Source organism: Equus quagga, chromosome 12 (genome assembly GCF_021613505.1).
Source record: "Equus quagga isolate Etosha38 chromosome 12, UCLA_HA_Equagga_1.0, whole genome shotgun sequence".
Taxonomy (NCBI): Eukaryota; Metazoa; Chordata; class Mammalia; order Perissodactyla; family Equidae; genus Equus; species Equus quagga.
In genome coordinates, this window is record NC_060278.1 from 65,297,764 (window position 1) to 65,369,852 (window position 72,089).

The 72,089-nt window shown below is 44.7% G+C and overlaps 1 long non-coding RNA gene across 1 annotated transcript; it reads left to right on the forward strand.

The window, feature by feature from the left end:
- Nucleotides 1-13,337: 13,337 nt before the first annotated feature.
- LOC124249072 (uncharacterized) lies at nt 13,338-21,294 on the forward strand. The gene is made up of 4 exons (XR_006891238.1): nt 13,338-13,542; nt 14,653-14,851; nt 18,880-19,071; nt 20,613-21,294. It is a non-coding gene; the product is annotated as an uncharacterized LOC124249072 (long non-coding RNA).
- Nucleotides 21,295-72,089: the final 50,795 nt, after the last annotated feature.

Here is a 72,089-nt window from a genome sequence, read left to right on the forward strand (position 1 = left end):
ACTAAATCCCTGGCTATTTTTCTTTTTCTTTTTTTTTTTTGAGGAAGACTGGCCCTGAGCTAATATCTGCTGCCAATCCTCCTCTTTTGGCTGAGGAAGACTGGCTCTTAGTTAACATCTGTGCCCATCTTCCTCTACTTTATATGTGGGACACCTACCATGGCTTGCCAAGCAGTGCCATGTCCACACCTGGGATCTGAACCAGTGAACCCCAGGCCACTGAAGCAGAAAGTGCTCACTTAACCACTGCGCCACCAGGGCGTCCCCCTGCCTGTTTGATTAGTGGCCACTTCTAGGCTCTTAGCCCCTCAGAGCATGCAACCTGCCCCAAATGCACCAAACGCACTGCTGTGGCCAGAGGACTCCTCCCAGCAGAGAGAGCGCAAGCCTCATGCAGTTTGCATTCTTAGGCATGTGGCCCCTGGGATGGGCCAAGGGGACACGGGGATGCAGGGTCACTGACAGGGTGTACTACAAGTTCCTGAACCACTCGGAACATCAGTAGAAGAAGAACTTAGCCATTCAAAGTGACTGTTCTGAAGGATTCTACATTCATTTACATAGATGTGTTCTGGTTAGTTCCTTAAAAAATCAAAGACTTTATTTTTATGCCCTGTAGTCCAGGAAACCTTAAACGTATGGTACCTATGGCTGAGGAGTAGCTAACATATAAGGGTGAGACGCCTATGCTCCTGGGACTGGCTCCTAACAAGTGGGCGTACGGGACGCTCATGGAGCATGAGTTTGTCAGGGTCAAGTTTCGGGTTGTCTTCACCCACCAGGACCTGCTTATAGTATGCACTTTGTAAGTTTGTTCAGTGAATGAGTGAGTGAATTTATGAATGAGTGAACATTTGAATGAACAAATAAACACTGGGTGACTAGTCAGTACTGGGAAGAAAAGGGCCAGAAAAATGTGGGAAGGTAGAAGAGAACAGAAATCCAAGACGGGGTAGGACGAGACCTTCACCTCGGTACTTTACGAGAGATTTTAAATGATTTGGAAAAATTTTAAAAATTATTAGTGTTTGTCTATATTAAAAAAAGAAAAAGATCTCAAATCAACAATAGCAAACTAAATCCAAAGCAATCAGAATGAAGGAAAAAGTCAGGATTACAGTGAGGATAAATGAAATAGAGAATAGAAAAACAATAGAGAAAAGAAGCAAAATCCGAAGTTGGTTCTACTAAAAGATCAACAAAATTGACAAGGCTTCAGCTAGACTGACCAAGAAAAGAGAGAGCCAAACGCCGCTGACATCCATGGGATCTCTGACGCTCAGGGAACGCCCTACCAACAAGCAGAAGACATGTTATTTTCAACTGGCCGTGGAACATATACCAATTTCGACCATATTTGGGCCATAAAACAAATCTCAAAAAATTTATAAGAACTGATATCATGCAGAATGTGTTCTCTGGCCACAATAGAACAAAGTAGAAGTCAACGACAGAAAGATGACAGGAAAACCAAATATGTAAAGAAGAATTAACGCTAATTCTATACAATCTATTCTGGGAAATAGAAGAGAGGAAACACTTCCTAATTCATTTTATGAAACTAATAATACCCTGATACCAAAACCAGACAAAGACATTTCAAAAACAAAACTACAGATCAATATCCCTCATGAATATAGACAAAAAAAAATCCTTAAGAGAATATTAGCAAATAGAATATAGTAATATATGAAAAGAATTACATACCATGACCAAATGAGATTTATTCCAGAGATGCAAGGCTGGTTCAAGATATGAAAATCAATCAATGTAATTCATCATAGTAACACACTAAAGAAGAAAAATCACATGATCATATCAATCTACACAGAAAAAGTACTTGATGAAATTCAACACCCACTCATGGGAAGAATTCTCAAAAAAAGAGGAATAGGGAAACACACCTTCAACTTCACAAAGACCATTTACAGAGATCTCCATCTAACATTGTATACGGTGAAATACTGAATGCTTTCCCCTAAGAGTAGGAGCAGGATAAGGATGTCCACTTCCACCACTCTTATTCAATATAGTGCTGGAACTTCTAGCATGTACAATAAGGCAAGAAGAGAAAATAAAAGGTATACAGATAAGAAAGGCAGAAATAAAACTGTCTCTATTTGCAGATGACATGATTATCTACATAGAAAATCCTAAGGAATCTATAAAGTTTCTCCTAGAAATAATAAATTAGTTCAGCAAGTTTGCAGGCTACAAGACAAACATATAAAAATTAATTGTATTTCTGTATATTAGTAATGAGCACATGAATGCCAAAGTCCAAATGCAATACTGTTTACAATTGTTCAAAAAAAGAGAAATGCTTAAATATAATCTAACGAAATATACAAGACTTGAATGCTGTCAACTACGTAATGCTGATGAAAGAAACTGACAAAGATCTAAAAGAATGGAGAATGCACGCTGTGTTCATGGATTGGAAGACCTGACAGAGTAACGATGTCGAGTCTCCCCAAATCCACATACAGGTTTAATAAAATTCCTATCAAAGTTGCACAAGATTTTTTATAGAGAAGAAAAAATTTTTGAAAGAGAAGAATAAAGTAGGAGGAATCAGTTTATCAAGTTTCAGGACTTCTTTGTAGCCACAGTAATTGAAACTCTGGGCAGTTGGCAGAGGGATAAACACATCATAAACCAATGGAACAAAGTAAAGAACCTGAACACAGACCCACACAAAGATGCCCCAAATGTTTTTGACAAAGTTGCAAAAGTCATTCAATGGAGGAAAAACAGCCTTTTCAACAAATAGTAGCAAAGTAATTGGACATCCATATTCAAAATATGAACCTTGACCTAAGTCAAATCTTAGACAAAAATTAACTCAAAATGGATTATGGGCTTAAATGTAAATGTAAAACTATAAAACTTTTAGAAGAAAACGTAAGATAAAATCTTAGAGATTTAGGATGAGACAAAGGCTTCTAAGACTTGACACCAAAGGCATGAGCCATAAAAGAAGAAATTTATAAATTTTACTGTGAAAATTAAAGACTTTTGCCTTGTGAAAGACCCTATTAAGAGGATGAAATGAAAAGCTACAGACTGGGAGAAAATACTTGCAAACCGCTTATCCAAAGAAGATGAGTATATAAAATACGTAAAGAACTCTCAAAACTCAACAGTGAAAAAACAAACAATCCTATTAAAAATGGGCATGAAGAGACATTTCATGGAAGAGGATATACAGATTGCAAATAAGCACACGAAAATTAATTAGGGATTAGGGAAATCATTAGCCATTAGAGAAATGCAAATTAAAACAACAATGAAGAATAGTGACAATACCAAATACTGGCTAGAACACAGAGAAACTGAATCACTCTTAGATTTCTGGTGGGAGGGTAAAATGCCACGGTCGCTCTGGAAAACAATTCAGCAGTTTCTTTGAAGACTAAACATGCCAATATCCTATGACCCAGCAATTGCACTCCTGGACATTTATCCTAGAGAAATGAAGACTTCTGTTCACACAAAAATCTACGCACAAATATTTATGGCAGCTTTATTCATAACAGCCCCAAAGTGAAACAACTTAGACGTCCTTCAATGAGTGAATTATTAAATTAAAAGTGGTACATCCATATACCAGAATTCTACTCAGCAATAAAAAGGAGCAAAATATTAATACGTGCAATAACCTGGATGAATTTCAGAGAATTATGCTGAAGGGAAAAAAATTCAATCTCCACAGATTGCTTCATGTGTGACTCCATTTATAAAACATTCTTGAAACAGCAAAATTATAGAATGGAGAACAGATTAGTGGTTGCCAGGGGTGAAGGAGAGGAGAGGATGAGAAAGACAGAGGTTTGGCTGTAAAAGGACAACTTGAGTGATGGAGATGTCTTACGCCTTGACTCCATCGTGTCATTATCCTGGTTGTAATATTGTACAATAATTTTACAAGGTGTTACCATTGGCTAAAGGGTACATGGAATCTCTTTGTATTATTTCTTACAACTGCATGTGAATCTAAAATTATCTCAAGCTCAAAATAAAAGCTTAAAGAAAAGGCTTTTCCAAGTTTTTAAGAAGGATGACTTTTAAGTTTTAAGCCAGAAAATATCTGCTGAAGAACATGAGGAAACAATTGTGGCCAATGATCCTAATGGCGCCCACTGACTCCCGCCGACTTGGAAATGCAGTCCCAGTGCCTTTTTCCACCTTGATTTCCTTCAAGGACAGGTAACAAACGTTCTCTCCAGAACCAAAGTAGATAGCAAAATAGGGAACTGTTAAGTTTAATGTCACAATAATTTGTTTTACAAACCATAGTTTAGGTTAGTCACAGTATGTAACTAACCAGGAATTAACCCCTTTCAACTATGTTTACCTAATAAAAATACTCTTCTCAGGATGTATAATCAGGATTTTAAGATATAGATAATTTAATCCATCAGTTGTATAGACTCAAAAACCACATTGTTATCTGTGGGAATGGTTATTGATGAAAACAAAAGATCAGAGACAGAGTTGGTGGGGAATCAATATGTATTTATCCATTTATTTATAATTTATACCTCATCCACTTGTAGACAGGAACTGAGGCAGCCTCAAATAAATAAAACACTCATGGACCATAGTTACTCATTAATGTCTTTTGTAAATTGTAAATGAAGCCAATATTGTTGGTTTCTCTCTAGCCCTGCCTTTCCATCATCGACAAAAAGAGAAAAAAGAAAACAAAAGCAAAGAACTCCAAAGAATGAAGCAAATTTTCAAGAACTGAAAGGTTTATTTGCAGCCTATTTTTCGGGCCATGAATAATGCAGACATTTTTAGTAGGGTTCTGTACTTGGGCAATGCCACTTTCTAAAGCCCTTATGCATCCCACTGTGGACTCCACATGTCACTCTCCTGCAACCATTTTGTTCTCTGATTGGCTCCCCCCGGAGAGCATCTGCTGATACTCAAACCAGCTCTGGACTATGGTGACTGGCCTCCCTTTGGCAGAGGGGTCCCACACCTTATCGTAGATCACAGAGCTTCTCAGCCACAGGAGCATTTGGGGTCTCTTGAGCCCCTCAAAGGTTTGAGTTTCCAAGGGGAGCCTGCTCCCTTTGTGAAAGTGTAAGGAGGGAAGTGATATGGTGTTAATCAATACACCCGGTGATAAATGTTTATCTTGAGCAGAAAGCAAATAAAGGCAGGTTAGCCAGCCCTTTACTGCCTGCAGCGCGGTCAGATTCACCGTCAGCAGCTGCAGTCTTTTCCAGGTCATGTGGCTTAAAAGTTTAACGACCATTTTTTTTTTTTTTGCTGGAGTGTTGAGGACACATAGGAAAAGCTTTGCCAAGTTGCTATTTATTCACTTTAAAAATTTCTCGAATGTCTAATTTTGGGTTTTTTTCCCGAAGGCTTAGGACGAATATTGGAAAACCTGTTCACGTTAAGTCCCAAATAGCCACTCGCATATGGGGAGGGGAGGGATTTAAGACTAGTGCAAGATTCTCCAGAAAAGCTCTCCTCTCTATACCCTTTGGGCGCCCTCTCAAGCAATGATTCTCAAACTTTACAGGACTCCTATTGAAGGCTGTTTAAAACACATATTGTTGAGGGGCTGGCCCCGTGGCCGAGTGGTTAAGTTCGCGCGCTCCGCTGCAGGCGGCCCAGTGTTTCGTTAGTTCGAATCCTGGGCGCGGACATGGCACTGCTCATCAGACCACGCTGAGGCAGCGTCCCACATGCCACAACTAGAAGAACCCACAACGAAGAATGCACAACTATGTACTGGGGGGCTTTGGGGAGAAAAAGGAAAAAATAAAATCTTAAAAAAAAAATAAAAAAAAAAAAACACATATTGTTGAGTCCCGCTCTCACAGTTTCTGACTCAGTAATTCTGGGTTGGGGCCCAAGAATTTGCATTTCTGCCAAGTTTCCAGCTGATGCTGATGCTCCTGGTCGCGGGACCGTCCTTTGAGAACCACTGCTTTAACCTACTATTCTCAGGTCATCCAGTTGAACAGATTCTGCATCAGTGGTTCGGTTGATGTTCTGAGAATGAACACATTAAATCTCCATGTTCTTCTGAGCTAAGAAGAATTTCTGGGCCTGGAAGAAAAGGTGGGAGAATGATCCAGCACTTGGCAGCAATTGGAGTAGCCGCACAAGGTCAAAAACTAAACTAGAACAGATGCAAACTGCGGGCGGAGTGGCCATGAACTAGAGGAAAAGGCTGTCACTACCCGGAAAATAAGAGGCCTGAATGTAGTGAGGTCATTTTGAATACTCCTTTTGAGGATTTCTTGAACTTTGCAAGGTTCAATAATGCCCTCGACTATTTGAGCAAGTAAATTCTGCCTTAGCCAGGGGTATACAAAAAGTGGGCAGGAGGGCATTGAAAAGCTGGCGCTTTAAACCATATTAGCTTATTTAATTCAATAACCCTTTGAAGCAGAGGTGTTATCCTCAGGTTAGAGAGGAGGAAATGGACTCAGCCAGCATCACACTGCCTAGATAAGGCAGAGAAGAGATAGAACTCAGACTGTCAGATTCTTACTATAGCACATCCTCCCTAAAGATTATAATCACCCAATGGGCATCTGCTCTGACAAAGAGAAGTCTTGGGGAACCTGGAGGGATCCCCAGGATGGGAGAGGAAGCTGAGCAGAGCCAATCTCTGTTAGAAAGCAGACAGATGCTTATTGACTGGCGTGGTGGGCTGAGAACTGTGAAGACAGTTGACAAGAGCAGGAGATGTGACTGGAAGGTGATCCAGCACAGATTTCAGCTCGTCATTTGGCTTGTTCCTCTCCCTGAAGAGGAGCTTCTGAGATGCAGACTAGGGTGCAGGGGTTTATTGAGAAGTGCTTTTGGAGGGGTATGGCAGCGAGGCAGGGTCAGGCAGAGAGGGGCACTGAGCTGTGATGCAGCCCCAAGGAAGCCTCAGTCAACCCCTGGGGAGCTCTGAAGGAGGGACGGCCCTTCAGTGCTGACCCCGGGTGGGGTGACAGAGGCCCCCAGGGATAAGTTACTGGATATGGGCCTCGTGGGAAGAGAAGGCACGGCCTTGGGTGAGGAGGCTCTCTGCCTGTAAAGCAATAAAAGTAACCAATATAGAATCTGGTCCTGCTAATGGGATCTGGTGTTGCCAAGGACTGATTTCACATGTTCCAAAAGGGCGTCGGTCAATGTTACAATCAGAATTGACCTTAGATTTAATTTTTACCCCAGAATAGCAAGTTGAGGGCTAAAAAAGTCCCCTCTGACATTAATAAAGCAACAGGAATAGTCCTTATTGAAATTAGCCATATTAATATCTTTAGAAATTACCATAAATGCTGGTGGCAGAGGCTGTTTTTATTCCTTGAGATCTGTTCACCCCTGTCCACAGTGATATATCCCCAGTTTTTAGCTGGGCCCTTGGCCACTCATGTAGAGGACTACATTTCCCAGCCTCCCCTGGGGCTGGGTATGGCCATGGGACCAAGGTCAGGCCAACAAGATATAAGCAGAAGTGTGTGGCTGCATTGTGGATCCTTCTTTCAAAGACAATGGATCCAGTCTCTTGCCTGAAAAGGGAATGTGGTTGCCATCTTGAATCATGAAGACCAGGGCCTTAGCTTAGAGACAGTTGACTAGTGGGCAGTAAGGAATTCATGGAGCAGAATCTGGGTTTTATGTCTGAGAGAAATTAACTTCTTTCTTGTTTCAGTCACCCATTTTGTGGATCTCTGTTACTTACAGTCAAATCTAGTCCTAAGTAATATAAATGCATAAATGTTCAACAGGTTTGGACAGTGATTTTTGTGTTTGGTTACTTTTGGGCATGAGGATGGTTCATTCCCAATATACATAGGACACGCACACACACACGCATGCATGCCCACATATGCATGCATGCGCGCACACACACACATGCGTGCACGCACACACACAATTACAGGAGAGGTTGGTTTGGACAACCGATTTCTTCTTTCAGACTTTTTGGTGCCAATATTAAATACTTTTTTTTTTGCTATATCTAGCATAAAGTTCAGAAACAGCAATCAATCATCATTTATATGTTAATTTTATTTAAATAAATGTCACTATGCACAAAGTATATCTCTGCAGCCTGTGGGAAACACACGGGTGCTAATCTACAAGGGGTGATTCACTTTACGCTTTCCATCTGGAGCCCATAAAGAAGCTGTTCTCCAAGATAGTAAAGAGCCAAGGTCACGCTAGAACATCACACTTTCAGGGAATAAGAAGGGCTTCTGATGTGTGAAATTAGGAGTCACCACTCCTACAGTAATTCTGAGAAGACACAATACTGCCTCCTGGTCTCCCGTCTACGCAAAGGCACTGATATGATTACAACCTGTGTAGGTAGGGAAAGTCTAAGATGGGTATGGCGCTTTTATAGTCATTTGAACAGTCACTGAGATCCAGAAAGTTGTATTTAATCTTCATAATCTTAGCCGTGACATGCAAATTAGTTCTCCGTTCCTAGTGAGTCAACTGTCAGAAGGAAACAAGAGTAAATGACCTGTGTCTCACAGTGCTACACTGTCAATTTGGAATGGCAGCACACTGAGTTTTAATACTTGTATCAACAATCCTGGCAGATAAGAAGTATTCTGGCAAAATAAAAATTATGAAAAAATACATAAATCTTAGGTTTTAAGAAAATTTGTAAGAATGCGAAAGTATTGGTATGGAAGATAAGTTGAGCAACCTCTCTGAAACTTCCCAGACTGGGCTCACATTCTGCTTTACCACTTACTAGCTGTAGTGGTCACTGCTGATGCCCCACTCAGATCACCTCTGCCACCTCCTCCGTTTCTGCCTCCCTTTTCCCAGCCTTGGTGCTTCTGCTCCCAACAGCCCACACCTGGGACTCTTCTTTGGCAGCCTGTCCTTGAGCAGGAGCCACTTTGCCCACATAGCAGAGAGACAGCCAGAAATGCCTGGGAGTTTTCCATACCTTCAGCCGCCCTAGCCGGCCAACTAAAGGTGCGGAAGAATGAATCCCACTTCCTGTGGGGAGAAACTGAGGGGTAACTCACACCCTAGAGTTCCTCTGCTGGATCAGAACAAAGCCACCCTCTGTGGAACTTTTCCTGAATCTCATCCCTGCTGTCTTCTTCCCCTCTTATCCTGCTTCCCCCACTCCCTTACAGGTTTCTCCTGGGAGCATTTCCTTCACAAATTTCTTGCTCATGATTCCTGTGTCAGGGTCTGTTACTGGGGAACCCGACCTAAGACAGTAGTTCTGTGATATTAGGCAAGTTCTTTCTCTTTCCCTGTTCCTCCTCTGCAAACTGCAGGCAATAACTGTCCTCACTTCATGTGGCTGTCGTAAGTTTTAAGCAAGATCAGGTATGTAGCACTTAGCCAGCGTCTGGCATGCATTTGGAGTGCAGTCAATGTTATCCCAAAGGGGTGCTCACAGAGGATGGTGTGCCACCTCTTTTGTTCTTCTCTGTCTCAGCCCTTTTTCTCTTCCCTTTAAAGCATATATGGCAACTTGTGAAGTCTTGACTCTGTTTTGTTCACGTCCCTGACTGGGTTATAAATGCCTTGTGGCAGAGACCACATGTGCAGTGACCAACATTCCCAGTTTGCTTGGGACTGTCCCATCTTTAGCTATGAGAATGCTGAGTCTTGGAAACTCCTGTCATGGGCAAATCAAGATGGTTATCAGCCTATGTTTCTCTTGTTTACACAGGCAGACCTTGCAGATATTGCAGGTTTGGTTCCAGACCACCACAATAAAGCCAATACTGCAATAAAGCGAGTCACAAATTTTTTGGTTTCCTTATACATATGAAAGTTATGTTTACACTACAGTGTAGTCTATTAAGTGTGCAATAGCATTATGTCTAAAACAAGAATGTACAGATCTTCATTAAAACATAATTTATTGCTAAAAAGTGCTAGCCATCATCTGAGCCTCCAGGAGTTATAATCATGCTGCTGGTGGAGGGTCTCGCCTCAATGTTAATGGCTGCTGACTGATCAGGGTGGTGGCTGCGGAATGTGGGCATGGCTGTGGCAATTTCTTTTTTCTTTTCTTTTCTTTTTTTTTTGCGGGGAATGATTCGCCCTGAGCTAACATCTATTGCCAATCTTCCTGTTTTTTTGTTTTTTCCCAAAGTCCCAGTGCATGGTTGGATATCCTAGTTGTAAGCACTTCTAGTTCTTTTATGTGAGCTGCCACCACAGCATGGCAACTGACAGACGGGTGGTGTGGTTCTGTGACAGGGAAATGAACCCAGGCCACCGAAGTGGTGCAAGCACTAAACTTTAACCACTAGACCATCAGGGCTGGCTCGGCAATTTCTTAAAATAAAACGATGATGAAATTTGCTGCAGCAACTGACTCTTCCTTTCATGGATTTCTCTGTAGCATGCGATGCTGTTTGATAGCATTTTACCCACAGCAGAACTTCTTTCAAAATTGGAATCAATCCTCTCATACCCGGCCACTGCTTAATCATCTAAGTTTATGTCGTATTCTAAATCTTTTGTCGTCATTTCAACAGTCTTTACAGCATCTTCACCAGGAATAGATTCCGTCTCAAGGAAACACTTTCTTTGCTCATCTATAGCAAGCAGCTCCTCATCTGTTAAAGTTTTGTCATGAGATTGCAGCAATTCAGTCACATCTTCAGGCTCCACTTTTTTTTTTTATTGTGGTCATAATAGTGTATAACATTGTGAAATTTCAGTTGTATATTATTATTTATCAGTCACCATATGTGCTCCCCTTCACTCTTTGTGCCCACCCTCCATCCCTCTTCCCCCTGGTGACCACTGAAATGTTCTCTTTGTCCGTAAGTTTATCTTCCACAAATGAATGAAATCATACGATGTTTGTCTTTCTCTGTCTGGCTTATTTCACTTAACTTAATATCTTCAAGGTCCAACTATGTGGTTGTAAATGGGATGATTTTGTCTTTTTTATGGCTGAGTAGTATTCCATTGTGTATATATATATATATCACATCTTCTTTATCCAATCATCAGTCAATGGGCACTTGCGTTGCTTCCATGTCTTGGCTATTATGAATAATGCTGCAATGAGCATAGGGGTGCATAAGTCTCTTTGTATTGTTGATTTCAAGGTCTCTGGATAAATACCCAGTAGTGGGATAGCTGGGTCATATGGCATTTCCACTTTTAATTTTTTGAGAAATCTCCATAATGTTTTCCATAGCGGCTGCACGAGTTTGCATTCCCACCAGCAGTGTATGAGGGTTCCCTTTTCTCCAAAACCTCTCCAAAATTTGTTATTTTTTGTCTTGGTCATTATAGCCATTCTAATGGGCATAAGGTGACATCTAAGTGTAGTTTTGATTTGCATTTCCATGATGATTGGTGATGTTGAGCATCTTTCATGTGCCTATTGGCCATCTGTATATCTTCTTTGGAAAAATGTCTGTTCATATCCTCTGCCCATTTTTTGATCGGGTTGTTTGTTTTTTCTAACTCAGTTGTGTGAGTTCTTTATATATTATGAAGATTAACCCCTTGTCGGATATATGATTTGCAAATATTTTCTCCCAGTTGGTGGGTTGTTTTTTCATTTTGTTCCTGGTTTCCTTTGCCTTGCAGAAGCTCTTTAGTCTGATGAAGCCCCTCTTGTTTATTTTTTCTTTTGTTTCCCTTGTCTGAGTGGACATCATATTTGAAAAGATCCTTTTAAGGCTGATGTCAAAGAGTGTACTTCCTATAATTTCTTCCAGAAGTTTTATGGTTTCGGGTCTTACCTTCAAGTCTTTGGTCCATTTTGAGTCTACTTTTGTGTATGGAGAAAGATAATGGTCTACTTTCATTCTTTTGCATGTGGCTGTCCATTTTTCCCAGCACCATTTTTTGAAGAGGCTTTCCATTCTGCATTGTATGTTCTTGGCTCCTTTGTTGAAAATTAGCTGTCCGTAGATGTGGGAATTATGAAAATGTGACACAGAGACCAAAGTAAGCAAATACTGTCGGAAAAATGGCACCAATAGACTCATTTGATGCAGGGTTGCCACAAACCTTCAATTTATAAAAAAGCAATATCTGTGAAGCACAATAAAGCAAAGTGCGATAAAACAGGATATGGCTGTAACTGTATCTGACCATCTCAGCACATGGACTGGCATAGAGTAGATGCTCAATGAATACTTGATGAATGGTGTATTAGCAAATGAGGACACATGACATTTTTTTTTTTTTAAGATTTTATTTTTTCCTTTTTCTCCCCAAAGCCCCCCGGTACATAGTTGTGTATTCTTCGTTGTGGGTTCTTCTAGTTGTGGCACGTGGGACGCCGCCTCAGCGTGGTCTGACGAGCAGTGCCATGTCCGCGCCCAGGATTCGAACCAACGAAACACTGGGCTGCCTGCAGCGGAGCGCGCGAACTTAACCACTCGGCCACGGGGCCAGCCCCGACACATGACATTTTATGACATGTTTTTTGGTCTGCTTTCTCTAGGAAAATGTCCATGGGGGCCCATTGTAATCATGAGGGTCCTTAAAAGTGGAAGGGGGGCCCAGCCCCATGGCCGAGTGGTTAAAGTTCCGCGTGCTCCCCTTCAGTGGCCCAGGTTTGTGGGTTTGTATCCAGGGTGCAGACCTACTCCACTCATCAGCCACGCTGTGTTGGTGACCCACATACAAAGTAAAGGAAGATTGGTACAGATGTTAGCTCAGGATGAATCCTTCTCAAGCAAAAAAAGAGGAAGATTGGCAATGGCTGTTAGCTCAGGGTGAATCTTCCTCAGCAAAAAAATTAAAAAAAATTTTAAAAAGTGGAAGAAGGAAGCAGAAAAGGAGAAGTCAGAGAAAGACATGACTACAAAAGAAAGGCACAGAGGAAGGACACAACCCCCGCCCCTCCCTTGCTGGCTCTGAAGATGGATGAAGAGGGCCATGAGCCAAGGAACATAGCTGCCTCTGGAAGCTGGAATGGGTAAAGAAATAGAGTCTCCTAAGGAAATCACGTCCAAGAGCCTCCAGAAGGGAGAAGAACTCTGCCCACATCTTGATGTTAGCCCCTTGAGACCCGTGCTGGATCTCTAACTTACAGAAATATCAGAAAAGAAATTTGTGTTTTAAGCTACTAAGTGTGTGGTAATTTGCTACAGTAGCAACAGAAAACTAATACAGACCCCTTTCAGAATCTGCTGAAAGTCACACATACTTCTTGAAAAGAAAAAAAATGCATTCAGTTTTAGGAGTTCCCAGAGGATGGACCCCAGGTGAAGAATCTCAGCTCTGGCATTGAGAGCTATGTTCCAGATGGAAAACAAGACAGAGCAAACTCCACGAGAGACTGAACGTTGATGACCTCAGAACTCGGGACTACTGTGCGTGCACTGCAGTTTTCAAAAGCAGGAGCCTGGGGTGAATGCCTCATGCCTTGACTTGAGGCATCGCGGTCCAGCATCAGAGTGCTGGCTGGGGGGAGCAGGACCAGTTGTATAAACTCCAGTTTCTCTCATGTGCAAATATGGGGACAGATCTTTTCGGGTCAGAATTTGAAGTTTCACCTCTGAGAAGAACACTATGCGGGGCACTATGAGGCTGGCAAAGATGGAAAAGGTAGGTTTTCTCGCTGTCTGACGCTCTGATGGGGCCCCATGCAGCGAGGGCACTGCATTCTGTCCAGAGTGGGCAAGGGGGAGACTGATTCAGACTGGAGGGTCTGAGAAGTCTTGAATTGGGTCATGGGGTATTGCAGGCACAGACCACAGCTGGAGCAGAGGCCCAGAGTAGGAAAGAAATGAAAATCTAAATAATATCTTGTGAATATATAAATAATATCCTGTGGATGAGACCACTATTTAAAAAACGAATGTAACAAAATGTAAATCTAAGTAGATGACATCCTTTCAAGGCTAGTGTGTGTTTCCACTCACCTCCCCTGTGTGTGGTCCCATGAAACTTGCGTGTCCGCCCTGCACAGGCTTCAGAGCATCCAGTCCTTTTGCCCTCTTGGCACGTTGTCATTTTCGCTGCATATACTTTTACCCGGTTCTCTCATCTGCCTTCCCAAACAGTTGGCTCTGGTAGACTTCAAATTGTTTTAAACAAATGAAGAGCCCCGTCACTCTGGTTTTTTAAAAGAAGTATCACAGGCCTTAGGGTAAAGTTCACAACTGAAGGTTGTTTTGAACAGTACTGACTCTGTTTGAATAGAGCATCGTCCCCTCGGGTTATTGATTTGAAAGAATGAACACCCAGCCTAGCGCACAAGTTCTTCCTGCTAATTTAAAAGCAGAACAAATTATTATACCTGTGAAATACAAGAAATACAATAAGTAAAAAAGTAAAACTACCTTCTGAAGTTCTTAACAGCTTCACAAATGCTAACTCTGTGGTTAGCATTTATGATCAAATAAAAACAGATTCCACAAAAAGTCTATTGTAAATTTTAAATTTAAATTTGCACGTGTGTGCATAAAAGTCTAAAAACATATATTGAAATGTTAGTAGGAAGTATTTCTGAGCGGTGGTATGATTTTTATTTTGTTGTTTTTCTTTGCAATTCCTCGGTTTCTTCAGCAAATATTTTTATACACCTAAAACTTTTTCCAAAACCCCCTACCAGAGATTGGTGGTCCCTGATAGTTTCTTCTCATCCATCTTCCCGGGTGGATCTGGGGGTCTTGAGTGGTTTGATATCAGCTGATGTGGTGACATTTTTCCTAGGGCTCCACATAGTTCTTGCTTGTGAGGCAGATGATGTACACTCTCACCACGGAAGGACACCTGTACAGCCCGTCAGGTCTGCCCCCACTGCTCCAGTCCCTGGTTCTCCAGGGTGTAGACATGGCTGGCACACCATGGGAGAAGAAGTCAAGTGGAATCTCGGAGGCTGTCTGGCCCACCTTAGAGTGACAAAACACAGGTGGGGCTTGCACTGTGCCCTCTAAGAGCTTATTATCTCCTTCTCTTTCTGTGCCCAAGATGGAAAATTCATGTGCAGGTGACAATGTATTAAGAAAGTCTTCCCAGGGCTAGTGAGGAAGTGGAGAAGCATGGTAGGAAGGGAGGAAGCCAAGCAGGTGTGTGCTCTCAAAGTCGCGCAGAAGGTAGCTTTCCTGACTGCAGGGCCTCTGGAGCCTCAGGTGCACCTCAGAATTTTCCTCTCCTAAGGCAAGGCGGCTGCACTTGAACACTGCCAATCAATGGCCAAGACCTGCCCAGGAGGAACCTGAACTCCCAGGCACTTCTGCTGTCTGCATGACAGGATTCAGGGTTTCTGCTAGCTGTGGGCAGAGCCCCAAAGGAAGGCCTTGATGCTGCCATTCCTCCTTGGAAGTGAACACACTGATCCTCCTCAATTCCATGTACCATCTATTCCAGGCATTGTCCTCAGGCCTGTGCGTGCACGCAGTGGCAGTTCTTGGGGATTAAAATTGACACAGGCCTCTGAACATCTTGTCTCCTTAACTCAATTGTAAACAACAATGCAGAGTCAAATAACAAATAAGAAAATGTCCAAATAAGACAGTGTGCTCATCTCATCTTGGCCAATCATCCTCCTTGTTACAGTGCAGTATCATAGACTCAAAATAAGAATACCTGAACCCCTCCAAAACAGAAACTTCTGTAAGTTTAAATTGTAGTTTAGATTGCTTGATTGGACTGCTTTGTTGCCAAGAATTCTGAGAACAAGAAGGGTGTGATTGATTAGTGATGTCTGCCAGGTGTGAATTCATAGGACAAGATGGATGTGATCACTTAGTGATGTCTGCCAGGTGTGAATCCAGAGGACAAAATGGGTGTGATCAATTAGTGATGTCTGCCGGGTGTGAATTCAGAGGACAGGATGGGTGTGATCCATTAGCCAAGCCTCCTAGGAGCCTGGGACCAGGGAGGCTGGGCCTTGGACCAGGTATGCTCCATCCCTGCTTTCCTCTGTGGTCGAAGCTCCTCAGGGCAAATTTACCTTATAGTCCACACCTTTACTCAACTTGTTGGTCAAGAAGTTTCCTTTTCCTTTTTATTTTCAGATCTCTCTCTCTCTTTCCCTCTTTCTCTCCCCCTCCCCTGTTTTATCTCACTTTGGCGCTTATAGGCTTTTATTCTATAAACACTTGGCAGTCTTTGTGACATGGACTCATTCAGGACATGTTTACAGTACTTAATGACATCTCTCTGAGAAATAATGAGAATGCCTTTAAAGGTTGTCTTCCTCCCATGCGTGCAGAGGGACTGCTCTCCAGGCCTGCGAGATGAGAGCTGAGGGTCTGGCAGGGGGAAAATTGACTTAATTTCTTTTCACCACATGAAATGGAGTGTCTGGGTGATCTGACCTAAATGCATGGCCTAAAAACCAATTAATTTTGAATTGTGAATTTGTGAGAGCATCAAGCTGTGTGTGGAATTCCAAATGAGGCAGACAATGCACACCTGGCTTATTTGCAAAATGTGAAGACTTTTCCACATAAATATACCTAATGGTCCATTATTAAAGTGCAACCTCAATCATATTGCATCTCAGCTCCAAGACCTGTAGCAGCTCCATGGGACCTTCCGATTGACATTCAAGCCCTGGCCTGGCTTGTCCCGCCCTCAGCCACCACAGCCCCCCTTCATTTGGTTGAACCACCCCTCCAGGTCCTCTAATGCTGTCATCAGAGGGGAGCTTTGAGCCTCTGGACCCAACACGGACATTCACTTCCTGCTGAAATAGTGCTGAAGTTGGGATGTGCATCTCAGTCGGCGCGCAGTAAGGAAGGTCCTGAGTCTCTGCCATCTTAGTGTTAGGAGAATGCGCAGCTCAACTTCCCCTAACGGACCCTGGAGTTCTCACAGCTGTGCATTTCTTCCTGCTGTGTCCTCCCCCTGTTAAACTAACTCCAATTTTATCGTATTCAGTTTAATTCACCTAATGTTCACTGAGGCTACTACACGTGATACTGATTTGTTTGTGGGGAACAAAAATTAACCAGGCTTAAGAACTTGCTTAAGGTCCAAATAAGAAAAAGTTGGGAGGGAAGAGAAATAACTACAACACAAAGTCAAATGTGGTGACCAATAGTAGAGTGCTAACTAAAATACCATGAGAACACACCGGAAGGAGGTGGTGTGTGTGTGTGCATAGTGTGGTATCTGTGTGCGCAGGTTGTGGTGGTGATGATGGTGGTGGAGTGCGTGGCAGGTGGTGTGTGTGTGTCTGTGGGGTGGGACCAGGATCACAGAAGGCCTAATGGGGGAGGTAGAGTTGGAAAACTAGGTGGGATTTCTCTGAGAAGGAGGCAGCGGGGAAAGGCTGTGGGGGAGGGTGGCCACTTTGGCAGTGCCCTCAAATCAGCAAGGCCTGCCGGGGGGAGGCCACACCACACAGATGCCGGGGAAGGAGCTGGGGAGTCAGGGAGAAGAGCTGGCTGTGCAGGGTGAAGGGCTTCCGCTGACAGGCAGGAGTGCAGCCTCATCCTAAGGGGAGCATCTGAGAACCTGAGAGAGATACATGCTCCAGGCAAGCGAGGGGGCGGAGGGCCACGGGGGAGCACAAGGGATGGAGAAGGTGGAGGAGTGGCACAGTCCTTCCCCAGAGACGTGGAACTGGAATCAGGGCTGCAGGGATGGGAGAGGGCTGGAGGGGCCCTTGGAACTAGGCCCGTCTCCCTAGGGCTTGGCTGTTTGGGGGTCCCGGGGACTTTTTCACTCAGCCATGGGCAGGAAGCCCCAAGTCTGGGGGAGCTAGTGCTGCGGACAGCCCTCTAACAATGGAGGAGGATCTGTGGGAAAGGGCCCAGCCTCCCCGTCTTGGCAGGATGGATCTGGGGCACAATCCACAGGGTTCCTCCTGGGGTCCCTGTGGGCTGAGCCTGGCAGCCCGCAGCAGTCCCAGCTCAGTGGCATACCTTTTATTACTTTTCCTCCTTTTCTGTCTCTCTGGGCTCACGCCCACACTCCAGCTTCCTGGGGTCACCTCTCGAATAGTTACAGGCACGGAGTCCTTGTCTCAGGCTCAGCTCTGAGGAAGCTTCTAATGACCCCTGAACGTAGAACCTGGAAGAGGGGGCGGTAACAGTCAACCTCCCTGCCGGCAGAGCAGCTCGGCCAGCACAGCGCCAGTCGGGTGAGCACCGCTCCTGTCCTCAGTGGCAGAGGCACATGCTACCCAGGGCCTCCGAGGGTCCTGGGTCCAAGCCCCAGCTGGCCACAGGGGAGGGTTCAGACCCAGGCTTCCTACCTCCAGGGTTCAAGCGGCCCAGGCCCTGGGTAAATCAGACCCACCGTCCTGAACGGGCGTGTGAATGGAGTTAGCCATTGCTTCCCTCCTCCGCTCGTTCGTTCACTCGACCTCGTCAACGTTTACAAAGACTGACATAACTCTCTCCCGCAAGGCCCCTTAGCTTTCAGGGCGCCTTTATCTCTGTGCTGCTCTGTGATTGCCTGTGAACAATTTATGCAGTTGTCAACATCATTTTCTAAATCCCCCGTATATGTTTCTATGATCCTCTCCATACAAACGGGAAGGTCTTTCTTTACATGTAATTCCTGATAAGTCCTGCATAATTCTCTACCTTGATAAACGTTGAAATAACTTTACATCAGTCTGTCTGTACTTTCCTCTCTATTTTCTATACATCACTCTATGAATGTTTAACTCTCTTTAAACATAATTCATTTTTTTCTAAATTATGACTCTTTAAAAAAAACCTCTTGTCCCTTTCTCTGAAAGCGCCCAGGGAGGAATCTTTCTGTTCACCGGTTCCGCTGAGCAGCGTGTGCGCGTGCCCGACGTGTCCTGTGGGAGGGACTGCGTAGACGCGAGCCGCCCTCTCCAGGCCCTAGGCCTGCCTTCCAGGGGCCTCTCAGCCCGAGGAGTTGCGAGTCTTTCTGCAGCCCCACGCCCAGGTTTGACGGTGGAACTGTGAATACGGCCGGAATGGCTGATTTTCGTGGGTGTTTTCGTTCCAGGCACTGCCGGGGTGATGAGCGCGGCCTGCTGTGGGCGGGGCTTCCACGGCTTTAGCGCTGGAAGTGACACGTTCCGGAGCCCTCTGGGTCTGAGGCAAACCGGGACAGCTGTCACTGCGGTCCCCAGCCAACACCCCGTTCACCGATGCACACGGAGTCCCTGCTCCGGTTCCATCTATAATTGGCCGTCTGGTAAGGGAGCCGAGTCACTGTGCACACACGTCAACGCACCGGCATACCCACTGTTGTGGGCTGAAGGGTTGGATTGTGTCCCTCAAGTTCATATGTTGGTGTCCTAACGCCCAGGACCTCAGAATGTGATCTTACTCGGAAATGGGTCATTGCAGACGTATTTTGTTAAGGTGAGCTGAGGGCTAATCCAATATGACAACACACTGGGAGATCCCCGTGTTCGCACGGAGGTGGAGAAGGGGCACCCCCCCTCCAAGCTAAGGAACGCCAAAGACGGCCAGCGAGCGAGCTACATAAGTCAGGAGGGAGGCGAGGAATCGGTACGCCCCTGCCGGCCCTCAGAAGGACCGGCCCTGCCGCCCCCGGGTCTCAGGCCTCTGGCCTCCAAAGGGTGGGGCGCTAAATTTCTATTGTTTAAGCCCCAGTGTGTGGCTCTTGTTACAGCAGCCCTAGCAAACTAATGTACCCACTTTCTAAAAATCCTTTGGTTTCTCTCAGAGAGTTAACCCTTTGAAAATTCCCAGAAAAAATGTAAATCCGAAGAGTCCTGGGAGATGAGAGTAAGACCTTTTCATATGCTTTCAGCTGTAGAATCGCACCCTCCTTGTTAAAGCAAGTAAAACTGTCACAGATCCAACTGCCTTCTGCAACCGTTCTGCGGGAAATCTTTTCCAGGACCTGGAAACACCGATGTAGGGACGGGCTGTGAGCAGGAATGGGGCAGAGGCAGCAGAAGTGAAGCCAGAGGCAGCAGCCTCTCTGCTCCTGACACCCTCTGTCTCCCAAGCAGCTCACAAAGAAAGCACTTTTGCCTGTTCTCCACAGCCCACGAATGTGCAGAGTCAGCTGATCCCAGTTCATGGGTTGACCTTGGGGGAACTGCTGGGCTGGGGAGCGGGCTTGGCCAAGGCACTGTAGAAAGGGCAAAAGGCAAGAAGAACCAGAGCAAGTGGCCAGAGCACAACTGTGAAGCTTACCCATGGTGTTGTGGTTTGTTTTGTTTGTGTTGCTGTTGAAATTCCAAGAACCTTCAGTTGCAACTGCTAAGCTCACCTGAGGTCCCTTTGCCCTGACCTGACCCCAGGCAGTCACCTGGGCCCCAAAGTTAAGCTGGCTAAAGGTCAGCAGGACTCTCACCTATTCTTCTGTGCTAGGAAAATGCCTTTTTTTTTTTCTTTTCTGGTGTGGGGGGCTGGTTTTCTGGTTTGAGCCTCGCTGACCTTCTCTGCCTTCTCCCTGCTCTGTTTTTTTTTTTTTCAGAGGAAACAGTTCAGAGCTTTACTGAATTTACCCATGAAGACTCAGCCAATAAATTCCTAACTCAAAAGATTAAAGACATTTATGTACAACGTACCAAAAGAAAAGCCTTCCTTACATCAGAGTCCTGGTGTTTGTATAGCTTAACCAAACAGAGAATAATGTTTGAAAGACAGGGACTGACACAGACATTTCTTGTTTTCTAAAACTGGGCTCAATTACTGAAAAACTGTTGCCTGCTTTGTTGTTTTTAAATGCTTTTATCTTTTTCTGATTTATGGCAGTTCCCTGCAGAGAAATGGAGTTCTCCTTACCCACCTGAGGCAGGTGTGCCCCTTTAAGCACAATCCCCAGGAGCTGGGGTGCGTCCGTCCACTGCGCTCACTTGGAGCCAGAAGTGCTCTTCAGCCTTCTTCTCTGTGACTGAGTCAGCGGGTCTATTTCATCATAAATACTCAATTCTACGTGACAACCAAGGACAGAAGGAAAGAAAGGGAAATTTGGTGGAAGATGACCAGGATCTGAGTTCAGAGAAAAGAGAAAGAAGTTAATATTTTAGAATATCCATTTGGGGCCTAGCAGGGGGGAGACATCTTCCAATAGTTTTTTTGTGTGGTTCTTGGAAAAATTAAGTGTGACATTGGATACGTTACTGAATCTCTTTTTTAAAAATCATCTGCAAAAGGTCGATGCATTAAAAAGAAACTAGCCACCTCACATAACATCTTTTTATATTTATTGATTGTGATGTTTTCCATGACTTGCACTTTGACATATTTCTTTGAAATTCCTCCATCCCTTCACTTGGAAGATCCTTTGAATTTTGTTGAAGTGATACATAAAAGCCTGACTAAATTAAAAAAGAAAAAAGGTGTGATTGGTGAAGCATTGTGGTATGAGGAAGAGAAATGCTGTCTTTTTAGTTTTATCTTTTTAAGAAATCAGCAAATCATCTGTATCATTTTACGTAATTTAAATGCTTTATAAACATGCAAACCTGAAATATAATAAAACATCCTGTAGATAGTAGCATGCAGACTTTGGTTGAGAATCAAGGCAGCAAAGTGCTCTGAAGATGTTGCTTATGATCTGATGCCAAAGAGACTGCCGGGGATGCTGCGGGAATCATAAGGTACGGTGGGTGTCATCTTCTACTCGACAGTGTTCTTTAGCCATTTTCTAGGTGAGCGTTTTGAAGTGAGACTGCCTCAGGGAAGAAGCTGCTTGGCATTACCAAGTTTGAGGAATGGAATACTTGGTCTTGGCAAAGTTGACCAACTCCAACAGCCACCGTTGACAAGCCTGTGTTTTCAGGTTATGATTATTAACTGCTCTGGAGTTTCTAAGGTCGAGCATCTCTTCTGCATTGGGGGATCTCTCAAGAACCTCTGCTCTTTATCCACATTAGACATAGAAAATGATATGTGGAAACTTTGTCGTACTCCAGGAAGCAGCAGCAACAGGCCTAGAAGATGATAGATGGATTGAAAGCACTGGTCCTTTAATAATTTGGGAGTCAGTGGGGGGAGTAAGTGGTGTGATCACTCTAGTCTTTGTAGATGAGCGAACAGATAGGGTGCTGCATCCTGCAGGATGTGACAGTAGCGGGCATGGCACATCCTGCCAGCCGTCCTCCAGCTCTGGATCACCCAACTCAAGGAATCCAAAGAGACGCAGATAGCATCTAAGAGGCAAATCTTGCCATGGTTTCGTTTCTTCATTAGTTCCTGCAGAGCGGGGCTGGGGGCTGTTTGACTTGCTTTGTGTCTGCTTCTTTGGGTAGCTCTTGTCTGTCTGTGGTGTTAGAGAAATCCTGTGTGAAGAGATGGACCACACAAGAAGCATGTCCTTGGGACTTGACATGTACCTGCCCCTCCCTGATGCAAACACCTAATCTTAGAAGTCCCTTCCTTAAAAGGAGAGGGGGCTGCTTAGGAGAAGTGTTAGTAAGACCAAGCGTTTGCACCACTGTGCAGACTTGGCTGAGCCCATGGACGAGCTTTCAGTCAAGGGACTAAGCTTGGAACTCGGCTGACAGACTGGTGTGGAAACCTTTTCAGGACTCCTCAAAGATGCCTTTAACATCTCGACTCTTGGGGCCGGCCCCGTGGCTGAGGTTAAGTTCACGTGCTCCACCTCAGCAGCCTGGGGTCCACTGGTCCCAGTCCTGGGACTGACCTACACATGAGTCATCATGTCATTCTCTGGTGGCAACCTGCATGGGAGTACTAGAATCACTCACGCCAGGATATACAGCTATGTACCTGTGCTTTGGGGAGAAAAACAAAAGAAAAGAGGAAGATTGGCAACAGATGTTAGCTCAGGGCCAATCTCCCTCACCAAAAAGCATTAAAAAAAAAAAGATCTTGAGTTTTCTGTGAGTGGAACCGACAAAGACATCTTGGTAGACCAAAGGTTCCACCTTTCACCATACAGCTAAGTTGCATGAGAACTTAGATATCAGCAGTTCTCGAACTCTAATCTTGGAGACTCTCTACATTCTTAAAAGTTATTAAAGACCCCAAGATCTTTTATTTATGTGGGCTACATCTATTGAAATTGGGAAAATATAAAAATATTTATTGATTGATTAGTCTTGAAATAACAATAATAAACTCATTAAATGTTAACATGAGTAACATATTTTCAGTAAAAATAAATTTTCCTGAACAAAAACACTTAAGGAGAAGAATGGCATTTTTTACATTTTTGCAGACCTCCTTGATGTCTGGCTTAATAAAGACACCTTGATGCTCGTGTCTGCCTCTGCAGTCTGTCGTGTGGTGTTATTTGGGTTGAAGTAAATGAAGAAAAGTTGCTCTTCTACAGATTGTTGTTGGGGAAGGAAGGGGTGTTTCAACAGCCTTTTCAGATAATTGTGGATATTCTTTTCTGATGCTACACCAAAGCCCAATAAATGGTAGTTTCTTAGAGGATAGTTGCAGAAAACCTGTCATATTTTTATGCTTATAAAATTCCCTTGTTAGATGAGGGAGGGTTTATTCCGTTGTGATCCTTCCTAAGGGCAGGGCTAGGCAGCCTGGAGCTGTGAAGATCTCTCTACCACTGCTTGGCTCAGTTTCTCTTTCTACCACACAAAACTTGAACTCTGCTTGGTGCTTTATTTACTAAAATGAGACATGGAATCAGATGGGAAAGAGCCCAAGTTCGTTAGCCTTCTCACCTCATTTACCCAACAGTTTATAAAATGTCAGGGCAAAGTCTGTCAGAAGTTGACCCAGTACCTGTGCCAGTTTTCGTAATTCAGAAAGAGTTTATCGAGGCTCAGCATGGACAGAATGAAGAATCAGCCCCTCGTTATACAAAATAAAATGTTTGCTGGGCAACAATGGAGCAAATGAATAGTGCCCAGAAGACATTAAAGGTAAATATAATTGTACTGTAAACACAGTGCCTTTAATATGAGCTTGCTTTGTGTGAGACAGCTGCTCTCTGAGCAGCTGCCGGGGACTCATGTACAGCGGTCTGCAGCTTTGGCCCAGCCCTGGCCCCACACAATGGGCCCAGCACTATACGCCCGTTCCTCTCCTTTACATTTGCTCTCCCTCCCATCTTTGGACTATTGTTTCTCAACTTTTGTGACTGTGTGTAGACGTGTGTGCTCACAGCGCACAGGGCTCAATTACCAACCCCACTATTGAGATTTGTCTGAAGTAGCGTCATGAAGCTAAAGAGAACCAAATTCATGGGCGGTCCATCCATCCTGCCTCGGAACACTGGCGTCTCATCGCATGCATCTGTGTGCCATGAAACCAGCAAACCTCCGTCTGCTCAGGCTCCTGTTGGCTTCATCTCACGTCTTCATCGACGTAAGAAGTTCCGTATGGAGTTACTACTCATTGAAAGGACTTGGCAAGTTACTTTTCCAGTTCTTTTCTCGCCTAGAGTGTCTGTACCCCCGTCAACATTTAGCAGAACGCTAACAGTGCTTTTCCAATGGTCTTGAGCAATCTGGCTGTGGGGCATCTTTTTTTCCCAAAGACCCCGGAAGCTATACTTCAGATTTTCATTGTGGAACACTTTTTCTTGTTCTAGTTTGTTTCCAGGAACTAGGTCTGTCTGTTCATGTGGTTTTGTTTCCGGGGAAGCAGGCTTGCGCTGCTCAGTAGATGGACCTCCCAGCAGTGATGTTTTCAGAAAATGACTAATAAATCCCTGAACAGCTTATTAGCTCTTTGCAACCACAGAACTAGTGCGTATTTGCAGGAGACACATTTACCTCAAAATACAGTGAACACAAGTCCATTTACTTTGGGTTCAGGCCACGAAATTAATCTGAGTTATTTGCAGGTGAAATAACTTCAAGTTCAGACCAGTGAAGATCTATTTTAAGTACTTTTGTTCTTTGAATTGTAGAAATGTTACTTACTGCTGCTTTGCTTAGAAACTTTAAATGTGGGGAGGCCGCTTAGCCAGCAGAAGTCCCTGCAGGAAGGGAAACATCCTCATCTTGGACAGGGCCAAATGCTGAAACACAGGGGTTGACCCTTACAGGTTGGAGTTCACTGTCCATCATGTGCTGGGGTCCATGTGTCTGCTGTCGTTGGGGAAATGATCCCTATTGGTAATTAACATCCCCTCCTCAACAGATATTTCCAGGAAAAACAGCTAGTATTGAGCAATGGAGGCTGGCGTAAATCTGAAAATTTGTTTTTGCTGTGCTTTTCTGAGAAGAGCCAAATTGTCAATAGAATTGTCCCCAGAGAGCACTAATCAATATGTCCTCCAAAGGAAGGACAATCCTGATCAGAAGGTGAGGGCAGGGCAGGTCGGAGCTGGAGAGATGCTTTTGCAGGAGATCCTGGGAGCGTGGAGGGGTGGTCTCAGGCCTCATTCAGGCCATTTGCTTGTTATCTAGAGATTTTAATTTGTTAATGAGCAACATTGAGCTTCTTCCCTGGCTTAAGAGAGCCTGTCAAGGGCTGGCCTGGTGGCTCAGTGATTAAGTTCACACATTCCGCTTTGGCAGCCCAGGGTCTACCGGTTAGGATCCTGGGTGTGGACCTATTTACCACTTATCAAGCCATGCTGTGGCAGGCGTCCCACATATAAAATAGAGGAAGATGGACATGGATGTTAACTAAGGGCCAATCTTCCTCAGCAAAAAGAAGAGGAGTGGAGGCAGATGTTAGCTCAGGGCTAATCTTCCTCAAAATAAAAGAGATCCTGTCAAAAAGACTCCTGAATTAAACTTGCATCTTGTGGGAAGGAGGTGGGGGCGAGAAGATCAAGGAAAGATTCTTTCCCTGGGAGGATTCTTTCCTTGGGAAGAGGGAACTTCTAAGTTGAGTCCCAAAGAATGAATGTTGGTTAGCACTTTATGCAGAGCCCGAGGTTTGGTTTCCCTAGAACTAAACTCTAGAACATGGAAATGAGGGCAAGATGTTTATTTGAGAGGTGATCCTGGGAAGTGCCAGGAAGGGTAGGGAAATGAGACAGGGAAGGGAAGGGAAGGCAGCCCACGGGGGGTTTGTCATCACCAGCTCATGACGCACTGGATAACCTGGGCTCCCATCCTGTGGAGGGCCTCAGAGTAGTCCCACCTGGGGAGCTGCAGTTGTGGTCTCCATCCTCCAACAGCCATTGGTCATGCCTGAGACTGATCCTGAGGTGCTGACTTCCTGGAACTCAGACTGCTCCGTGGGGGGCCTGAGATCTGAGACCCCGAGTCTCCCAGGTTGTTGGAGTTGGAAGATGTCGCACAAGCATGCAAGAAGGGATACTCCCTGGCCCTGGCACATCCCAGAGGGACTCAGAGGATGCCTTCCGCAGAGCATCCCTGGCAGAGGGGGCAGTTTAGAGAGCACGGGCTTAGGGACTCAGATGGTTCGCTAGGATGACAACAACAAAGCTGGATGATACCTGATCTGGAGAGCAGAGCGCCACTCTCGTCTTCCTGAACTCAGTCTTCCACCGACAGCTCTCCTGGGCTGCTGGGGAAAGCTCTGTGACTGGTTTCAGGTGAGAACTCAGTCTAGTATTTCTTTAGTGTCCCCCATCCATGCACGCGCACCTGGCTCAGGGTTTATATGTGTCTTTATCTGTCAAAACCCTGGGAAAAGTGATGGGCATTTTAGGAGCAACAGGGACTTGGCTTAAAAACCAGCAGTCTTTTGGTCTAGAGCAAAACAGTACTCTGGTTTCAGATGAAGGGTTGGCATCCTGACCACTCGGTGCTCCTGTGCACTAGATTTTCATGGGCAGAACTCCATGTGCAGGTCAGCCCACTGGCCTCCAACCTGCCCCTCAAATGCACCAAGTGGAGGTTCACCACAGGGCCTTTGCACCTACTGTTCCTTCCTCTGGAGCATCCTGTCCCAGGTCATCCCCTGATGGCTCCTGCTTTCAGAGTGCGGCCCCAGTGCCTTCTGCTCAGACCGGACTCCTCCGACCTGCTGACCTGCAGCAGCCTTTGTCCCCTCTCTGGGTTTGATTTTCCCCATAGCATGATCACTCTCTAGCATGATCTATTCCTGGGTTCGCTTGTTTGTGTTCTGTCTCTGTCAGTTAGCAGGGGCTTTGCCTTGTTCATCATTGTCTCCCTAGCACTTGGAATAGGTGGTTGAATGAATGAACGGATAGGTGAAGGAAAGAGTGAATGAATGAATGGCATGTTCAGCACAGCGTGTGCCACAGAGACAGCTCAGTAAGTGGAGCATCTTGTCACGTTGGATTAAAAGGAGAGCCTACTGTGAACGCCACCACAAGACCCTCTGACCCTCTGGCCTGACTTTGGATTTATCTTCCTGTTGAGAACTGTTTCCCTTCGTTTAATTTCCTTCCTGAGCTTGCAAGGTGAAGATTCTCTTTTCTGTTGCGATTTTCTTTCCTTCTCTCCTTGCCTTTGTTCCAGAGCACTCAGGCTCCCTCCCTATAGTAAGCTGTCCAGACGAGAAACACTTGCTGATTGACGCCAGGTGAACGACGCCCACTGATTTTTTGTGCCTGTGTTTATGCAGCAGGTTTCAGTTTCATCTAATCCTGAGGAGGGTCCTGGATTCGGACTGGAGATCCACAGACCTGAAAAGGGCCTTGAGGCTGGCTTGGCTTTTGATAGGCACTGAGGCGTTGGATTCTTATTTAAACGGATCGGGCCCACCCACCAGGCCTGCTCCTTCACTTCTAAGGGATCTGGCAAAACTCCTTTACCATCCCGCTGTCTGTCTGTCCCCTTGCGCTGGCCCAGCGAGCTCCCTCCTCCCTGCAACAGCCTCCTGCTCGCTGGAAAGCAAGCAGGCCTGCCGGGTCCACCGTGAGCCTCCCTCTCGCTCCCACGGGGGCATCTTGCAGAAGGGCAGGTGGTCCCCTGCCCTAAGGAGGTGGATGATGAAATCGGCCCCATACCCTTTGTTACATATCCGAAATGCCCCCACGCCAGGTGACAGTGTCACCGCACAGTGGACCCACCCAGGCCTGGCTGCTGGACCTGGAGAGCTGGGTGGGGCTGACCGACCTCCCAGGAGCTTTCAGGAGAAGGTGGCACGTCAGCTACATGGGCAAAATGTCTTGATTGCTAAATGCAACAACTAATTCAATTTTTAAAAATCATATACAAGCTAACAGAGAAATCAACAGGCCTCCAACCCCGGACCTGGGAAAGCCTGCCATGTGACCTCTCAATGTAGTCTCACTTTAAACATAACTTATTGCTTCATTTCATTTTGACCAAGAAAAGAAATGTTCTCGCAGGAAAATTTCCTTGTAGAAAATTCACATAGACAAAAATAGAATAAAACAAAAAGTCATAAACCTCTTCTGAGGTAAAGAGGAAGGTAAGGGAGCCGTGTGTGTGAGGGACATTGGGGAGGGCGTGGGTGGACGACACACACCTGAGCAGAGACGAGCCACTGGACTTCACCCTGTCCTGCCTGCTCAGGGGCATTCTGGGACCACGGACTCCACTGGGCTTCCTTTGGCCCTGGGAGTGCGGGAGTGGGTGTTTGCAAATCCAAAGAGCCCCTTGTGTAATAGCACAAATGTGCCCAACTCCAACCCCCCTGGGGCCTGGAAAGCATCCACAGATGCTTTTAAATACTGTCAAATATCAAATCATTTTTTTAAATGTTGATACCCCACCATTGCTGGTACCTAAGCACGTGCTGAATTTGCATATTGGCTAACTCAGCTTGAGGGTGGTGTAGGAAGGGGTATATTTCAGGACAAGAAGGGCTTTCAAATCAAGTAGTATGATTATCTATGTTAAGTACTCGTAGAATAGGAGAAATGGTCATTCATCCCACAACTATCTCCAGTTAAGTTCATTGGATTAAATGGAAATTCTACTGGTTCTCTTCTGCCAAATTTGATGGCATGTGCAGTTCACAGCTGGAAACTATTCCATTTCCTTATACTATTATACTTCCTTATAATAGAATGAGGAGAATGTGGATTTCCAGGACAACATACAAGAGAAGAATAAGATGATGTTGAATAATAAGATGGCAGCAAGCTGGCTACCATATGGCGGACAGGACCATGAAAATCAGTGATAGTAGAGGAGGAATGGCTAAAATATTACTGTAATTTGCCTGGTGTTGGGCACAGTATGACCCCCCTTCATTTAGATGCTCAGATATTCACTGCAGTCTAATTCAGTAACAAATGCTCTATGTGACTGAGTTTTGAAAAATGGACATAGACAAAGGAGACTTATCACAACGTTGGCTAGAAATCTGAAAACAAACAGGAGGAGTTGGAGCTGGAGCCTGGAGGCAATCACCCTTAAGAGCGCGAGCCTTTCAGGAGCCTCTGGAACTATCAGGAGGGCTCTGGACTCCCTGGGGTGTCAGATAGGGATTTAACATGATTTGACCTATGTTCTGGGGTTTGGAGACACTACTGACCTTAGCCTATGTGATCGCTGCAGCTCAGAGTGTGGGTAGCAGCAGCGTGTGGCATACATTCCAGAACGAGGTAATCAATTGAAAGTGAAACGTGCTCCTCCTGAAGATCAAAGCCAATATCCATGCCTCATCCAAACCAACGTTATTTGTGCAGGTAGAGCAGAGGTGAGAAGAAACCCAAATGCACACAGAGCCAAGCAAAAGTCAGCTTTGATTATATCAAGCTGGTGAGTTAAGCCTAGCCTTGCACTTTGCAAAGCGGCAGCACTGTTTGCCCCTTTCCAAAGTACAAATTTGAGAATCACTGAGTTTGTGCATGAATGAGTGATGGAAATTTGTATCCAGAGGAGGTCTTCGGCGTGGTGCTTGTCTCAAACAGTTTTTGGCCAAGTACTCCATAAGTTGCAAGAAAAGCATGCTTCCAAACACACGTAAATGCATTTATTTATCTATTACATGTACTATATACATATACAAGTATATCATTATATCAGGAATAGTATAAAATGCATACAAATTTGATTTTTAATGAGACAAACATAATTATGAATATAAGTGTTAATATTTCTTCCCACTCCAGTGGATCTGCTTGTGTGCTCCCTGGGGTGCACAAGCCACTTGCGATACTCCAAGGAGCCACAGGATCTGTCTTTGGAGCAGACACGTGGATTGTCGCAGGGGTATTTGGAGCGGGCCAGGAGGGCCAGGTAGGGTTGAGGGGTGAGCGGCAGGGAGTTGGGGGTATCTTTGGTGCCGTGCACATATTGCCAGCAAATGTTCCAGTGAAGCGTCTGGGGGTGTGTGTATCTACGTGCTGAAAACGTGGGTCAAGTATGTCGCCCTGGGAAGCCGGTTTTCTAGTTCAGTGTTACCACTCAGCCGGGCCAGCCACAGAGGTGGGTGGATCTTTCTCTGTGCCTAAAAGACCAGTTTACCGTCTTCCATCAATAAAGGAGAACAGAGATGTCTCCCAACCATGTACCTCTGGGGACACCATGATGTGGCCCCACGGCCACATTGTTTAGAAAAGGGAGGTCCTCCATAGCATGACTATACTGACTTTAACTTTGCTGTTAATAAGGTAAGAGGTGACAGTGATAATTGTTAGTTTGGCTTCCTTAAGACATCTATCTGGGTGGACATCTGAGGGCTAAGAGCAGCACGCGACTCTTTCTGCTCAGACAAAGGTTTTGATGAAATGACAACCTCAATGGGGTTTAATCGTCATTATGATCAATGACATAAAGCTCTTGTTAGCACTGTCAGGTACCAAGGGACATATAAGCAAAGTGGAAAAACCACCGCCCATCATTCAAGGAGCTGGGAGATAGGAAACAGCACATACCTATATGCCTGGTCTCTAGGAACACCCCGGGGAGATGCTGGTTTCGTGTGTTCTGTCGTAATGTGGCCCTAACTACCATGGAGTTCCTGAGAATGGGAAGTGAGGGTCTCCTGGGCACACAGAGCTCTGCCTATGCTCTCTTACCACTCTGAGAGGAAGGTGTTCTCAGCCTCATTTCACAGACAAGAAATCGAGGTTCTGATTGCCCTGAGGGCCCGCTCGTGTGTGGTGGGGCCCGAAGGAGAAGCTGCGTCTCCGCGGCAGAGCCCGTGTGTGCTATGGCGGCGGGTCCAGAGAGACACTGTGCACAGAACGTGCTGAGAAGGGCTGCTGTTTCCCTGTGTGGTGGTGCATCCAAGAACTGAACTAAACTTCACAGAGTGGGATGGCGTAAAGTGAGAGTGAGGACGACAAGGCAGACACTGCCTGACAGAGTGTGCAAGGGGGAGGGGGAGATGGGGAAAGCAAAACAAAAGGCAGAATTGACCGGACCAGAAAATGTATTCAAACAGAGCAGAATTACCTTGATGATTTGTGGGAACAACAGATATCTATATGCTCATCTGTATTTATATTTTATATCTCTATACTTCCAAGAAAGCATTTATGGTTGCTAAACACAAAACATAGGGAATAAAACATTAAACACGAGTTCAAAAGTCACGCAGAATAAAGAGGTCATGGATATTCTTTATCAAAACCAGGCTAGCATTCCCTGTGGTTCTCAGATTGCAGGCATCCAGGCGAAAAAGGAAACTGCACAATAGATTACATAATCCTCACAGGGTAGAAAAGAATCCTGACAGTTTTTCCAGAGTTCATCAGATCCATCTGATCCGACTCTTAAAAAGCCTCCTGTCATGCACATGCTAATACACAAGGCAGTGAAAACATAGTAACGAATCACGTCCTCAGCAGAAGTTCTTCTCCGGAGTGCTCATCTCTGTGAGTCTCAAGGGATGATGATCAAGGAGGGCGTGTTTGCCAGCGCGGCAGATACAGAGATGGCCGCTCAGGTTCCCCTTCAGGTCAGGGCTCTCTGTCCAGCTCGGAGGGTTGGGGTAGCTCACAGCTTGCAGATACACCTCAGCTTTCGAGCTCCTGCAGGGTGGCTGTTGGCCAATGCCAGAGCAAGAGGCCTAGCCACTCCTGTGCACTGTGCGAGTCTGCTAACGGCGCAGTCTCTTCCAGGTCTGCACCCAGGTCTGGTGGCCCCAACCTGGCTTCCTCTTCTTTTCCTTTTACACTGTTGTCCCCCATGTTTTGCATTCCTAACTTCCTTTCCATGTCTACTTCCCTGAGAACCCAGCCAGCACAAGTGACACTAGTCCCAGCGTTGTTTACGAGGCGGGGGGCAGGTGCTCCTTTCTGCTACCCCAAACTGCCTTGAGAGACTGGCTGATCTAGAAGCTGCAGCAAGTGCCCGCAGTTTCCTCCAGCCACAGGGAGCTCTTTCTCAGTGAGAGACTCCATAATGAGACGCAGAAAAACTTCTGGGAAAAGTGGCTTTGGTCCTTCTTACCTTGTACCTTTTCTTAACCAAATATTTTCTTTTTAACTCCTTCCAATGGCAGATAACATATTTGATAGCTGGTCTTCTTGCCTAAATATCAAATCTTTATGCTTTTTCCTGAACTTGGAAATTCATCATTTGCTTTCACACCCTTTAGCTCGCTGACGGTGGCCGCTGCCTGATAAGGAAGGAGGTTTCAGGGAGGAGATTCATGGAGCCCACGTGACTTGTCCAAGTCCTTGCTCACGGGACGTTTGAGGCTGGGGATTCAAACCCAGTTTTTTCAACACCAAATCCTGAGCCTCAAAGTCTGTGTCCAGATGGGTCTTGTGGATCTTGCCCCGAATACCGTAAGCTCCAGCTGTGGGCTGACAGGGTGCCCCACACAGCCCCTGCTTCCAAGGCTGTGCTCTGCCTCCTGCCCACAAGGAAGGTCTCCCTCCTGAAGAAAGGGTTCTAGCGATGGCTCGGGTTTCTGCCTTCATCCTGGAGACAGCTCCTTAGCTCCTTGGTGCTCCTTAGGTTGCCTCCCTCCCCTGGCTCCTGTGTCTAATGTCTCTTATCCTGGGGCATGCAGACTCTACTCCATGCACCGCTAGGGGGCTTGACATCCTCCACAGAGGAACTATTTCTTTGCCAGACATACTTCTGTGTCAAGAGAGCATAAAAGATAAGCCAGTCTAGTTTCAAACTGAAAACCCTCACGAAGAGACACACTCTCTCCCACACAAAACAAAGGCTGAAATGCACCGGGACCTTGTTCCAGAATGTTTCTATGAAGAAATAGGCTGAAACTCACTTGGCCTTTTAACTGATGCAGCAAGGGGCTCTCAGGAGCCTCGTCAAGAGCAAGAGCGCTGAGAGAAGGGGATGCTCCTTAAGGTCACAGCTACCAGGAGGGCACTCGCTCAATGTAAGCCGGCAACATCGTCATTCCGAGCCTTCTCTAACTCACTCGCCTGCAGGAACAAGGCACCATTCCCCTTGTGTCAAGGAGCAGGTGGATACACCCGCTGTCCCCGCGCCTTTCCCACCTGCATCCTGAGCAAAAGGAACCGAGACATGGCTTCATTTCTTCATGCACGAAGACTGGAAACAAGGTGGCTGGAATGAAATGATTTTCTTCTTCCCCTGAGAAGAGAATCACAAATCCCTTCACTGTAGCTTGAACTAAAGAAAAGCACAGCGTGGCTTTTAGGAGTTTTGTTCAGGCTCCAGAAAACCCACATCCACATGCACATTCATACAAATACGGAGAGGCTCTATTTCTTTTTATTTCTATTTCTATTCCTTTCTTTCTTCACAACAATTTATCCACCAGAACGTCAGAGCCTTATGCCATTTATCTTACTGGAATGCACTCTCATACACACGTCTTGGGCCATGTGTTTTCCTCCGGGTATCTGATTTGGCTTTAACTAAGGATTTGTGGGGCTGCACAATGTGTGGGGATAATTGCCCCCAGGCTCCGAATATTTATGACCAGGGCAAGCTGCAGGCCACTGCCTATGCTGCCCCCGGGGCATCCTGGCCCCACTCTACTTGACAATGGGTGGATGAAGGGAGAACCGTTGACCTGTTGACTACTCCAAGACATTCTGAAAGGTAATGAATGTACAAACAGCACAGAAAAAAGAGCCCTCTGTAAGGTGGCTTAGAGTCGGGATAGAAAATTCAAACAATTTTAGCCTCAAAAAGTCAACATGAGACACCCTTCTACTAAGGACCTACAAACAAGCAGAGTTACTCTGTACACACATTAAGAAACGCGGCTCTGCGCCACAGTGACTTTCACTTTGCAGGGCTCCGGGTTCACACGCGCCTTTGCACAGGATCAGCAGGTGTCAGAACCCAGGTGCTTTGTCTCCCCAGAGCTTTCAGTTTTAAGACTTTCACACTTGCCTGTCTAGGGCTGACAGGGGCAGGGGAGGAGCTCCAATTCAGGCTGGGGCTGGGAGGCACTTGTCCCTAAGACCAAGCCATACCCAAGGGTGTGGACCATTTGTCTTCCATCTCCTCGCAGTTCAGGGAGACGTGTCACGGACAGATGCCTCTTGTGCCCAGGCACCCCACATCCCACGTAATTAAAAGGCAGAGCGTTACCCTTTAAAAAAGTAAATAATTAATAATGGGAGAGGAATCTGCCATCTTATCCTTTTACTCACACAGGCCAAGGAAATCAGTTATTTGCTTTCCTTCCAAGCATTAAATAACATGATCAAGAAAACAAAGTCTCAGAGTTTCATTTTTTCTATTTTGTGAGAGATTTAGTACCCTACTATTTAAAGATCACCCTATTTTACTCAGCCACTTCTTTGCTTATTGTAAATGAGGCTGCTCAGTCACTCAGACATCTAGTGAGAAACAACGGATGGAATGATTTCGGGGGATATTCAGTTTTCCACTCTGACATTAGGAGTCGTCTACACACGGATATCTAGAGCCTACTGTGTCTTCTAATTCCCTCCAAACAGAACCTAACAAGGGCTACACACAAGAAAAACAACTAAAAAGATGTGCTTGCCCCCACTCATATTTCATGTGCTCATCCCACACACTTTCAGAAATCTAAAACACTGTTAACTCTGAATTTTCATATTTTTGAAAAATGAAGTCATTCTTTGCCATAGTATATCAAAAGGAAGTAAAACAAGAAATAGAAAGGATATTCTTCTAAATAGCTTTTTCAAAATAAATTGGCCACAGGGCTCTTTTTAGCCCATTCCCATAAATGTAATTATGCAAAGAGGGAAAATTTAACATCGAAATCAATAGAGTCCTACCTTTTATAACACCGAGTTTTATCTCCCACTGATTTTTTTGGCTAGCTGCACAAACTTAGTTATGCACGTAAGAATTTTGCATCTCAAAGAAAGGAAAATGACTTCCTTCCCACAGTGAAAGATAAGAGCGCAATTGTGAGCTCACAAAGTGGGAGGCTCATTCTAGCCTTTAGGAACCACACGAGGGGAAGGCACTGGAAGTCTTCAGATTATGTCAGCAGATTCAAAACCAGAGACAACTTGTAAAATGTGGAGAGAAGCACGCCTAGTCTTTGCAATGACAACGTGGCAAGATCAATGTTGCTGGAAGGATGCTTTTTAAAGATGTTTTTTACTCTGACACACATTTCCCCAGAAAATTATTTCTGGAAAAAGAAATACCTAAAAAAAAAAAGAAAGGCCTCCTAATTGTGGTTGGCTTAATGCCTCTCCCGAGCAAGTCAATAGCATGCCCAGCGCAGGTGGCCTAGGGCCGCTCCCCTCTGAGTGTCTGAGAAAGCTAGCCTCTTCCCTGGATCAAGGTATTAAGGTTTGGGTTATTTGTATTGATTTTATGTGCCGCTACGCTGCGCCAGTCATGCTCATATCCGTGGTTCACAAATTCCTCTTTAAAATGTCACCGCCGCTTCATTTCCTCTGCCATCCATCAATACTGCGGCCAGAGGGGCTGGTTGTTAACCCCAAGGCCTATGGTCTTGTCCAATGCACCCTGGGGCATTGCTTACTCCCAAAGTTTTCATGGATATCAACAACAGGGAGTGGGGGGCGTCAATAAGCTTTTTCAGCTAAAAAAAAACCAAAAGGGAAAAATCTTTCAAAGATTTTTCTCTGATATTCAGAAGGATTTTTCCTCCTTGTCCAGGAAACCCTTGCAAATGGCTAGGCCCTCTAGCGGTTCACAAAGGTGCTCAGAAATAATGGGAGGCCTCATCAGACATTATCTGGCATAATTTGAAAGCACAGCCACGCCCACAAACAGGTATATGCATGGGAATTTCATTACCTGAACAAAGCTATTGCTGGTTAAACCCACACCCTCAATTCTACCTGAGATAAATCTTAGAGAAACTTTCTCTTACATGTTAATAATTTGAGGACAATAAAGATTTTCCCTGGAGGTTCTGCAATAAGTCTTTCTCAGCAAAATACATAAACTAAGTCATCTAATAATTTTAAACAGATACTTTTCCTTTTCAGGGTGGAATAAAACTACCTTTCACGGGAAGCCAAACAGAAATCTACACACAGGCACAATCACCACTGTATTTATCGGTCTACAGTGATCCTTTAACAAACATGCAGTGGGGTAAAAATAAAACACATGTTTTCCCTTATTTCTCTTCAAGCGCTTACTTAAGGTTTTATTATATTTGGCTATGGGACATTCAGTAAACTTACTGATGATATCAAAGAATGATTTTACAAACAGTAAAAGTTACACTATTGACACCTCCAAATTCTGGAGTATTTACATTGTGTTAGGTGCACACTTGCTCAGGCAGATTAACAAACATTACTAGAAAGGCTGTGGCCAAATCCACCCTGGTTGTTTATAAAACCTTTACAACTCATCAGCTTCCACTAACACACTGGCACTGTTCAATTACCATCAGTTTTAGAGAGCCTTAGCAAAACATCCAGTGCCCATGTAAATAGACAAAGCTGAAAACTAGCTGGTCTGTTGGCTTACATACTGTAGGTAATGTTTTCTTTTGCTCAAATTTGTTCTGGAAACTAATCACGCTCTGATAAAGCCATCTGCAAATATGAGAAAGATTGACACCCACATGTCAAAGTTTACACAGCCTGACCAAGTGTACATATAGTACGGATGATGTAAGGGCTCTGCCGTGCAGAGCTTCTCCGGGGCCATGTTGGAATGGAGCTCGCTGGATAAGAATGCAGGCTCCACTGTCCATGTCAAAGCCAAACTTGCCAGTTTCCTGGCCAAGCTAAAACTCTTGCAAAAGGGATGGGTGCTTTCCTTCACGTCCCTTGCGGAGCTTTAACTGCATTCCCCTGGCAGGATGGGTCTGGGACTATGGGATGATCATCACTTAGCTAGTTCCAAACACAACTGCTCTCCTACACGTCACTAAACCTTTACCTCTAGCCAGAAAATGATAGTAACTTACAGTCCACCTATTAGAAAGGATAGCACCAAACGTTAATAAGAATAATGATATGAAATGGCATTTGTCTAACAAGTCACAGATTAGCAACTCCTTACTACGCACTATCTAATTTGCAGAAGGACCTTATAAGCAGATTTTTCCACTCACACTCAAAGAAAATCCAGGATGAAAACCTGCATGCAGAGTGGATGGAGTACCTGACCGTGATTGGACACATGAGGAATTCACCTTCATTTTACATCAGCAACGAACCTTTCTGATTTAGAGGTACCTGGCACAATTCTCTTTTTGTCGGTGATTGTCCATGTCGCCCTGATAGGAACCCAGTGGCTCAACTGTGTGGACCTCATCTCCCTCTTTGGTGACACAACGAGAAACGGAATCAGTAGCCATGTGGAAGGACATGTTTGTAGTGAACTTATTTTGGCCCCTAAGTCTCACTCCTTATTAAGAGTTTAAATTTTCATTCTAGAATTTTCCTAGGGATCAACCACAAATTCCCTTGTTCATCATTTCCAGAATACAGCCTAATACGTCTTCAAAAAATATGGCAACATTTGCTTCTCTCTAGCCTTCTGACAATTCTCATGGTTGACGTTTTGTTTTGTTTCTTCCATTACCAAGGTTAGCTCTGTGGTTTCATCTGCCAGTTCGTTCATTTCCCATTTTAAAGACCGGATAATTTCTTAGTGCTTTGTCAATTCTAGATTTTGATTCTCTCTTTCATATTTCCAATTGTGAGATCGTTCTTCTTGATAGATTATTAAATCTGTACCCAGTAACAGTCTCATCACTTCCTTGTTCTTAATCTAAATATAGCACATAAAGCCTCCGGCAGCCCTTAGAATTCTTGTGTTTGAAAGTATCATCGATAGTTAGTCTTCTGGTTTCCTTGAAATGCTTTGATGGTGACATAGTTCTGTTTTTGTCTCTGTCCACGTTTTGTGTATTTTAAAGATATGAGCTCAACAGAAATCTCTTTGTTCAGCCACATTCAATTTTTTAGATGCCTTTATCTTTACAAATTTCTATATTCCAACGTTTTCCAAGCTAAACTCTTATAACCAATTCTTATAACTTACATAATCGCAAAATTTGATAAACAATACCTTTACCTAATTAACTGCCCTTGTTCTTTCAAGTACTTAATTCTGTTTACCAAAAATGGATGTAACCAACTTACCAAGAACTTTTCAAGGACACATGCCTTATATTATGAAGGTGTATATCTTTCACTCTTGCCCAGCCATGTGAGCTGTCTTTGATCATATAATATGATTTCTAGAATCCCATAACCTCTTTTGCGCTTCACTACCTGCATTGATATGAAAGGTGTAACAACTTTATGATGATTCTTGTCAAACAGAGGCCTTTTCTACGTTAGCTCATAAAACTTAATTCCCAATTTCCTCCTCCCAAAGAATAAATGACCTTTGCCCCCATGTGGGTAATTGGATCATGGAGGTAGGTGACAGCTTAACAGTTACCAGGTAGTATCGCCTTAGAGGAGGAGGCTGAGGGCAGGATGTCAACTCTCGCCTCTGAGCAGAGCGGAGTGGCAGAAAGGGACATCTGTTGACCCCTGGGCTGGGCCAGATCCCCGTCTAGGTGCCTTATGTTGTCATCTCCTGTCTCATCCATTCTCCTCCTGTTCCCTAATTTATTCTCACGCCACTCATTCCTCTGTTTAAAACCCTTTCATGGTTTCCAACAGCTCTTTTTACAAAGACCAAACTCTCTTTCACAGGCTTTGAGAACTGATGTAGTTTGGCTCATGCCAAATTGTCAGCCTCATTTTTTCCTCCGTCTCTCCGTTTTCACTGCTTCATTGCCACTGGCCTTCTTTCTGTTGGCCATAACTGTTTGGTTCACCTGTATATTCCCAAGCCTAGTCCATGTCTGGCACAGAATAGATGCTCAACAAACATTTCTTGGATGAAGGAACCAACAAGCGAATGCATTTAATCCTTTTAGCAATCCAAAGATGAGGAAATAAAGGATCAGATGGATTCATTCACATGCTCAAGCCTCAGCTAATAAGAAACAGAAGTTAACAATGTCTAAGCAATGCTATTTAGGTTTCTCTAAGATCCCGTGTTAAGAAGCATGTTAAAACTCCTTGGTAGGTGAAGAAGCACATACGGATGAACTGTGCCGCCCCAATGCAGTATGGAGATAAGTGGGGAATATGCCCGCCAGCTGCATCCTGAAGCAATTTTTCTTCCCCTCAGATGTGTTTGCCGCCATGGTGTGCCTTCAGAAGTTTTATTTATCTGTGGATTTTCTTTGAAGGAAGGCAGCAGAGGATGTTTTTTAGAAGCCAAGGTGAGAATTAGTAAGATGCTTTGACATGGCACCTTTTATAACACTGAAAAATGATCATTAGCCTCGCTCTCAAGGAGAGGGGATTTGCATTTGGCTTGCGTTGTGCAAACAGGGCTTTTGTTGATTTATCAACAGGACTTCGCTTGGGGTTTTGGATTGGATTCCAGAGGTTGGCACCTACGCTCTAAAACATCTAAACAGAAGGAGAAAATAAATCACGAACTGGCACTTTAAAGGCAAAGATTTATACCAAATTTAATGAACTTCCTGTCTTGCTGAGCATGAGGAAAATGTCATGTTTACCCCGAAGCTCTCTGCTCCTGGCAGCGGATGGGCCGAGTTGGAAGGGATGCAGAAGTGGGTCACATTCACCCACTGGAACTCAGAAAACTCATTAGTGAGAGCGTGCTGGGCAAGAACTCTGGCCTTCATGGTGCGCCCCACCCCTTCCTACTCACCCTGCTCTGAGCTGATCTAAGGAGAAATGTGGGTCAAGTCATATGGTCTGATTTGGGTTCCCCTAGAAGCAGACCAAAAGCAAGGATTCAAGTGCAATAGTTTATTTGGGAGGTGGGGGCGTGGTCCCAGGAAACACCGGTGAGGGAGTGGGGGCAGTGAGACAGGAAGGCAGTTAGGAAAGGGCGTGTCATCAAGCCAGTCACTGCTGTGGGCAACCGGAGCTTAATCCTGCTGGGAACCCCTAAGAGCCAGTGTAGAAAACCCGTCTAAAAGTCATCCCACCAAGGAGCTAGGGGGCTGGGTGTTTTTACCCACCAACTCCCTCAGTGATTGGTCAAGGGCTGCTCCAAGGAGTATTAACTCCCCAGCAATTCCAGACTTAGCACCTTCGGGAAGCACTAACTCACTCCGGCAACCAAAGTCCTCAAGCAATGGGATGCAGGCCCAGGTTGGGAGTGGAGGGGCATTCACTGAATCTGTAAGGGTCTAGGTGGTGGGGCAGCAACGTGTCTTGGACCTCATACAAGTCGAGCTGCCCGCCTCGCTTACATTCCTACTTCTTCTGTGACTTCTCTTTGCAACTTTTTCGTGGTTCGTACATGCTGCCTAGGAGGTACAAACGTTTTACCATGCTACCCATTATATGCAGTCGAAGAACTTTCTCTGAAGAACTTTCATCATATTTATCCAAAAATCATTTTGACCCTACACTGGCATTGTAAGCAGTTCTAAAACTACAACTACAGCTCTGTGTGACAAGAAGTCTGCATTTTCTGACTTTCTCCACAGCAACAAGTGAGGAACATCCAGATTCAAATCTTTCTAAACAACTATCTGCCATTAGAATTTGGAATTTAAAGTGTACCTGATTTACTTCCAAGTGGGGAATAAAGCCTTTTGCTGAAATAAATGTACAGGCAGGTACTGGAGAAGGAAGGAGAAACGACACATGGTTACTAGCTGAATTATTTGAAAAAAATGATCAGATGATCTGTAAGCCTGGTGGCCTCATGGGGACTTGGCTGCCATTCAGGACACGCCTTGTGTTACATGCGCAGTTTGGCTCAGGTCACCTCACCCTCCCTCCCATTTACTCTTGGCCGAGGGTGGTCATTCATTCCCCTCCTTTGCTCCTGAGGCTGTTCACTCAGGTTCGCGGCTTTATCTTGATACCAAAACCTTTTTTTTTTGAACCAGGGTCAGCTCTAGTCAAACTACGAGGGGGGAAGATCTGTGCATGGGAAAAACATGGGCTAGAAATTAGGAGGCTTGCGCTCCAGTCTCAGGAACGCCGCCTCTTAGCTTCGTCTGCTCTTTTCCTCTGTTCCCCCATCTTTACAGTGAGAGTTGGATGAGATGGCTAAAAAATTGCCTTACTCTGGATAATTTATTCTTAATGTACTTACTCCTATGAACTTGCCCTCTCTAATAAATGTCTTTATTACTGTGACAGAAAGGTGGCTTTGACTATGCTGGAGTGTTTCTGCCTACTTATTTCCTTTCTTTAGAAAATCATTCCTTTTTTTCTATCCTTGCCTTGTCTCAGGAGATACAGACATGAATATGAGTGAACTCGCAGGGACCCTTTGTAGGAAATGTGTGTCTCTCTATGGATGGATCAATTGATTAATGATTGATACTTACATTTCAGAAAGCAAAACAAGTAAACCCATGACTTTTTCTTAATAAAGATATGGCTATTCCTTATCTAGATCTTGTTCATACTGGAGAAAGTGTGCTTCCTGGGACGTGTCAGGTATTAGAGAAAAAAATAGGTACTGGTCACATGAAATTCTGGGTTAAAACAAGCAAAACACATTTGGGAAATGCTACAACCTGTAAGTCTAAATGTCAGAGAGACAAAGGAGCAGCAGCTTATTGTTAGGACCTGGAAAGTCCCGCAGAAAACAAAGGAGAAATCCAGGTGATTCTGCTCAATCTGATCTTAGAATACAGCATAGAGAAACACTGCTGTATAAATCCTCTTATACCCAGGAGGTGTAGAAGGCAGGAATGCAAGTTCAAGAAAAAATACACCACCTGTTAAACATCTACCCCAGTCACAAAAGAAAGCCACACTGGCAGTGTTTTGGCATCTGGTGGAGCCTCTCTGTGGGATGGGGTGGCACACTGAGCTATGTGGTTTGTCACTAAGAATTGCAGCATCCGATTTTTAATGTCATCAGAATACAAATGAGAGTGAAAACAGAGTATCATATAATTAATACTCCTGACTACAAAGAGGGAAAGAATAGTCACTGGTAATAGAGAGTAAGACAGATTCCCCCAGCTGAGGTGTAAGAGAGGAGGACCATTACAAGACAGATTAATGATGCTCATGATTTCCACGTCCATCTGTACTATTATGTAAGTCACAACGTGTAATGGTCACAGCGCTGGGATTTTAATTCCTGGTTGGAATTTCCTTATCTTGCTTCAACCCAAAAGTTGAAGAACAAGGGTCAATATTTCGACACATTATGAAATCACTTCAATTCCTCCTGATTGGAAGTTTATTTGGATTTGTTGAATTAATAATTTCTAAAGCTGGTATTCAAGATTGTGTAAGCGTGACTTTCTGAAATATTTCTCAGCAATCTGTAAGGAAGAATTGCTGGAGGGAAATGACAATCTGAGTTTCATTCATCCACTTATTAGAGTAAAAGGAAATTAAGTAATTCCCCAGATAGAAGTTTTGGATAAGAATTATAAAAAACAAAACACATCAGTCTATTAAAAATACTCTTAGTAATGCTAAAAAAGAATGGAAATGAATATAACTTGTATTCAATTCAATAATGTTGCTTGCAGTATTATGGGTTGAATACCTGTGTGCCTGAACATCCCCAATGCATATTCTATGTAAATGTTGGTATTTTGATGTTATTAACAAATGACTGGGCTTAGCTTATTGAAACTCATCTATGTGTCTTCAAGCCAGCACCAAGGATGGGCTGTTGTAGAGGACCCTCTTTTACTTTCTGACCCAGCCGCTTGCCGAACCATATATTCTTCATCTTACACATCCACAGTTCTTTGCAAGTATGTCCTCATTTTTTAGGTTTTTTTTTTTCTTGAGGAAAATTAGCCCTGAGCTAACTACTGCCAGTCCTTCCCTTTTTTTGCTGAGGAAGCCTGGCCCTGAGCTAACATCCGTGCCCATCTTCCTCCACTTTATATGTGGGATGCCTACCACAGCATGGCGTGCCAAGCGGTGCCATGTCCGCACCCGGGATCTGAACCGGCGAAGCGCGGGCCACGGAGAAGCAGAACGTGCACACTTAACCGCTGCGACACCGGGCCGGCCACTGTCCTTATTTTTATAACCATTGTTTATGAACAAAAGTAAAGCAGTTCTACCCTACTGCTCTCATCTTCCACTTCACCCTCAATAAATCAAATTTCTTTTTCAGTGTTTTTCAAGTAGCAAGTGGGAATATGGAAGCACGTTAATAAAGTTTATTATCAGGAAATGATCCAGTGGTTTCAATGCTCTTGCTGTGACCATCGTTGTTTTAATTTGCTATTTCAACTCACCTTCTGTGAGACTAGCCCTGGGTCACATACTGGACACCACTGGGACTTGGGCCCAATCCTTGAGGAACTTACAGCTTCGTCGAGAGCAAGACATTTGTTCTCCATTCTCCTTAATGTTTCTATTAGTTGGATGATACCCTTTTCACATTTCCACTCAAGTTAAAAATCTGGGAGTCTTCGTAGATACTTTACTTACCTCCTGCCCCCTTCCCCCCACCATCCAACTAGTCCACATGGACTTCTATGTTCTACCTTATTCATTTCTCTAGAAACTGTCCCTTCTTCTCCACCATTCCCTTGACCTTGGCTTTGAGTCTCACTATTGAAGCCCTTGGACTGTTGCAAGAGCCCCTACACTCACCTCCAAGCCCATCCTAAGATCATCCTTCTCCAAACCATCCTTCAAAAATGCCAATCTGATTATTTCCCTCCCCTGAAGATGTCTCCACGGGCTCCTATCAGCCAGCAGTCACGTTCGAACCACTCCGAGGAGATTTGCTCCCCTCCCCCTTTTTGTCCTTATTTTAGTCAATGGCACCACCATCCACCAAGGTGCTCAAGCCAAAACCCAGAGCCATCTTCAGTTCCTCCTTTTATTTCACTTATTTATCCAGTCTATTGGCAAGACCTGAGACTCTACCTCCAAATTTCGACCTCTGCCCATCTGCTCTTCATCAGCTCCTGAATGGTCTTCCTGCTTCCATTCTTCTTTCATCCACAATGCCTTCTCCTGAAATCACAGAAGAAACTTAAAAAAAAAAAATCAGATCATATCGTCTCTCTCCTCTGTTTCAGAGTTCTCTGGGATTCTCGTAGTGCCTGCCTGGAGTCAAACCCAATCTTCTCAAAATGGCAGTCTTAATCCTTACCTAATTACATCCCATCCTGCTTTTGGAACTTTACTTTTAACCTTGCTGTTGACAAACAGATGTATTATGTAAATTGTGACATGATTTAATACGGTGCACACTGCACCATTCACAATGCTCCAGACACACCGGCCTCTTACTCCTCCAAAAAGGCAAACTCCTTCTAGTCCTTGGATCTTTGTCCAGCTCTTTACTCTGGAAAGCTCTGCCCAGCCAACCCCAACCCCAACCCCATCCCCACCTGCAGACACTCACTGGACCAGGGATGTCTGAGTCGCTCATCTTTGTCCTGAGAGGGCTTCCCTGAACACTTCACCTGATCCCCACTCCATCTACTAAGGGATGCTGTTTATTTATTTGTAGGGATGTCACCATCTGAAATTAAGTTGTTCTCTTATTTGTTTACTTACTTATTGACTATTGCCTGCTCAGTAATACAATTTTCTCAAGGATAGGATACTTACTTTGTTCTCAGCTATGCCTAAAATTAGGCCTGGCACAGGTTTGGGACACAAAATATTTGTTAAATAAATGAATGAATGATTATTATCAAACGATTACAATTTACCAATATGATAAGGTAAAAATAGTATCTTAATACTTTAATTCGTTTGCTGATTATTATTGACATTGAGCCCTTTTCATATTTTTATTGATTTTTTTTTCCTTTCTATGAATATACCGTTGGATCCTCTGCTTATTTTTCTATTAGTTGTTCTTCTTTCTTTTTCGTTGCTGGTCATTACTTGTGTTTCTTTGTCTTTTTGTGGTAGTTATTTACATGCTAGGTAATTAGTTTGTCTATATTTTGAAAACATTTTCTCCCTGTATGTCATTTGTCTTAATTTTATTTAAGGAGATATGTGTCATTACAAAGTTTCAAATGTTGACGTGGGAAAGTATATCCATTTTCTTTCCTAAAATATAAAAGCCACCAAGGCCCGGACCCTTCCAAGCATAAACTCTCACTCGAACCCACAGATCAAGATCAGGATCCACGAAAGTGTCACACGTGCGTATTATATAAATTCTGGCATGATGTAATGTGAAGTACACAGCACAAGGAATGAAATATTCCTGCAAAAAGAAAAGAAAAAATAACATACATTTAATGAGGTCTTTGCATTCGACCTCCAGTCTGTGGACCGGACAGAGGATGGAGTTACGGGTTCTTGGACAGACACCAAGAGAGCAGTCAGGTAAGGCCAGAACGTGGCACTTTATAGGCCCAGTGACTCCAGAAAGATAACAGCATGGGAGAAACGGGACAATTTCAGATGAAAAAGAGACTTAAGGGATATAACAAATATGTACAATTAAGAGACATGAAAAAATCCTGATTCAAACAAACTGCAAAATGCCATATTTGGATAAATAAGGAAACTTGAAAATAGTCTAGATATTAGATGTTATCAAGGAAATATTTTTTATTTTATTATTTTAAAAAAATTTTATTTATTTTTTATTTTATTAAGGATCATTGGCATGGTGATTATGTCAAAAGAATTCCCTTTTTTTGAGATGTGTACTAAGTAATTAGCAGTAAAAATACCTGCGATTTTCTTTAAGATAGCCCGTCTCCAGAAATAAAAGAGTATGTGTGTTAGGTTTGGGAGCCAATGAATTAAGAACAGCAAAATGCCGAGGGCGTAAGTCAGGCTTGCTCAGGAAAGACATGCAACGCCCTTCGGCTGGGAGCTGAGAGTGGAGGTGGGTGCTCTGTGAGAAGGCAGCATGAGGGGGGCTGGGCCCAGGGTGTGGGGGAGGGACCCTACCTCACTTCCTCTTGCCTCTGGGCCGCCGCTGAGAGGGCATGAAGATCCACCTCACAGTGTGAAGACCGAGAGAAAGACATCTGGAGGTGGCGGACCCGGTGGGCTCCATATGCCGCTATTTTGTACATGTTTGGAGACTTTTATAATTAACAGTTTGACTAAGAAAAAGAAATGTGCATTTTCTGTTTTTGGTGTGAGAAAGACTAATACATAGTTTTTAGATCAAGCATGTTAATGCATTATTAAGACCTCCTTTTTTTTTACTTATTTCTGCATACTGATACATTGAATTTCAAGAAAAATGTGTTAAAATCTCTTACCCATGTTTTTGAATTATAAATTTCTTTTTATTCTTCATAGTTTTGGTTTTATATTATTTAAACCTCTAAGTTTTCAAGAATAAAACATCTTCTTAATCTATTGTTGTTTCTATCAATATGAAATGTTATTTGCTCTTTTAAGGCGTTTTGTGTGAATTCTATTTGTCCGGCATTAGCTATATCTGCTTTTGTGTTAGTTGGGTTTTTTTGCACATTTTTTCTGTTTGTTTATTTTCAATGCTTCTTTCCTTTTTGTTTCGAGTGTGTGAGTGTCTTCAACAGGACACAGCCAGATGGCCTTTCTCTTTTTTAATCCAACCTGAGCATCTGTTGTCTTTTAACAGGTGACTCTCATCGCTTCACATTAGTTGTGATTACTGATTTATTTGGATATATTCATGCCATCTCACTTTTAATTTGCTTTTTACAATGCTTACTTTCTACACGTATGCAGGCTTTTATTGGATTTATCAACTTTGTTTTATGCTTTTTGGAATGTTTTGGAAATTATACATTTTATTTCTATTCATCAGTGATTGTTTTTATACTCACTTATACTGTGTTTAAATGTTTTACAGTTTTATTTATATCAACGTCTAAAATTAGCTTACCCTCCCAAATAAAACTTTATTTTCCTCTCTCCCCCTTCCCATGCCTCCTGTCATGCTTGGGTCATCTAGAACTGCTGACCAGGGCAGTAGCCACTGGTCACATGTGACCACTGAACATCTGAATGGAGAGGTGCTGTGAGCATAAAATACACGCCATATGTCAAGGACTTAGATAAAAAGAAGATAAAATATCTCATTAATATGTTTTAATTTTGATTTCATGTTAAAATGGTAATATTTTAAACATATTGGTTTAAATACAATATATTGTTAAATTTATTTTACTTTTTTTTAATGTGGCTACTAGAAAATTTAAAATTACAGACGTGGCCCCCATTATACTTCCTTTAGACAAAGACACTTTAGGATTTTAATCCCGGATTGTTATTTTTAAACAGTAAACTGATTTTTCCCCCTTATTTTTTCCCTTCTTTCTCTCTGATTTGCTGATTCCCTGTCTAGCCCCTGAATTGTAGTTTGCGGTAGGTATAGAATTCGAGAACTAGGATGTGATTGCTAATTGTCTTCAGTTTCTTGCTTTCTTTGTGGACTGTCCATTTTTCTTTCTAGAAGATTTTAGGAATTATTCTTCACTCTTAATGTCCCCAAATTTCACTCAAAGTGTTGGTCTTCCTCCAATTTCATTCCTTGTGTTTCATACTCATAAACTCTGAAACATCGTCTTCTTTTTCTTTGGTCTTTTTTAGTTGTGGAAAAACGTCTTGCACTGTTTCTTTGCCTATCTTGTGCCTTCCACAATGTCTATTCTTTTCTTTGCATCTCCTCCTTAAAGGAATTTGCATCTTTTGATCTATTTTCCACATTTAAATTTTATTTTATGCCCTCCATTTCTTCCTGTTTTTTCCCCTCCTTCTTGCTTCTGACGCACTCATTTGTGGGGTTTTCTGCATCTCTTTCTCTGTTCAGCTCATCCACTGTGTAGAGGAACGGGATTCTCATTTCAAAGGTCTCCATCTGGTTCTTTTCCACCACAGCCCACTCTGTGTCACAGAAGAGATCTGCCCACTTGTCCTGTGAGGATTTTAACTTTGCTTCTTGTAAACGAGCTAGACTTTAGTTATAGATTCTCTCTGCTGAGTTTGGTGTCTCTCTTGTGAGAAACAAGACAAACTATCAAGACTCAAGATGGATAAACGGGGACACGTCACGTCCCACAACATAAACTCTCAAATTGTTTCACCCCAGCTTGTTCAGGCACGTATGCTTAGGACAAATCATTTTTTATTCATAACACCGCTAGGACCCAGGTGTTCCAAAGATAAGACCATTTGCTCTTTGCAACTCATCTAGTTTGCATATTCTGACGAATCTTTGCATAGGCCACCATTACTAATGCCAATCCCCAAATCCCCATAAGTTTCTTTCCCTAACTCCACTCTTCTAGACAATACTGAGATTTTTTTTTTTTTAGGTGGTATGCAAGTGTTGTAGGGTCAACACAGTTCCCTGGAAATGATTTTATGGGGCTTCATATGCTCTATGATTTATCCTTAAATATTAGACTATTCTTGGTTGTAAGTTTTTCTCATATTTGAAATTCTCTATTAACCGACGTTTTAATGAGCCCCCCCCCCCATTCCTCTTTTACTGTTGGAGAGGAGTGGGTGGGAGGTCCTGCTGACGGGATTGTGAGTCATAGCTGCCCTCAGGCATTGGGCTGTCCTGTGCATCAGCAGCTCCCAGGCCTGCCCATAACTTGAGTGGGGGGGGGGGGGGGCCTCTCCCCTCACTGCTCCCACCTCTGAGTGGCCACTTATGCTGGCTGCTGTGCAAAACAGCTGGGCCACAAGGGGCTGCTCTCATTTTCTCAAACGACTACCCTTGGGTGGCCCTAATACTTCCTCAGTCTTCTCTGTCAGCTGCCTCAGAGCTTGGAACCCTAAAAAAGAACTGGGCTTCTTTTTACAATAGAGCGTTTTCGGACTTTGCTTGGGATAGTACTCCCTCGTGTCATGCATTTTTATTGTCTTCCATATTACTAGGATTCCTCAAAATTTCAGGTCCACTAAGATTTTGTCTCTTGTTTTCTAACACTGTTATGAGTTTTCCTAAACACTATCTATCCTGTCATTTTTAGTTCTGCGGGCAGGACTTGGATGCTGGAGTGTGTTGATTGGCAGCCGTCTTGATTTAGCTCCTATGTTGCAGCGCTCTTTTGTGGGTGCTGTTCCCTGAAAGGCCCCTCTTGGCCTGAAAGGCCTCTCTCCACCTTCTTCACTTTGCCAGCTCCTTTCATCCTCCAGAACCCACCCCAGGAGAGACTGTCTAGAAAATCTTTCCGCGTTTCTCCAGGTGGATCCAATCTCTCAACTCTGCTATCTTGACATAATCTTTAGTTTTGAAAATCCGTCCCATCCTATCTTAACACATTTATTTGCACCTATGTTTGATTTTTTTTCCTACCAGATTGTGTGCTTCTTCAGTGAAAATATAATGTCCTAATCATCTTTGTTTTCTTTATGCTAGCACAGTACCTAACTTGGAGGGAGATGACCAGATGCATTTATTGAATCTGAATCTGGAGGGTCTGACGCTCTATTCCTACCCCCCACTGTGCAGTAGGGCGGCAGCAGACATTTGCTTGGTGGTGTGAGTGGCCCCATCCTGGAGACTACTTACTAGTCTGACATCATGGGAATTTGTCACTCTTAATCCAACCCTATATGCTTTCTCTACTGGTCCATTCCATTCCTATTATTTGACATAAAGGGCAGAGATGCTTCACTCTTTTTTAAGAGAAGAAACTATGTTGTTCTCCTTATATAATAGTCAACTTCCTTTTCAAGGTAAAAATATCTGCTGAAAATTTAAATAACATGTCTCCCCTGCCTTTGTGTCTCTTCTCTGCTTCTCTCCCAATTATGGAAATATTAAGAAACAGGAAAGCCTCTAAAGAGAAAGCATTCTGACTAGGATCCTGATTTGTCCTTATCTGCACTATATATGCAAGCCAGACGGAGTTGATAAACACAGACAGCCCGCCTGACTTCAAAAAACAAACAAATAAATATCCAGGCAGACGCTGATTTCCCTGTGGAAATTTTACAGGGGCGTTAAGTTATGGAGTGTACACAGACTTGAAATTGTCATGCAAACTGGGTTGGCAAGGATTTCAGTGTCTATGCGTGGGTTGAGTAAACCAGTTCAAAAAAGGAGACCCTGGGACTTTGGCTAGATGTTGGAATGAAAGCAGCGGAAAGTGAGAGAGCTGAGATTTCTCCCCTCACTCTACCACATGTATGCACCCACCATTTTCCCTTGTTTTTGCTTTGAACAAGAGAAGTTTATAAGCCACTATGAAAATGATGGTTAAACGCATCTGAACCTGACTGAGGCGAGAAGCAAGTCTTTCATCTGGACGGTGGCTCCAGGAAGCGCTGGGGGCTGAGTAGGGAAGGGAAGGCGGCCAGTGCAGAGAGTGCTAGCCGCAAACCACCACCGTGGGCCCCTGGAGCCTCGCTGCCCTGGGGCCCTCTGGGGACAGCACGGAACACGTGCCTCTGAGGAGCGAGGGGGTAGGGGTGTTCATCCACCAGCTCCTGTGTGTCCTCGGCTGAGGGCTGCTCCACGTGGGCGTCAAATCCTGGAAATTCCGGTCTGCTGTGCCGCGCTGGCAGAGCGGGGCTGCTGGACCAGGGAAGACCTGCAGAGCGATGGGGGAGGCGGGGTTCTCCCTGCAGTCCGGCCAGTGTGGGAAGTCAGGATTATGGGAATGGCAGTAACCCTGTGGAGCTTTTTCCCATTGGGACTGATTTTTATCATTTGGAGAACGCTAGGAAAAAATAACCCCCGAATAATCCACCGTTTGCGGATTTGTCATCCTGAAAGTTTTAAGTCCAGCGTGTGAGAAACAGAATCACCTGTTTCCGCTTTTCAACTTAAATCATCCAGCCCTTGACCCATAGGACTGTTTAGACAATTCTCTTTTAAAAATAAACTGCTTCAGACAGAGAGAAAGATGAGAACGTCTGGTCTATGGAGACGTGCGAGACGCTGGGCGCGGTCCGGGGGCGCCCCTCCGGCCGGTGCCGCCCCTCCGGCCGGTGCCCCGCGCCAGCCCGCGCTCCGACGCCGCCGCCCGGGGCTGCTCCAGCGCGGCCTCCCGGAGCCTCCACGCGGCCCGAGGCGGGGAAGCGGCTGCTCCGTCGGCCTGAGGCTGGTGGAGATCGGCGTGCAGGCCTGGCTCTGAGCAGCCCTCCTCCTTTTCGAAGCTGTCCTGAGCTGTGCGTGGGGTGCTTATGGTCGTCCTTCCGCATTAAGGCCCCTCCCTCCCCGCCTGTCCCCCTCGCTGGCCGAATGGGGGCTGCGACCTCGGGGTCTAGCGCACAGCGGGCGCTCGGCAAATGCCTGTGTTTTTTAACTTTTGGAAACATGGAAGTGTTTTTCTTATCTTTAATCGCTGCTTCCAACTGTACTCTGTCTGATTACGTTTCCTGTTTTCTTAATAAGATCTTGGGCAGATTCCATAACTTTCTGTTCACTTTTTAAAACTTTTTAATTGTGATAAAATACACAACATAAAATTTACCATCTCAGTCATTTTTCAATGATTGTGCAACCAATCTCCAGAACGTTTGCATCTTGCAAAACTGAAACTCTGTACCCATTAAGTAACAACTCTCTTCCCCCGTCTCCCAGGCCTTGGCTACCACCGTCTACGTTTTGTCTCTGAGTTTGACTCCTCCAGGGACCTCATGTAAGTGGAATAATACAGGATTTGTCCTTTTGTGTCTGTCTTCTTTCACTCAGCATGATGTCCTCATGGTTCATCCATGTTGTAGCATGTGTCAGAATTTCCCTCTTTTTCCAGGCTGCATAACATTCCCTTGTATGTATTCACATTTTGTTTATCCGTTCAACCATTGATGGACAGACGCTTGGGTTGCAAATGCTTGTGTTTTTAAATGAATGAAAATCAAACCCTGCCCCTGACTGGCTGGCTTTCAACTCACATATTAGGATCTGTGAAACAAATATTGTTCTATATGCAAAACCCTTTTTTTAAAACTTGTGCAATTTTTCAAATTTAGAAGGGGGTTTTCTCCTCTCAAATGAAAAGGCAAAAAAGAAACTCACCTTAACTGAGCGTTCACTCCGTGTCACACAGTCTTGCAAACCGCACATTTGACACATGAGAAGAGAACACCGTCATAACTTGATCAGTGATGCTACTGGTCCTGTCGAGGGGCTGCCACGCACCAGGCATCACGTGACGCTGCGACCCAACAGAACCCCCCATGCGTGGGACACCACTGCACATCACTGACGTCTTTTCATTTTGATTTTTTCCTTATATTTGTCCTAACATTGTTGACTTCCAGGACAGGCCAGCGATGTGTTTGTTATGAGAGTTTTCCAGCAGATGGCAATAAGATGTCATGGTCTAATGAAGTTAGAATATTATAGCAATTCTGACAATGGAAGTAAAGTAATGCTACTTTTTAACTTGAGGAATTAGTACAATAATCAAATGGTTGTGTTAATCTAACATCTAAAATAACCTGTGCTTCTAAATAAGGATTCTGTGAATAATGAACTCGTGGATGAGGACCTTTAATTGTAACGTAAAAATTTTAAAAACCTTATCGTTAATGGCGTAGTGCCAATATTTAATATTATTGCTGTTCATACCTATATTGACATTCTGCTGTTTTCTAAGGTACGAAGATGACATTGCTGAGTCTCCAGCTTAAACTGACATTTACCTTCATTACAACATGAATCACAATGTAATAATTAATATGGGGTTTATCATTAATAATCCATAAAGTAAGTATCACATAAATGTAAGGTAAGAATTTTATATGCTGTTATGGAAAATCTATGCAGTAGAAAAATAATTGATATGGAAACTTAGTGAAATATAAATTTAGAAATTCTTTCAAAATTTTAAAATTCCATGATAAAATGTTAAGCTATGATAAAATGTATCCCAAGAGATGAAAAAAATCATTTAAAGGTTATTAGAGTCAGAAAAAGAAAGTGAAAACCACTGGAGGGGAAAGATGAAAGAAGTTATTCAATTGTTGAATCAAGCTTTGAAGAGAATCCAATGTCAGAAAGGAAGGAAAAAGCCTCAGAGCTAGTGTTTGGGCGAACTCGAGCCCAGGCCCTTCACCAGCAGGGCCTTCTATTTCCATGCCAGTCAAGCTGATGGGTTTATAGAAAAAATCAGAAAAGAAACAGTCAAGGAATTCGTTAAGCCAAAAGTACTTTCTGCCAAATCAGGTGGTGGCCGTGAGACCCAAGTGTCCAGCAAAGGGACGCTCCATGCTGGCTGGAAAGACCCTCCCTCAGGAGGAATCCGGGCTTTCCAAGAGGGCGTCCAGGGAGAAGCACGCTGCCAGAAATACAGTGCACACGGCTCATGCCAAGAGGCAGGAAAAAGTTGCTACAACTCAGGTTCTTTATCATTCTCAAAGGGCTTAAATATTTTGCCTATTTTACAAATAATAAGAGGAGGAAAAAATAACTGATGAATATGGGCAAAGACTGACACAAGCCAGGTGCAACTCTGGAGCTGGGAGGGCCTCTCAGGGTCATCCTAAGTCACTGAGATGGTCCGGCTTGTTGCCACCCAGAAGCCCCCGTCACTGGACTGGGCAGGGATGACTGGAGGTTGGCTCTGGGCAGCTGCAGCATCCTTGTGGGGTCCTCCCAGCAGCCAGAGCGGCAAGTCCTACTTTGAAGAGGGGGAGGACAGCGCATCCCAGCATCCCCCCCAGGCTGCCACCACACCACAACCTGATCTGATGGCACCTAAAACGAAGCGAGAGTGGGAGCTAACAGATGAGATGTTTATGAAAAGAGGCGGGATCTTCATTAGAGGTGATAGAGACCAGAGAGAAAGGAAAAATGAAGCCAATGAGGGCAGTTGACAATCCATCAGATTTAATCCCAGTCAGAAATGGGAATTATAATTTGCATTTTCATTTTGTAACAGGTTTGTTTTTTTTCCTTTTTAGGACAATTAGTAAAGATTGAGCTATTTGATTTTAAATATATGAATGATAATAATCTTATGTAAATTTATGCAAGTTGTATCTAAACTAATATATATGCTTCTACTTTGGGAGATGAAAGCAAACTGATGTTACACTAGAGTGTGGGCAGTGGGGGAATGTGCTAAACAACCCAGCAAACTTACCCTTACCCCGTAGCAGTAATTCTCGGCTCTTCCTGGTCAAGCATATATAGCTCTTGGTACTTAGTATTGTTATTATTATTATTATTTTGCTGGGAAAGAGTCACCCTGAGTTAACATCTGTTGCCAATCTTCCTCTCTTTTTTTTTTTTTCCTCCCCAAAGCCTCAGAATATAGTTGTATGTCGTAGTTGTAAGTCCTTCTCTAGGAGCCACTGCCACAGCATGGCTACGGACAGATGAGTGGTGTGGTTCCTCGCCCAGGAACTGAACCCTGGCTGCCGAAGTGGAGCATGCTGAACTGTAATTGCTAGGCCATCAGGGCTGGCTCAGCTCTTGGTCCTTTTGGAGGATGACTTTGTGCCATTTTAATGTATTTCACTGACTACGAATGTGTTGCACCTGGGATGAGGAGGCAAGCTGCAAGGCCACTCTCACTACGGTTTGGCCAGAAAGATGCCGCAATTCTCCAAGTGAAGGTTGCCAAATGACTAAAACTATATTGTTCCCTTTACCTCTTATGGGCCTCCTGAAAAGCTCCATGTGTGAAGGTGAGCTGCCAAGTTATCCTGAGAAGAAGTCTCAGAGCAAATTCTCTCATGCGGGCATGTGGTACCGTTTTTTGCCTGTGGTTGGTGAGCAGCTACAAAATATTGCCACCCCCTCCCCTGAGGGCTCCTGGTGTGGCACCTTCCTGCCTTTCCAGGTGCTTCCACCTCCATGCTGCCCGGAGAGCACAAAGGCAGACACGGCTGTTCCAGGGGGCTTCTGTTACCCTAGAGCCAGCCCAGGCACCTTGAAATCCTCCCCTCACTGCCTGGACACCAGCCTAATTCGGGTGCCACTCCTCAGAGCATGGAAATGGGCTTCCTCAGAGCTGTGGACCTGCCCATGAAGGGCAGGGGTGGGTCGAGTGGGGGCAAAAGGCCTCTCTAAATCCCTTTTACCCAATCGCAATCTACATATCTTGAGTACCACTGATGTCACCAACAGCATGCTGCAGAGCAAAGCCCAGGGCGTCCACCTAGGTGCAGACAGCAGGGGTGCTCTCAGCAACTTCCTCAGCAGGGCTGTGGCCTTGGTGGTTAGAGTCCTGGCTCATCGTCCCCAATTGTGCATTTCAGCCTTCTCCCCATGGTTCTGCAGCTCTGGAGCCCTGCATGCCATTACACTGTCCAGACTAAAGTAGAGTCAATTCCCATCATTCGTGGTAGTGATGGTCTATAGAGTGGCTGCAAACACTGAATTAAATACTGAATTAAACACAGGGTTAGGTTCCTGCCTGCCCGTGGTCATAATATTTCCATCAACTGATTGATACATAGCTTCATTTTATGAGTGTTTCCATTTAATTTAATAGAAGACACCTTATTTTGTATGTATTGCTGGCTCATTAACATTGAACTCACGGCCTACAGCACCATAGCTCGTGCCTGAATGCAGCTCAGCTAACCCATGTATTTTGTGCCCTTAGGAACACTAGGCAGCACTTCGGCACTGTGTTGGTGGTCATTTAAATGGGGGAGGTCACCAACAAGAAGCAAAAAATGCCAACAACACAAGACTGATGGACTCCGTAAAGGACCCTTGTCTAGAGTGTGAGAACTAAAGCAGGAAGGCAGAGCGGCCCTCCGCAGACTCAGCCCGGAACGTGCACGCGGGGCAACTCGAACGTCTGCCACGACGTGTGCCTGCAGATGGCTGCGAGGGCGCTGTGAGCATGCATTCGTGAATAATGAGGATTGGCTTTATTAAAGTAATTGCAGACATCAGAGCAGGAGAGAAGGGGGGTTAGAAATATGTGTGAGAAGAAATAGTAACAGATATAATTGCCGTATGAGTAAAAAAAAAAATTCTAATGAGGAACCAGCTTAGGTGACCTCATAGTGCAGATGTTTTAAAATGTGATTGTTAGAGATGGAGATGATCACTGAGTATTTTCTGAGAAAAACAATAACTTTTGAATGTCTTCTTTTTCTGTTGAAATATACATATCCATTAAGAAATAAAGATTTAAAGAATACAAGTCAACATATCATAGACAAAGGGTATCCTCTCTGATCTCAACCCGAGAGGTAACTGCTCCTAACAGATTGGGAAATTTGCTTTCAGAATATCTTTTACGAGTATGCCTTTGTGGTTATTATTTCATAAAACAATTATTTTATAAAAAGGGAATGTTTCTCTCTATATAGTTTTTTACTCACTTAATAAAATATCTAGGATAATTTTCCATTTTAGGTCATACAGATGCATTTTATTGCTTTTAGCAGATGTCTAGTATATAAATTAGAGTTTATTTCAAGAGTCCTTGTTGGAAGGACATTTCTAGTGTTTGAAACTTTGCTATTTCAAATAAAGCTGCAATGACCATGTTTGAATGGATCTTTGCAAAATTGTGTGTTTTTCTATCGAAGAAACACACAGAAGTAGAATTGCTAAGTAAAAAGGATATGTCCATTCACATTTTAATAGTTAATGTCTCAAAAGGTTGTACCAATTTATGTCCTGATCGCTAACTGCGCTTGGGGCTGCCTGAAAAGTAGTGGCTTTAGAAACCAGAAATGTCCTTGCTTTCATGGAGTGTGGAAAGGTGACTTGTCACCCGAAGGTTTGAATCTGGTCTTCGTAGCACGCTGCCTAATGCCCTGGGGGAGCAAGAGGCTTTCCTGACGAGCCCCCTGTGTCCTGTAACCCACCATACTCAAATTCTGTTGGTCGTTAGACGCTCTCCGTCTCAAGTGTCGTCCGAGGCTGAGAGACACGTGTTCTCAGAGACTGCACGTGCCCATCCCAGCAGTCAGGATGTGGAATGTCCGCGTGGGGGCTGCAGCCAGCGGAGCCTGCAGGTCAGCCCGTGGGCGGTGAGAGGACAGGCCTGGGTCAGACTTCTGGCATTGACCTGACCTCTCTGCCCCTCGGCGACCTCAGCTGCACAGTGGGGACGATCGTATTATCTACCCCCTAGGTTAGGGGAGGGTTAAAATAAATGTGGAATATTGGAAGTACTCAGTGCCCGGCACACAGGAAGCATAGTAGATTATGGTGTCATTACTTCTGTATAGTCTCAAGTAGCTAATGTGGTTTGAGTTTACCGTTACTGTTTCTAACTAGGTTGCAGCTGCCAGACTGGGGAGCTGTGGCAGGAGAAGGCCTGCCTTTGCCCACAGCTGTGCAGGCGTAGGAAGCCCAGGCTACCCAGAGACAATCTGCAGGCGCAAGAAGGGACCTTAGATTTCCATTCTCACCGCTCTCTCAGTTACTCTCTTCTCTCCTCTTCCGTTGAGCTCCCTCCTCTACCCTGATCATTTTCTCCTTAAACACCCCTTCCAGGGGCCGGCCCCGTGGTGCAGTGGTTAAGTCCAGCGCACTCCACTCCAGTGGCCCAGGTTTGCGGGTTCAGATCCATGGGACAGACCTACACCACTTGTCAAGCCATACTGTGGCGGTGACACATATACAAAGTGGAGGAAGATTGGCACAGATGTTAGCTCAGAACAAATCTTCCTCATCAAAAAAAAAAAAAACAAAAAACCCTCCCCTTAGAGCCTTATTTCAACAGGGTAGAGTGTATAGATGACATCTAGATCCAAAGTGTGATGTTCTAACAGGGTGAGGTTGGGGTGGTGAAGGCAGTGCTCGGTGGTCCCCCCAAAGCCCCTCAGTCAGAAGGCACAACTTGCCTCCATGCATCTGAGCCAAAGGGAGGGCAGTCAGGAGGATGTGGACACAGTCTCAGGGCCCAGATGGGCTGACTTCTGCAGTCTTCCCAGAAATTAGATTGTTTTCTGCTTTCTCTCCCAATAAATTGCTGCTCCATATGAAGGGAAGAACCTGGCTTGCGTTCGAGGGTTTGGAGTATTTATGTTCTAAATACAAACTGCAGGGGCAAATGCTGCTTCTCACCCATCCCTTCTGCTCAATGTGGCTGCAAAGCCAGCCTGTCTCCCTTTGTTTAGTATTCAAAGCACAAGGATGGTGACCGTGAATATCAGCCAAGAAAGAGCGAAGGGATTCTAGGTGGAATATCTTAACCCCAGGAGTGTGGCCTCCGGCAGGGTGGTCACACTGTTTGTTTACTGGGTTGGGCCAGGCACTGGAAACCAGGGACGAAAACAGCTTGGATCTGAGGCAGAGAAAATATTTCATATTTGGTACAAGTATGGGAAAATTACCATTTTCCTCATATATCTTCTTGTCCATTTGGTCAAGTGGGGTTAGGAAACAGGATATGCTGGAAAGATCACTTTTCTGCATAGATTCAGAATTACCTGCAGCAGCCTGGCTGTGGGACCCAGGGTCTGCGCCAGCGCCCACCGGAGGAAAGGGCATTCCCTCAGCTCCCGCCTTGCTCTCCAGGTTTTATTTTATTCACTAAGATAGACAGATAGACAGACAAATAGATAGTTAGACAGGAAAATAGATAAGCAAAACAAACAGGCATTTTCAAAGTTTTAAAAATATCTCTTATTTATAAGAACAAAATATCCTTTATTTCTGTAAAATTCAGAATGGGCAGGAGGTGTCTTATTTGTAAATGGGAAAGCAGAGCTGGGAAACTCATGTGCAGTAAAATAATTGTTGGTTGTGATACCTATGGCTAAGCTGATGAAAAAATAATAAGAAAATGTTTGGAGGGACTCTAAAGTTTTGAGATTTTAAATACCAGACAGACCTGGGCCCCCAGGTTGCCCTCGGGGCACCTCTCAGCAAGGGAAGCTGATCAAAGCAAAGGCCCTGGGGCCAGTGTGCGCCTGAAGAAAGCACAGCTCCAGCCAGCCTCTGCCAGCAAGGATAGCCAGGGTAGCGTGCCCAGCTTTCATTCCAAGGTACCAATTTGAGGCTCGAACCAGACGGAATCTAATCGAGATGGAAACCCATGGCCCTGTAATTGGATGACTTCCGCTGTGTCCAGACCACCAGAAAGACTGGTGGGCATCGTAAGCTTCCCTGATTGCAGTCCACCCGGGGTCAGCTTCTTGCTGTGAGAACAAAGTCTGACTGAACCCGGGGTCCCAGCTGCATGGTTCTGCTGTGTAAACACAGTGCAGACAACCAGGACAGCCAAATGTTAGGGTCCCCGTGTGGTCCATTGTTAGAATGTGGACACGGCCATAGACTCCGTTTTCAACTGCCCCTAGATCTCTGCCCCTCGTTCGCTTGCCTTCTGCCTCCCTTTCTACCTTATGTGTTAGCATCAAAACATCCTCCTACAGGACAAATCTTTGGCTGTTTGCCTTTTTTGTTCTCCAAGCAGGGGCTCCCAATGCACCTAAAACCAACCAGATACTTTGAACGGGCATGGCCTCAGCAGGGTGGCCCCACTGTGACCTGCATGGTCACTAGACTGATGTTTTCTCATTCATCCCCATGACGAAGACTCGCTTAAAATCAGGTGAGATTGGGGAGACTGGGGGCGGCCTGGCTGCTCCTCCCTTTTAACCGCCACACCCATCTTTGACTCCTGACCTTCGCCTCCCGGAGGCCCTGGTTAATAGAAACTCAGAATGCAGGTGCATACCCCTGCTCTTAGGGGTTCAATGATGCTCATTGGGGAGCACCAGGCATCAATCACTGTCCCTGGCTACTTGAGAAGCCACCGTGATGGACTGGCCCGGCAAAGGCCCCTCCCCACCACTGCATGCTGCAATTCAATTAGTCATGGTCAGAGGGAGGCATTATTATTCATACATCGCTGATTGTTCCCAAAGTAAACAGAGCTGGGATGAGGTCTCTGATCCTCCCAGTGCCTTTAGCTGGCACACAAAAGGAAAAAAACTCTGAGACACCGGGGTGGGACACTTGCTCTGAATTCTGATCTCCTTTGCAAGCTTCCCCACCAGGGCTTGTTGAGTTCTTTCTTTCCTTCTCTCTCCTTCTTTTTTTTCCCTCCACAGCCCTTACAGATAAGTGTCCTGTGTGTGCATATGCAACCCAGCAGGGCTATTTTATCCCTTTATTGCCAACAATACCGGCAAGTCCCTGTCCACCCGGGCACTCCCCTCCCCCTTTTCAATGGAGGGTGCCTCACAGAAAGTGGGAAGTGGGTCCTGCAAAAGGCGTGAACAATCCTGTTAGAATACAACAGAGTGGTAACTTCCCAGTTAGTCATAACTAATCCCTGTAGAAATAAAGGGTGACATTTGTATTTTGTAAAGTGCTAACCAAATTAACCGTGGCCTGGCGAGCCCCCATCTGTTTATCAGTTTTGCTGGGTGCAAGTGAACCCAAGATAAATGCCAGTTTTCCTTGGATAAATTTTACAGTCCTGCTGAAACTGCCAAAGCACACAGGAGCGCTCAAAGCAGAGCTGTGTTCTCATGGACAGAAAAGTCAATTTTGCAGGAGGGACTTAGGCAAACGCCCGGAACTCCTCCTCCCGCTCCCACTCCAGTTTTGTAGGTTTATAATAGGGCTGTTTTCTCCAGCTGGGGAAGGAGCCAGCTCAGCTAGCTGGAAGTTCACTTCATCGGGCTCTCCTTGAGAGGCTGCTGTCAGGAATAACAAGGTTGGCTGGAGTGCCCCAGCTGTAAGAGGCAAGAAATGGGCCCCCCTGCCGACGCTGCTTTGTGGGAGGGGCACACCCTGGCTTGGACAACTCTCTGGTGAGCTTTGGGGAATCTGGATAGTCAGGCACTGCTTTCACCTTTGCCCATGTGTGAGTGTCAGATGTTGACTGCATTCTAACGCTCAGGCCTGGGAACGCCATCAGACTCAGCATCCTGGTACCTCTCTCCACCTCAGGAGGGCCTCGGAGCCATTGGCCAGTGCAAGGGAAACCTGGCTGTCAAAAAAGATCACCAGGAAGCCTTTTAGAAACATGGATTCCCAGGCCCCACTGGACCTATTGAATCAGAATCTCCAGGGGCCAGGGCCTTGTCATTTGTGATTCATGACAAATCACTGTGATATGCAGACATTGTTTGCCGTGTGACCCACCCCAAACCCAGCTCACCTCTCTTTCTGGCACGGCATGCAATGACCACTGATGTATGTCTGCAAAGGCCTGGCCATCTGGGCCCCCCTCAGGACCACTGCGAAGGAGTACTCCATTTCAGGATGCCTGGTAGGAGCCCCTGTGAGTGCCTTCCACACGTCATGGTCCCAGAGCCTCTCTCTGATGCACATCCTGCACAGGGATCTCCGTCTCAGTGGGGAGGGGCATATCCACGCTAGCCGACTTTGGGAAATGGCAGTCTAGAGACCACTGTTCTCCACCACTCAAGCCACCCATAGGTTCTCCACAATGTCACAAACAGGGAGCCCTCTAGCCTCAACGTGGGCCCGGCCAGGGGCAGGGAACGCAGCAACCCCTGACCCGATCCCTTGGAACAACGCTGGGAACAGCAGTTTGACTCACTTAATTCTCTCCTGTTGCGTAGAACATGGAAGAGTTCTGGGGTTCTGCTGTTGGCTCTGCTATTAAAGGTGAGTTGAAGGGTTCAGACTAACCGGCCTCTGTTTGTCCTGTGTGAAATCACAGCAGTGGTGGGAGGCATTCTGACAATTGAGTGGAAGAACAGTGATCTCCTAGCCTTTTTCTGCTTCTGCTCTCTGTGGCTTGTGGAAAGAAGAAAGGCAGGGAGGACCAGAAGGAAGAGATGTGGCAAAGACTTAGGCAAAGGCCCAATTTGGACTTACGTGGCGGTTTAAACACATATCCCCATTTTTTGAAGTTCCTTCCATCAAAAGCTGGAGTCAAAATCCCGTCTCTTTGAATAGGGCTGGCCTCGTGACTCACTTCTAATGAGCAGGATGGAGCAGAAGGCATGCTGTGGCCGTGCAGTGCCAACTGTGAAAGGCGCTACAACTTCTAGCTGGCACTCTCTCCCAGGACACACGTCTCGGGAGCCCCGAGCCCTCAGGTAAAAACTGTGAGAGGAAAGCACATAGAGACAGAGAAGGAGAGAAGCCTGAGGATCCCCCGCTGTTTGAGTCTTCCCGTGACTCCAGCCCCAGCCTCTGTCTGATTGTTGCTACACCAGAGGCCCTGAGTGAGTACTGCCCGGCCGAGCCCAGGCGACTTGCAAAATCACAGCTGTAATGACAATAAATGATGCATGTGGTTTTACACTGTGTGCGGTGGTTGTTGCATTGCTATGGCTAACTTTGGGTGAATAAAGGATCTTAAAGGAGAAACTCATTCTCATTGGTGACACTGGAACTAACCTGATAAATATAAATCATTTAGAAGAAGAAAAAACTAGTTCTAAAACCACTCAAACAGAGCCAAGCCCAGTGGTATTCACGAGATTTCCCTCACCGCCCCCAAGGATGCGCAAGCATCTACGAAGAAGCAGGGACCTTTGTCATGCACACCCCTGGTGCCTGGCCTCCTCTGCTGCAGGGTCAAGACAGCATCATGCAGGAGGCTCCTCGGTAGCCAGGACGCTGTCACATGCACGCGCTCGGCACACACTCAGTTCCGTGGGGCACACACTCAGTTCCGTGGGGACACACTCAGTTCCGTGGGGACACACTCAGTTCCGTGGGGCACACACTCAGTTCCGTGGGGCACACACTCAGTTCCGTGGGACACACACTCAGTTCCGTGGGACACACAGGGGCGCGTGCCGGGTCCTGCTTTCTCTGCTCTACTCGTAGATGTCCTAATTCAGCTTGCTTCCTTTTCGGGCCTCGTAAGAAATAGCGATTTCCAAACGTAGGCAGAAATTGCTGCACGTGAGCACTGAGAAATGTTGATTAACATCCTGTCTTGGTCCGTTCAGGCTGCTAAGAAAAAACACCACACACTGGGGGCTGAAACAGCAGACAGTCCTGGTTCAGTTCTGGAGCCTGGGACGTCCAAGCTCAGGCTGCCGGCACGGGGGTTCTGAGGATAGCCGCTTCTCCCCGTGTCCTTGCATGGCAGAGAGAGGAAGCTCTGGTGCCTCTTCTTCTTACAAAGACACTATTCCCATGAGGGGCCCCACCCTCATGGCCTCATCGAAGCCCAACTACCCCCGAAAGTTGCTATGACACTGGGGATCAGAGCTTCAACATATGGATGTTGGGCAGATGCAAACATGAGGCATAACACACACCAACAGCATAATTACCAAATTTTTATGAAAATGGTCTTGAAACATTATTAAAAATTAATCTTAAAAGTTCTCATCACAAGAAAAGAAGATTTGTAGCTATGCTTGGTGGTGGACATTAACTAGACCTATTGTCTTGATTATTTTGCAATATATACAAATATCAAATCATTACGTTGTACACCTGAAACGAATGTTAGATGTCAGTTATACCTCAATAAAAAAACTAATCCAGATTTGAGATGTTTAGAATGGCAGGCTAGTGATTGATCCTTTAGAATGATTTCTACCCAAAATGGTTATAATTTTTTTTAACATGCTACACCTAGTGGGGGGCGACTCTTCAATTGGCTTGAAATGAGCTCTCCAGGCTGATCCCTCCGGAGATGCTCATTATGGAAGCCTTACCCTAGTTCTCGCTGCTGTGTTCACTGCCACCTGACTTCGTACTCTCTTTGGTGATGCTGCTCCTAGGCTCAACATGGGAAGACACCCAAACTTCAGAATCCAAGAGACACTAGCTTTTGTTCTTTTCTAATGGTACAACTAACGGAAGAGGTCCGGGGAACACCGTAGGGTAAGACTTTTAAAGCAGACAAGGGGCTTAGGTGTTAGTCAGTCACCTAATTCACCCATAACAGAGAGGAAAACCAAGACGTGTGGAAATTCAAGGACTAGGACCAGGTCACAGAGCTGATCCCTCCCAGGACAGAGATGGAGCCATGGACTCGTGACTCCCAGGCCAGTGCTCTTTCTATTTCTTGAGACTCAGGGTAGCAGTGGTGACAGAAATGAAATGTTTTCTCTGCATACTTATGGCAGATTGGGCAAAGAACAAAAACCTGAAGTTCTGGAGAGAGAGGGAATGCGTTAATTGGCTCTTCCTTTTTGAAGAGTATGATTTGCTATCTTCCTTGTGCTATCCACCCATTTGTCACCTGAGTAGCTCACACGTCCCCACCCACTCTTTTCTCACTAGTGGCAGACATGCAGGGTGGGCTGAGGGGCTGCTCCCCGTCGTGGAGGGAGGGACTTGGAGAGAATTCACAAAGCTCGGTGAGTATCTCAGTCTCTGTCAGTGATTAACTTATGAATGCCCGTTTTAGACCAACAGTCAGCTTACATCCATTGCCTGAATTCTTCAAACAGCATGATGCTCCCAAATGTCAAAGTGGACTTGGAATTACCTCCAGGGCCCTTGTTTTGGTTTTGGTTTGTTCAGCATTGTTTATTTATTTGTGAAGTGGAGAAGGACACTGTAGAGGTTTTTTCCCTCCTGGCTGCAACAGGGTTGTTGTGTCCCTCATTAGATTTGTGGGCAAATTTGTAACATCAGCGCAATTTAGACTTCCTTTAGTGTCATCAGAGGGAGTTAGCAGAGCAGCCTGGTTGCTTTGTGCTTCTGGTCCGCTTCAGTTGAGAACAGCTTGTGATCTTCAGAGAAGCAAGAAGCGTTTGATCTATAAAAGGAGAAGAGGTGATTCTTAGGTCTGTTAAGAAACAGGCCAATTTTTTCCTGTGTAACAGAATTTGGGGATGCATGTGTGAGGATTTATAAGAGGAAATATCTGCGTGTGTGTTTATGTGTGTGTACCTGTATAAACTTAGGTGTTTTTATTTTTTGAAGAAAATAAATAAAATTTATATATGTATAATATGTATGAAATGTAAAAATATACAATAAGTATACATTGATTTTTCAGCTAATTTTTCTGGAGTTTATTTGCAAGTAAATTTCAGGTCTATTAACTATTACATTCTCCATTCTGAATGCTCAAGTACCAACCTAGCATTTCATACAGTAATGAACTGATGTCAACTTATAGCCCTGATAAGGTGCGCATTTACATTCTCCCTTTAGTGTCCTTCAGTCCCTACTCTGAAGGCCAGAACTCTGTTTGACCTGGATTGTCATCATTTTCCCTAGTTACTTCTCACTCAAAAGCAAACTTGCTGTCAGAGACATATACCCATCAAGAAGTTAGTTGGTATCAGTTACCCAGAGAGCCCGAGAGAAACATGCTGAAGGGGAAAGAAGTGCAGAACCAGGAAACATGGTAGACTGGAGCAAGAATTGGGGTTATCTCATCATCCAAGAAACCCAGCGCATCCTGTATTGGCTGTTTGACTGTGGCAAGCCATTCAACCATTTTAAGCCTCACTTTACCTATAATACATATCTGCATTTTAAATAACACCTATCTCAAAGATTGTTGTAATATTTAATTTGGTAATGTATGTGAAACCGTCAGCTTGTGCCAAGTGAATTTGGATAATTCAGTAAGATTGTACTTGCCCTCTTCTTTAGGCAGTCAGGGCCCCGGCAGGTACAGCGAAATATGTACCAAGCGTAGGGAGGGTGCTGGGAAGCCACAAGGCTGGTTCAGTAGCAAAGGACCAGCCTCAGTGGGGAGCTGTGCCTGGTGGGTCACAGTTGCGCCTGTCCCTGGGCCCAAGAGGGCAAAGAGAGGAAGCAGTTACCAGAACCCTGAGCAGGTGCTGCCCACTGATAGATGCTGAGCCTTCAGTAGAGGGACACAGCCGGCTCGTGGTGACTCTTTAGGGAGAGAGCTGGGAAGATTAATTCCCTGATCTCGCTCTCTCCCACCCTCCAATCTCCTGCTGGTGATTTTCACTGGCTGCGCCCAACCAGAAACCAGAAGGGAAAATGGCAGATGATGCAGATGCAGTCTACAAGGGCCAGGCTCCCAAGCAGAGCAGAATGGAGAAGGGTGGGTATTGAGTCTGAAGTCAAAAGGAAAGTATCCAGCATAGCTTTCTTTTCTTAAGAGAGAGAATTCTGTGTATTTGGAGGTGAGTATAATGTGAAAATCCTGGCCTGATGGACTTTCATCTGCTCTTTAAAGTTGTGTTCACCCTCAGCCATTCACCATCACGGCCCCGCTCACTGGGGACTGAGCCTTTGGGTCTTCCAGGAAGCAGATGCCAAGAAGCTTAAAAAGCAAGAGATTTATTGTGGTTAATACCTATGAATAGCAAAGATGTGAAGAAGCAGGCAGTGGCAGTGAGAGCCTTCAGACCGTGATGGGGGTCTGACATCTGTAAAATGAGACGAGAGGGAATGGGGACGGGGAAGGAAGAACCTCAGCCTGCAGTACACCCTGAGAAAGTCTCCCTCAGACCAACAAGGAGCTTTGGCACAAAGAAGGCCCATAGAATGGTTCCCTGGTGGGAGGAAATGGCCAAGCCCTGGCACCACCATGCAGTCATTGCTCAGGGGCCACCCCCAAAAGAGCGTCATGGCTGGAAAGCAATGGCAGACCTAAGGGAGTAGACAGCTGGAGCCTGTCAGCTAACCACATTCCTTGAGGCTGGGTAACCAGTCCTTTCTTGAAGGGGGATCAGAGTAGCACATATCCATGTCTGCCACAGATACCTTGAATGTCACCTCAGGAGGAGGAGGCCACGATATAGGGGAGGTCCTAGACAGACAGGAAAGGGAAACAGTTTTCCATCTCAGGGGAAAGGTCAGTGTGGAAAGAAGAGACAAAGCAGGAAGAAGTGAGAAGTCAATGACCTGTGACATCTGGACTGAAATATTGGGTGGGGCAAAGGGTTAAGTGGAGAAAACCCAAAACTGGAAACCCTGGCTGGAGAGTGTTCAAAGGGTGGCCCTGAGTTCACAAAGAGTGGCCACAGTTGAGCGACAATGGCACAATGGCCTGATTAAGTAGAAAAAAGGCCTTAATTAGCCTCCAGAGCCTACCTGAGTTCTACTGTAGCACGAAAAGGAGGCAGAAGTCCTCACCTGCTTCACGGCGAATGCGGAGGGCAGCTGTCGTGCCCAGGGCAGAACCACTGTGATGGGGACAAAACACCCACTAGCTGCGGTTGATATCTACACTGCAGACCAAATTGGCGGTTAAAACCAGAATTCAGGGAAACCTGTGGGGCTGGACAGGAAGAACCAACCGCTCAGCCTGCTTAACAAGAGAGGCGACACCTGTCAGTGAGCTGCAGACTCGGTCAGCGACACAAGCCTGGGGCCCCGAAACATCTGGAGGATCAAGGGCCCTCCTTCCTCTGCCAAGCACCCAGAGCCCAAAGCACCCACAGGCGCCAACTTGGGCAGGAGAAGCAGGAGGATTAGAAACTGCCCTGATAGTAGTTGAACTTGGATTCAACTGGATATTTACCTGAAATGCGATTGTGTTAAAGTGGAAGACACTAAGGCACTCTTAAGGATCTTAAGTCCTCTTGCCCTCACCTTACTGCTGTTGACTGTCAACTTCCCAGAAGACCCCAGGAAAACCTGCTGAAGAAACAAAACTAAGTTTAGTAGATCTACTGCAGTATGATCTTGGGAGCGTCTCCGAATGTGGAAGTCAGGGTCTGCACAGGGTGATTTTAACGAACGTTTTGCGAGGTGAGGAGCCATTTGGCACTGGGCAGAGTTTGTGACCGAACGGCTTGGGGTGGTGAGCCCCACGAGACTAGGGACTTGAAGCAAATCTTGAGGAAGCTGCTGGTTTGGAAAGTAAACTATTTTAGTTGATGCACAATCTTATTTCTGAGGATCAAGTGTTCCTGGAGCAAGCAGGTAAGTTATTTTCACTTGGTCTGAACACGCTTGATACAGTGTCAGGAATGAAAACGGGTGGTGTTTTAGGACACCAGCAGAGAACTCTGCTGGCTTCAGTTTTCACTACTCAAAGGGGTGGAGCATTGTGAGAACAATCACGTGAAGTGAAAAAATAAAGATGCCCTACTTTTGTTTTTGTCTTTCTAATAATCGATACATTACTATTAACTAAAGTCCGTTCTTTATTTGGGTTTCCTTAGTTTTTACCTAATGTCCTTTTCCTTCCAGGCTCCCATCCAGGATGCCACCACATTACATTCACTCATCCTGTCTCTTTAGGGCCCTCTTGGCTGTGACTGTTGCTGGGACTTTCCTTGTTTTTGATGACCTTGACAGTTTAGCAGAGTGCTTGTGAGCACATTTTGTCAAATGTCCCTCACTTGGGATTTGTCTAATGTTTTACTTACAGTTAAACTGGGGTTTTGAGTTTGGGGGGCAGACCACAGAGGTAAAGTGCCATTTTCATCACATCCTATCAAGGGAACATACTATCAAAATGACACCACTGTAAATGTCACCTCGATGAGATGGCGTCTGCAGCTTCCTCCACTGTGAAGTTATTCCTTTTTCCCCTTTCTGAGCTGTGTCCTTTGGAAGGCAGTCCCTGTGTAGAGCTCACACATGAGGAGTGAGGCTTATGCTCCCCCTTCTTGAGGGCAGAGGATCTACATAAACCATTTGTGATTTTTCTGCACGGGAGATTCATCAATTCTACTTCATTTATTGATTTATTTGATTATTTTTATATCAGTACAGACTCATGGGTATTTATTTTGTACTTTGGGTTATAATATAATAGTATTTTAGTTATTTTCTTGTGCAAATAGTTCATCCTTTGCCACTGGCAGCTCTGTCAGCAGGCTCCTGAGTCCCTTTGCTGTTCCTCCATCATTGGGTGCTTCTTTGTTCTAAGCCTTCCTTACCTCCAGGCACTACAAGTGGCACCAGGCTCATCTTGTATATTCTCCGCCCCAGTCTGAGAATCAGCCGTTTCTTCCAGGAGCACTGGTTCCTCTTACTGGAGAATGGCATTAGAAACCAAGATCTGGGTGCCAGATGTGTTCATGCTACTGGGTGTCATAGCTTCTAGCGGCATTTTTTCCTTACATCTGAGTACTACATCTGTGACCCTTGTACCTGTGACTCTGCTTCTGCCCTTCCCATAACAGTGTCACTTGGGAAGTCCTAGAAGTCAGCCATGGAGAGAGGACCCAAACCTGGTCTCTCATTGTGAAGACATTCTACAGGACAGGAACGGTTTAATCAGAAGCAATGCTCTGTGAACTGCAGCTCCAAAAAGTTAAAAAATGGCCTCCATGCGTCCCATATCGAAAGCAAGAGGAGTGTTCACTTTTCCAGTGCTAATTCTGAGATTTAAACAAGGTAAATTAGAAGTCTGGGAGACGAAGGCCCCATCTTGATGTGACAGCTGACTGCTCACAGCACTGTGATGAATGAGTCTGTAAACCAAACACATCAATACCTGATGGGCGTGAGAAGGACAAGGCTTGTTACCTTCACCGAGGTTAAACCCTTTCTCTCAGGCGTCCTGTGAAACCAGGCTCCATAGTTACAGTTTGATCCCAAGACAAAGACATAAAGGTCAATGTTTGAAGGCAATTCTTTACCATCAAATTAAGATGTGACAAATTTGTCTATTCTTTGCTGACAATATTTTGCTTCTTCTGCAAAACCAAGATTAAAGTGAAAGAAAAAAAAAGAAGAAAGACTAAGCTTTTAAAAATTTCTTAATTCAATTCTCTGGTTGTTTCTACTCATTCATGGAGATATTCTCCATAGTTGTTTTGAATCTAATAACTGTGCCATAAAAAATTTTTAAAAAACCAAAGCAACAAAATAACGTTAGCAAAGAGAGCTAAGTATGACCCTAGTGAAGAGTTAAGTTTCAACTAAAGGAATTGGGGCTTGATGAGACATTAGCTATGAGGAAAAAGAATGTATGCAGTTGAAATCCCTTCTGGTAGTAAGTTCTGATATTTTGTGATTCTACCAACTAGCATATATTCACCCTGGGCCTTTGAGGGCCTACCATTCCAGGGGCTTTGAGAGCAGAGAGGCCTCAGGTAGTTTCTTGTGCACATTGTCATGTAACCTGTTTTATGAAGCATGGTTGATTGGGGCAGGACTCAGCCATGATCCAACGGCACCCAACCAGATCCTGGCACTGATCTAGGGACACCGTTGTCTGTGAGCTGGGTGATGAGTTGGCCTGGTATAAAAATCTGGCAAAATAGTGATACTCCACCCTGGACTGTGACTGATCAGTTAATCAATCCTCTCCTCCAGGAGAGAAGACGGGGCCGCCAGAGTGACTGTAGGATCACCAGAGCTCCTCTAATAGCCTGAACTGTAGTCAAAAGTGTTTCTGGTTTCCATGAGGCCTGGCTTTATGGGGGCTGAGACAGTTTCTTGTGCCTCCTAATTTCCTGGAGAGCCCTTATAATAGAAATGCTCATCTGTGGTTATGTGAGCATGTCTTGGCTCCTTGCAATTTAAAAGAGTCTAACAGAGTAGTAATACATTAAGAAGACCCAAGAATATATATTGTAGGTTCCTTGAAGGCAGGTATCAAGTCTTAAATGATGTCCTAAATGCTCAATATTTGATTAGCAAAAGGGTGAACAAATGAATGAATGGCATAACAAGACCCAGAGGGATTCAGATTAGGAAGGCTACTGAGAATAGAAACCTTGACCCTGTGTTAAACAATACTAAAATTAGTCATTCTTTCCAGCCCCTTTGTTAAATTACTGAGAGCAAACTAAAGAAGCTTAGCTGCTTGTTTTAAGAATACCTGTTTTTGGAAGATAAGACCATAAACCAACTAAACGATTTACTTATCAAGACCAATAGCTACCTTAGCAAGACTCTCTTCCAGATCCTTGTCTTGCTGTGCCCACTCATCCAAAACTATCCTATCATAAACTCGCCCAGTTCAAGTCAGTTACCCACCTGGCAAGGACCACCCTAAAACTCACCCAGCCCAGGTCCTAAAGGTACTATTGATGCCCTGTCCTAATTTTTATCTTAAGTCACTAAGAGCCATCAAGGTGATGTTCCCCCTTACTAAGATGTGATAAATTTGTTTGTTCTTCACTCACGACATTTTGCTTTATCTGCAAAACCAAGTGGGTCTTATAAACATGGTTTTGCTTGATAAGTAGGTTTTACTGGTGGTCTTTGGGGGAGTGACAGTCAATACAACACAACCAGTTTTAGGTTCTTTCCCTTTTTTCTTTGAACATATGGTTCGCATTTCTTTGAGCATACAAAATCTACTGAGCACAGAGAAGTATAGATATCATTTGTTTTCCTCAGAGAGCTGGAAGCATGAAGCCAATAAGCCAAGGCCTTTTTTCACTTCATCTCAGGAATAAAATAATTGGGCTAGAAGTGATTTTAAAATCCTTTTCAACTTTAGGATTTGGGTTTCAGGAAGTCTATAAAACTGCTCACTAGATTCCATTCTGAACTAACATCCTAATTGCTCGCTACTGTGCTGAATGCAGAAGAAATCTAACATTGTCTCGACTGTGAAAAAGAAAGTGGCTTATGGTACATGGCAAATTGTGTTAAGGCCCCATGGCTCATTAAATACTGAGTTTAATTTGTCAAATATACACAAAAATGCACAGTTCTGGACTTGCAGTAAAGTATCTGTCATGAGAGTCGTTTTAGTCCAAATGACTCTAAAAAATGGCTGTCAATTCCAGACGTTTCCAACTGGATGGGACAACAGCCACCACATGTCATACAATACAGCACACACAATGTAAACATACCATTCACGTCCACAACTGAGATATTTATGGCATTTTCCATGGTTGCTATGTCAACCCACGGAGCAGCCAGGCCATTAAATCATGTTGTCAGCAGGCCAAGACAGTAACACTGCAAAAAAATTCCAGTTGCTGACATGAAACATTGCATTTATCATTTCAAGACTTGTTTTTTTCCTAGCTGCCTCTTGCTTTGTGCTCATCACTGCTTTTGAGTTGGTCTTTTAGAGTACAAGGAGAATATGAATGAACTGTTTAAAATGCAATAGACATCCCAGCCAATTCTTGATTACTTTTATTTTCACAGAACTTATTTTCTTAAGGTGGTAATCTTAAGGTCACACACCAAGAGAAGAAGGGATGTGTTGAGAGCGGACATATCCTTGATTTAGCTGGCCAATTTTGAACTTTCTAACTTGGACTCATTACTTCATTTCTCCCCTCTACAAGAAACTGTTTTCAGCAAACTCCTGTATTTTGAGGAAGTTCACTCTGATTTCTTCTGAATCCAGTTTGAAAGTCTCCTGTCGAAATTCTTTTCCAGGATCATAGAGAAATTCTAATCAATAGAAATCTAATGGGCCTCATAATCAGTTAACAACACCACCCAGAGTACA